At 39.3% G+C, this 72,089-nt stretch overlaps 1 protein-coding gene and 4 pseudogenes across 2 annotated transcripts; 3 read left to right on the forward strand and 2 right to left on the reverse strand.

The window, feature by feature from the left end:
- Positions 1 to 15,600: 15,600 nt before the first annotated feature.
- LOC148691539 (secreted RxLR effector protein 161 pseudogene) lies at positions 15,601 to 16,489 on the reverse strand (annotated as a pseudogene).
- Positions 16,490 to 24,167: 7,678 nt separating this feature from the next.
- Positions 24,168 to 25,264, forward strand: LOC148691540 (uncharacterized). The gene is made up of 2 exons (XM_088682619.1): positions 24,168 to 24,915; positions 25,227 to 25,264. Exons 1-2 carry the CDS (start codon positions 24,168 to 24,170, stop codon positions 25,262 to 25,264), a joined length of 786 nt encoding a protein of 261 aa, XP_088538745.1.
- Positions 25,265 to 28,825: 3,561 nt separating this feature from the next.
- On the forward strand, positions 28,826 to 30,716 carry LOC137738324 (putative xyloglucan galactosyltransferase GT14 pseudogene; annotated as a pseudogene).
- Positions 30,717 to 34,891: 4,175 nt separating this feature from the next.
- LOC148691541 (zinc finger BED domain-containing protein RICESLEEPER 2-like) lies at positions 34,892 to 36,448 on the forward strand (annotated as a pseudogene).
- Positions 36,449 to 48,506: 12,058 nt separating this feature from the next.
- On the reverse strand, positions 48,507 to 50,553 carry LOC137738269 (putative xyloglucan galactosyltransferase GT14 pseudogene; annotated as a pseudogene). Its single transcript, XR_015954595.1, has one exon. The product of XR_015954595.1 is annotated as a putative xyloglucan galactosyltransferase GT14 pseudogene (transcript).
- Between the last annotated feature and the right edge of the window lie 21,536 nt (positions 50,554 to 72,089).

A 72,089-nucleotide genomic window follows, 5' to 3' on the forward strand; every position in this document is an offset into this window, starting at 1 on the left:
TGCTAGCATATAAGTCGAAAGTCACCTATAGTGACTTGTACGACTTATCCATATCTCATCAATCAATGCTAGTTAATAGCTCAATAACATGCTAGCCAATAGGTCAATAACATGCTAGCCCATAGCTCATCAACATGCTAGCCAATAACTCATCAACAAGCTAGGCAATAGCTCAATAACATGCTAGTCAATAGCTTAATAACATGCTAGCCAATAGCTCATCAATATGCTAGCCAATAGCTCATCAATATGCTAGCCAATAGCTCAATAACATGCTAGCCAATAGCTCAATAACATGCCAGCTAATAACTCAATAAGTATACCTGCACACGAGTCGGAACCACCTAAAGTGGTCTATACAACAGGACTGGGTGTAAATAAATACGCTTAAGTGCTATGATCACGTGAAGACTATTCGAATAATCGTGGGTCACCTATGAGTCGAAACCACCTATTGTGGTCTGTACGACAGGACTGTGCACCTACCTTGGATCCAAGGTAAGCGTAAGGTGCAGGAGGTGAACATCATATGAAGGAATGTGCCCTGGCCACGGGCGGGAGCACTAACACCGGGGTGCTGGATTATGAGCTCTAACTACATCTAATATAACATGTACGACTCATGGGCAACTTGTACAACAAGGTCAGAGTTGCCTATTATTGCAACCTGTACGACAATGTCGGAGTTGCTTAAAACATAAATGTAGTCATGCCATAACTCCATCATTTCAACCAATACTATAAACTCATCTGAACTTACCTGTGTGTCCTGGGTTCACCTTTGCACTTCAAAGTATTCACAATAATTATGTGCAGATAATATATATATGGATATGCCATGATGCAATCTAATACTCAACCATAACATAGTGTTTCTAAATATATATATATATATATACAACATGGCATGAAATGCATAATCTATAACGCCCCACTTCCAAACTATTTATTTTCGGGAATAATTGTCGGTGATAAGCCCAACTAAACACTAGTTTAATTAACTATCATTACTTACGTTTCCTTACTTTAATTTCTTGATTCTTCACACATTGATTTATGACCAAAATTTAACCACCAAATCATAAGGTCAAAATCTCACATTTTCCACCAATGTCCCTCACATTGCTCAATTCCCCAAACAAGGTTATTGTCTCAATTAGTATATGGTTGCATCTAACATCTCGTTAGACTGCCTACGTACCCTAAATAGGGATCAAGCCATTCGTAGTTCGTACTAGTCCTCCAAAGCATTCACAATAATTATATGAAATATTGATGTGATAAATAATAGCACTCAATTAAACCCTCTTATTGACAATTGTAGTAAAGATGTAAGTAGGGATCGTTCTAGGCCGGGGATTAGGAGGGATTGCTAATCTAATAAAACTGACTCAAGAATACAAAACTAAGCTTGAACACACTTAAATAGACTCAAAGACTCTTAACTAAACTTATATGACTCAAAACAAATTGAAAAGACTCAAAACAACACAAAACAATCAAATAGACTCAAACTAGACTATAGGACTTAATTTGGACGAAAATAGAATTGGTTTTGACTCAAAACACTTAAAAACACAAATTGGACAGATTCTAGCTATTTAGACACAACAAAGTAAAGGGGATTGGGTTTTTGGACGAATTTAAAGTAAAACAAGTAACTTAAAGACTTAAACAAAGTTTGGACGAATTTGGGAAAAAACTATGGATGATTAGCTAGCTAGAGGATTCTTTTCCACACATGATACATTTGAATACAAATTGATTTCCAGTTGCTTTCTCAATAAACCACGAACCTCAACACCCCAGATTAACCGTGACATCACTAATTAACCCTCATATTTTCCTTTAGTTATTGGATTGGATCACATCATTCGACAACCCAAAGCATTCTTCAAAAGTTCCCTACATGACATCATAATAGAGATACAATCAAAGATCATTACATTCTATGAAAATCATAAGTATTGACAAAGCATTCGTAACTATGACATCATGATACTCATGCCAAGAATTTAACTTAACATGATTGTGATAAACAACCTTAACTACTTGTGAATATAAGTTTGTAACGATTATGTGAAACTCCCTTACATTCTAGCATCAAATTCAAGCATGCAAACTAAGTAGGCCTCCTTAATCAACATACAAGAATAAGTTCTCAATCAAACGGTTAAGTAAATTGCATTCACAATTTATGAAATCACAATTGCAATTAATCAATTCACATCACAAATATAATCATGGTTTCAAAGCCTCCCCTAGCTAAAACGGGTTTAGCCTCTCATGTTCACAGCAAAACAAAGAAAACTTAAATTAAACATTGAAAACAAAAGATAGATTACACCTAAAAACGTTCCAACAATCCAACTTGAATGTAAAAACGTCCAAGGCTTCTTCTCTTCTCCTTCTTCCTTGCTAGGCTGCGGCACAAAGGTTTTGGGGATGATTTTGGATGTGTTTCTGGGTTAGGAATGGATTGGGTTGGTAAGGGATTGCGGCAAAGTAGAGGAATGGTGTATGGATGTGTGGTTGAAGGTATGAATGTATAGGGATGGTGGAGAATGAATGTAGGTTGCAGCTTGATGTGTGTTAGGATGATGGCTGAATGAATGGAGAGTGATGATTTATGAGTATGGATGTCTAGATGGCAGGTTGTGTATATGAGTGAATATATGTGTGTATGGTGCGGCAAAGTGTTAGGAAAGGTCAATGAAACTTAGCTATTTTGTCCAAGAGCATTAAGGGTCAGAATCTCCTCAAAATAAGTAAATAGCATCAGAAATTAAAGGAAAAAGGAAGGTGACATGGGGCAAGAAAAGGGAAGGAAAGATTAAAACCAAAAATTAGGAGAGAAAAGGAATGTAGGGTGCGGCATTGACTAGGATTAAGAAGGAATGTGATCTTGGGACACAAAATAAAGAAGAAACGATCCCCTTGCACGACAAGGATTTAGAATGGGATAGGAATGTGTTTAAAGGCTGAAATTAGGCAAGGATTTAGACTACCTTGTGTGGCAAGGAATAAAGAAAGGGAAAGGGGTACGACAAGGGCTAGAATGGTGTGAGGAAGGTTTAGTTTGTGTCCTAAAATGCATAAGAGACCTTCAATGTTGCTGGAACTTAGGGACATTTAGGATTAGGAAAGGTCAAACCAAAATAAGAAATCTTGGCTTACTATCCTACTTCAAGTAGGAAACCTTCTTTGATTATGAATCCTTGCATCTTTAGGTCTTCAATTTCGTCCATTCCTTTTGCTCCAAGCTTATGCTATCCATTCCAAGTCTAATTTTGCTCCAAAAGGCTCCAAAATGCACCTTCTTGCTACTTTAGCCAAATGGACCTACAAACACACAAAAATAGCTTAAAATACTAAAATAACTATGAACTAACAACATAAATGTAAAAAAACAAGCTAAGTCGCCTAAATATGCTCCTATCAAATATTCAATTTATAAACGTTTGTGTAGATGTCAATCTTATATATATATATAGAGAGAGAGAGAGAGAGAGAGAGAGAGAGAGATACGATAGAAGGGAAAAGACCAACTCACCTTCGGTCCGCGCTACAACTCCCAAGCACGAATATCGAGACGTCACGAGCGATCCTCACCTAGAACAATTATTCAGTCACATCTCAGAACTCTTATCCATAGAACCCATAGTTTACATAAAACACATCCCAATGACGTTCTAGAATGATTTGAGATCCATTGACCAAAAGTCAACCGTCGGTCAAAGATCAACGGTAGGGTCCACAACCCTACGTAACTCAATCTGAAATATCTGCATCTCGGATTTCCGATCCATAACTTTCAAAGATCCACATCGTGCTTCTAAAACATCATACTAAAGTTTCATTATGATCCAACGGTTGGATCTCCACCAATTGCCAATTCAAGTTGCGGTCAACGTTTTATTTTATGAACTTACAAATATAATTCAAGAAGATCCATATGTCAGATTCCCAATCCGTAAGTTTCTAATATTCTCAAATATTACATACCATAATGTATTAAAGTTTGATGACGATCCAACGGTTAGATCATCAATTCATGCAAGGACCTCGTGGTGGCCAACTAGGTGATCAACTACAAATTTTCATTAAAACACTAAAATTTCACTAAGCGAATGACAAATATGGAATCGGGTCATCAAAATAAGCCTAAGATGGTCATGTGGGGTCTCGGCCCACGCGCCGCCACGTGTGGTGGCTGGCTGTCATGGTTCGTTGGAAAAATTCAATTATCTCCTAAAATTCTCGAATTTCACAGAAATGAAGATCTCAATAAGAGGAACAGAAGATCTCAATGAGAGGAACAACTTTCATACCTATGGCCAAGGCCAATTTGACCGAGAAACACCTCAAATTCTCCTAAATCCGTCTGAAACCCTAGAATGGGTGAGCTTCGATTCTCATTCCTCGGTGTTCCAACGCCCCTACAACTGGTTGGGTCTTGTTCCTGGGTCCAAGGGAAGTTGATTTAGGGTGATAGTGGGTAATGAAACTCACCGGAACAGTGAAATCGACTTCGAGCACCTTTGGTGCTCCGACACTGTTCTTGGTGATTTTGGACTTAAAAGCCCACGAATTTGGGTGAAGATGGAAGAGGTTGCAGGTGTTGTATGGTGATGATTCGAAGGAAGAAATGGAAAAAATCGCCGGAATTTAGCTTGGGTGGCGCACAGGTGTATGGACGGGAAAGCTGGGCTTTCCCCCCTTCTTCTTTTTTTTTTTTTTTTTTTTTTTTTTCCTTCTCCTCTCCTTTCTGATTGGTAAACCCTCTTTTATTTGATTGGTCCCTTTTCTTCCCTTAAAAACCGATTGGCTTCCTTCCCATAAAATGGGAGCTCAAATTATTTATCTAACTTTAAATAATAAGTTTCAAACATCTATAACTATACCATTATAATCCAGACTCGCAAACAGCTTTCGCCTATGCATTCGTACCAACAAGTACTACGAGGATACGCTAAAAGAATAAGTCCCACATCTCTCAAACCAATGGTCAACGGAAGTCAAAGTCCTTGCCTCTAGGGCATTTTCATAAATTCACGCTTTTAAAATTAATAAAAACATAAAATTAGGGACGGGTTGACATACCCCGACCGGGATCAGGGCATGCTGGCCGTCACGTGGAAGTGACGTAGCCACGTGCACAGTGCGGAAGCTAATAAAATAGTAAAGTAAATAGTACGAATGAATAAAAACTAGCATACAAGAGGTAATAAAAACAAGTGCTAGCGTAAGTGAGACATGAGTTCAGAGCAATAAGCCTACAGCAGTCCAAATGAAAAATGATGAGACAACAGTACACCCAAAGGTGGCCCTACGCTGGTGATCGTCTGTCAGAAATGCCGGGAAAGCCCTCAGGGAAACCACCGAACCTGCTAGACAACTAGAACCTGGAGGGGCGCAAAACAAAAGCGTGAGTGGGCAAAAACAAAGCTTTTGTAAAACCATTTTAACAAATAAGTTCTAACCCCTCGCCTTAAAACTTGTATACTTCCCAAAAAAATAAACATATGTACGTATATATAGATATGCTAATCATGCTCAAGAATATGCCATGTCGGAACCTCAGAATGAAATGCAAGTGCTCAGGTATAAATCATATCAATAACATATAATCTGGCAGCCGGAGTCACCTAACATGACCTGTACGGATGCATCTAGAGCTCAAATCTCAATATCAATAACTAAACCTGCCCACGAGTCGAAACCACCTAAAGTGGTCTGTACGACAGGCCTGGGTGTAATACATATAAACGCTCTAGTGCTACGATCACGTGAAGGCTGTGCGAATAATCGCGGGTCACCTACGAGTCGGAACCACCTAAAGTGGTCTGTACGACAGGACTGTGCACCTAACTTGGATCCAAGCTGAGCGTGTGGTGCGGGAGGTGAACAACACGTGAAGGACTGTGCCCTACTCTGGGCGGGAGCACTAACACCGGGGGTGCAGGTTATGAGCTCTCTAAACCTCTCGAATCGCTACTGAATGTAAACATGAATAACACTTACCTGACACTTACCTGTGCGTCCACAACACCCAATATGTATAGGTATATATATATATATATATATATATGCAACTAATAATGCGACTAATGAAGCACAACAACGATAATATAATGCATGGCATAAGGCAAATGACAATTCAAGTCAATTTCTGGGAAAATATAAGTATATAGGTATATATGGAAAACCAAAAGCCCACTCACTGGTATGTGGAAGGGTCGTAGCCCCCCTGCCTCGAGTGACCACGCTCATCCCCGGGATAGGTATCACCTATATGCGAAACAACTACAAAAACGTTAATTTTAAAGCACATAACCAACCTTTTGAAATAACTTCTCATACAATGCTCAAATGGGGCAAATGAATATACCAACGTGCTCTACTCAACCTCAGGAACATCCCCATATTTTTAAAATAATTTTTTCACCACCGCACGCGCCCTCACGCGCCGGCCAAGGCACGCCCACACGCGCCGGCCACGCGCAGGCACGTGCCTGGCACGCTGACGGCGTCAACTGACGCCGTAGGGAATATTCCGTCAGTTTTAACAGATTCCGTCAACGGCGTCAGGAATATTCCGTCAGACTTGACGAAATATTCCGTCATCTTCACCGGCGAGCCTCTGGCGCCGTCGCCGGCGCTAGAAAATCGGGAAAACTTTAAACTTCGATATCTTCTTCGTTTTTCACCCAAATTTCACAAAATTGGTACCAAAATGAAGCTTAGAACTAGAGGAACACAATCATACTACTTTCAAGGGTTAAAAACCACGAAATCTCACCTGTAAAAACAACCCAACTCCGGCCAACTTCGAATCTAGTGATTCCGACGTCCAAATCCTTCAAACGAACCACCCCGAGCCTCTTAGGGACCTCACCAAGCTACCTACAAGCTTGAAATTCCCTAAAACATGAGAAATCACGTGTGCATGAACAGTACTCGAAATCGGACATTGTGGTTTCGACATGAAAACGATGGTGTTCTTACCTAGAAATGGTATGGTTGGACTCCTACAAGCCTCATGAGCTCGAATATGGTCTTGGTTTCCTCGATCTGTAAAGGTTTCATAGGTTTTGTGGGTGTGTCCGTACGTTTTCAAAGGAAATGGAAGGAATGGGGGCTCGGGACAGTGCAGGAAACAGGAGGAAAAAGGCTATAGGGTGTGGGAAGGTGTGTGTGGCTCCCAACATGCCAACCAAACTCAAAAACAACAAATAAACGTAAAGAAATCGAACTAGGGGCAATCTTGTCTTTTCACATGTACGTTGTAATATTTCTGGGACGGGTTGTCACAACCTACCCACCTTAATAGAATTTCATCCCGAAATTCAAAACAACCAAACAACAACCCCTAGCGATCAAAGAACAACCGAGGGTACAAATCCCTCATCCGATCTTCCGTTTCCCACGTAGCTTCCTCCACGGAATGATTCCTCCACAAAACTTTCCTGCCAATCTATGATCGTCACTGGTTCCTCATCATAAGTCAAATCTGGATTAATTTCCAAGGGTTGAGGAGGTATCACGTGAGATGGATCAGCAACGTAATGTCGAAGCATGGACACGTGAAAAACGTTATGCACTCTAGCCAACTCCGGAGGCAACTCCAACCTGTAAGCTACCTCACCAACTCGCTCTGTGACCATGTAGGGTCCGATGTACAGGGGACTCAACTTGCCTTTCTTTCCAAACCGCACAACACCTCTCCACGGTGAAAGCTTCAGAAATACCCAATCAACGACCTCATACGCTCTGTCAGTAGCATGCCGATCTGCTAAACTTTTCTGCCTGTCCTGGGCTGCTTTCAGGTTAGACTTAATTACCTGAACATTTTGAGTAGTCTCCTCAACAATCTCCGGACCCACTAAGACTCTTTCTCCAACCTCTGACCAACACAACGGCGTGCGACAAGCTCTACGATATAATGCCTCAAATGGCGCCATGCCAATACTCGAATGAAAGCTGTTATTGTAGGCAAATTCCATCAAATCCAACCGTTGGTGCCAAGCATCACCAAACTGTAACACCAAAGCTCGCAACATATCCTCCAAGGTTTGAATAGTTCTCTCTGACTGTCCGTCTGTCTGAGGATGATACGTCGTACTATAAAGTAGCCTCGTACCCAAAGCTTCCTGAAATGCCATCCAAAACTTAGATGTAAATCGTGGATCACGATCCGAGACAATACTCACAAGGACACCATGGTACTTCACAATCTTTGAGATGAACAACTCCGCTAATCGGTCCAAAGAATACTTCTCCCTCACTGAAATGAAATGTGCTGATTTAGTAAGCCGATCTACGATCACCCAAATGCCGTCAAAACCATTATGTGTACGCGGAAGCTTGTACACAAAATCCATGGTGATGTTTTCCCATTTCCACTCTGGAACGGGAAGCAGCTGCAACAACCCAAACGACTTCTTCCTTTCCGCTTTAACTTGCTGACAAATAGCGCACCTACTCACATACTCGGCTATCTCCCTCTTCATACCCGGCCAATAATAAAATGGTCGAATGGTATGGTACATTTTAGTAGCTCCTGGATGCATGGCATAAGCCGAGATATGTGCTTCATCGAGAATTTCTTTCTTTAAATCCAAATTATTAGGCACAAACATCCTACCCTCCTGCATCAGCATGCCATCCGAATCACGAACTCTGAGGTCTCTCCTCCTCCCTCGATCTGGAGTTTGAACTAATTCCTGAGTTTCTCTATCAGCTACCTGAGCTTCACGTACCCGATCAACTAAAATTGGCCTAACTTGAAAATTAGCAAGTAAAGCCACATCTCTATCTTCTGCTTCTAACCTCACTCCCGTTGAACGCAAGTCCGCCAAAAGAGGAATACAACTCGCATACAACGCATTAATGCGGCCCTGAGACTTCCTGCTAAGTGCATCAGCAACTACATTTGCACGACCAGGGTGATAATCAATCGTACAATCATAATCGCTGAGCAACTCCATCCACCTCCGTTGACGAAGATTAAGCTCCTTCTGAGTAAAAAGATATTGAAGACTCTTGTGATCTGTAAAGATCCTACATTTCTCTCCATAAAGGTAGTGTCTCCACAACTTCAATGCAAAGATAATCGCGGCCAACTCCAAATCATGTGTAGGGTAATTCAACTCATGAGGTTTCAACTGTCGCGAAGCATAAGCAATCACCCTACCATGCTGCATTAACACACATCCCAGACCATTCAAAGAAGCATCACTATAAACCTCGAAATCACCATTATCGTCCGGGAGTGCCAAAACAGGTGCATGAGTGAGACAATACTTCAACTGCTGGAAACTCCGCTCACACTTATCATCCCACTCAAACCCATGCATGCTTTCCAGATTTGCAAATTCATCGCTCCGGTTCTAGGTCTTTTGGGTGTATGAGATGGATCAGAATTTTGAATTTTCTGGTTTTTTTTTGTTTGAGGTTACGGTGGTCCTTTGGAATTAAGGAGGAAGGAAAAGGTAGATTTTTTTATAAATTCTATGTTGTTGCAAATTTCATCCACTTCTATGTTGCCAAGAGATGGAAATTTGATTGTGATTCTTTTCTGATAGTTCCGAGCAAGAAACCTAAGAACGAGACCCAATAAGAAAACAAGTCTTGAGTTTTCATCGGTCCTGATCGTCCTTCCAAAAATAAGAGATCTCTAGAAAGGAGGGCAACCGCATTTCGAGGAATGACATCGACAAATCTAAAAGAGAAGCAGCTTCTGGGTCTGAATCTTGTACAAACATGATGGGATGAAGGATTTCTTCTTCGAAAGAAACAGAAGCTCATTGTTTCACGATTTGGATCGTGGGCCCGTCTGAAACAGCCTATTTCAAATGAGTCGGGTTAGGTCTGGTTTCAAATCTCAAAATTCTAATACCCGACTCAGCATGTCACATTGCATTTTAAAACGAATCTGGTCCGAACCCTCCAAATTTGAGCCCAGCTTGGCCCATACTCACCCTTATCTAGAACCACTGCATGGTTCAGAAAATGAATGGTAAAGATTGAAATGAAGAAATTGAACAATTGACTCTAAGAAATCAAAAGGTGAATATCATTTAAAAAGGGATTTTTTTTTAGCCAAAATTATCTCTAAAATTGGCGTAATGCCTTTTATTTACTTTCCCTTATCCAAAACTACTGCGTGGTTCAAAAAATGAATGGTGAAGATTGACTCTAATAATTTGAACAATTGATTCTAAGAAATCAAAAAGTGAATATTATTTAAAAGGAATTTTTTTAGCTAAAATGGTCTTTGACATTGGCATATAACTCATTACTTTGATCCCTGAAATTTAAAATCAATAGAAGTGGTCTTTGAGATTGTCTACCGTCAATCATTTTGGTCATTCAGGAAAAATCTCTGTTAAATAGTGGCTTCTTCAATCTTTGTCAAATCAATCATTCCACTTGAACTAGTGGCTTCTTCAATTTAACAGATATTTTTCACAGAATGACCAAAACAATTGACGGTAGACAATTTCAGAGACCACTACCATCGTTTTTAAATCTTAGAGATCGAAATAAAGAATTATGACAATCTTAAAGACCATTTTAACTAAAATACCTTTAAAAAGTACTATTACTTGGACCACCCAAAAAAACCCGTAATTCTCATTCCATTATGAACAATACTCTACTACTCAAAGATGAGAAGAAGTCCTACTCAAAATTTCTCAAAATTGTTCGTTGTCAATTTATAGAACTTCATGTTTATAATCAAAACCGTTCATATTATAAATCACCCTATAAAGATCGCATATGCAAAAAGGCAATTAAAACTAAGGTCGTTTGGTCATCAAACTATTTGAAAACAAATGAACAGAATTGTTAAAAGTATTACGAACTGTCTATGTATTTTGTCACGCCCCAAAAAGGGGCACGTAACAGTGCCACGCTCTATTAGTAAAGCAATACTATAGTGTTAAATTCCAACACTATAGCACTACATTCTTAATAGAACGTAAAGCTATTTGAGGGGAATAAAATAATTTATTTTCAAGCAATACGGAAGCAAAAATCATTTTGGTAAAACGAAGAATAAAAGGGCAACTAAATTTGGATAAGATTTTTACATAGAAAAAGAACTTCACAATCTACAACAAAACCAAAAAGTTTAAGGTAATTATCATACTAAACCAACTCTTTCGTACGATTTGAAATTGCAAAATGTTGAGTTCGGCTACAAAGATTCCTTCAAGACGATAAGGGAATCAAGCATATGTACAAACTAAAAACCTATAGAAAGTCAATGAGTGATTAAGAAGTTGACAAGTAACAAGCAACGTTTGTCCCAACTTTAGTCCATATCATCTATTTGTAGGTGCACCAGTCCTATAATAAAGTAAGGGGTGAGCGTCATAAACGTTCATCGCTCCCCTTGAGGGAATCCACCCCAGCTAGGTTTGAAAATAGTATAGACACTATATATATTATAGGAAAATGATTGATGCATAACAAAAGCTTTGTTTGTTTTGAAAATAGATTGTGTGATCACACAATTTCCTTTTAAAAAGTAAACAGGGATCCCAATAAATCGCTACATGCCTGATGACCGGTTCAATGACCAACGACCTCCTTACCTCTACCAACTCCAAATGAATATACTTAATTTAAGGTGCAGCGAGAGTGTCCTCTAATGCTCTACCCTTAGATATCCTAGTACATCTCCTAGAAAGGTAGCGGTACTAATCCCTTCGTAGTAGCCCCTCCGGAGGTTTACAGGATTGAAACTCAAGGCAGTCACTATGCCTCCTTCACTCTCAAGTCATCACTTTAATTTGTAGTATAAAACAACATGCATATCATGATATAAAACCAAAACCATTTTTCCTCATGGTTCTGTCAGCAGCAAAATATATGCAGCTTCCACAAGCATTCGTATATTTACATATACATACATTCACAAAAATCCATAACTAGGGTAAGTGAGGATTCCTCTACCTGGTTTCCAAGACAAGCAAGCAATATTCGTCACCATTACCTTGATTAAACGCAACTACCACGAGTAATTGGAGTCTCTAGTTGAACAATTACAATATGTCACTATATGTCCATATATAATAACTAAACTTTATTCCCATAACAACAACTATATCCAATAGGGACCTTCACTTAACCAGAATAAAAATTCTGTATTTGAACTTTTTATTATTTCAAATAGGTCCCCAAAATTTTGATAATTGCACTTGGGTCTTGAACTTTTGGCAATTTATAAAATTACCCCAAGACTAAAACTATTTTCACAGTTCAATCCTTGGTATGAAACCAGCGGCTTTGTGGTCTCTTTTCCCATAAATTCAACATATCTTTCAAGCCAAAACACAATCCATCAATAGTACAACTCACTTCTTCCATACAAACATCCTTTAAAGACCAAATTTGATGAATTTCGAGTCAAACATCAAATTTCTCTAAATCTCATCCATATGAACTTGTACAAAATCCCAGAAATCTTATCATATGTAAATCTTTACCTTAATGTCTCAAAAATCGTTGTCTAGTCATCAAATAGGCTTCAAAGCCCTCAATTCCAAAGCTAAAACGATGATCCACGTCACTACTGTAATAGCAAAGCTCCACATACTTGAGCAAGCTCCTTGATCACTCCTAATGCCATGTATTTCGTCCACTCTATTTTATTTTCTAATCTCTCTCTCTCTAACATATACACACATGTATAAACGGACCATGCATGCATACATGCATGGCTTCTCAATAGCCAACATATGTTTCCAAAAGTAGTGAATGAAAGAATGAAATGCAACCCTCTATTTATAGTAGAATTAGGCGGTGTCAAACTTGCTTCCAACTGGATGGTTTTGTGGCCAAAGATGACTAAGGCATTGTATCTACTAGGTGTCAATTGCATAGCTAATATGCATGACACGTCCAAGTCCATAGCCTTGCAAAAATCAGCACAATAAAGTGCTTACTAATCATCCACTTCTTTGGGTCCAATCATCACTTCCCATGTGGCTAAATTGCCGCTAACCGGTCAGACCAGCCCCTTGCTGTCTATCTCCAGCAGCTGTCATGTGGCAAGCTACTTATTGACTGCCACATGTCACTTATTCATTGGTCCAAAATGTAAATCACCTTAAAAATTCATCTTAGTTCTTAAAGATAATCCGAAAAATGCTACGAACTTTTAATGACATCCACTATCTTCTCAAAAAATAAGCACAACATTTTATTTTTTTTCAAATATCTCTCTTCTTCGATAATAAATTATCGGGATCTTACATATAATCTACAAATGATTGACCCAACGACCTTAGTTTTAATTTATTTTTTGCAAAGATGATCTTTACAATGTGATTCATAGTATGAACGGTTCTAATCATAAACACAAAGCTTTGTGATTAAAACACTAAGAGTTTTGAGTATGAATTCTTACTCATCTTTGAGTAGCCCGGTTCTTCCATCATTCATTTGTCATCGTCCAACCAACAATAAGAACTTGGAAATGATGTTCTCTAAAGTTTATTTTGTTTTACATCAACGCCAACACTGGCCCTATCAATACGCATCACATTATTAATGCAGTGGGGGCCTTTCTTTTAATTACTTTCCATTTTTGTATCCTTTTCTCACACTCCATCTCTCTCTCTCTCTCTCTCTCTCTCTCTCTCTCTCTCTCTCTCTTTTTTTATTTTTTTTATTTGAGAACATGGAAAACATGGAATAGCATTCCAGGGCATACAGGCCAAAAAGGAAACAAGAGAGCCTACAAAGAGGCAAACAACTAGCTAGAGAAGCAAGGAAGGCAATGAAATGAGCTATCACCAAAGACACTTCAACCAAGTAAAAGCGTCACCCCTTACACTGCCACCCACAACTAACGAGGACATGGGAGACCTGAAGGAAAAATTTTGTCCTAGCTAAGAACATGTAAGAACATTTGAATACATATGCAAACTAATAACACTTTAAAGTAGGCATGCATTCAAAAACAATTCATAAAACCCATGACTTTCAAAGCCTAGTATATGGTGAACCATAAGACTCTTTAACAAAATTAAAGAGAATAAGAATTTAGAGATTCTTTACCCTTGAAGCTCATCCTTGATTGCACAAGGGATTCACCCAAGTGGAGGGCCTTCAAGTCACCTCCTTGCTCTTTGGATCTTCCTTGTGATTTTCTCCCTTTTAGTGCTCCTTTTTCTTCTTTGAGGATTTGAGGATTTGTTCTCCAAAACACCAAAAGTTTGGTGTCTCTAAGTCTCCACACCAAAGATGTTGTGTGAAGATGAAATGGATGACTTAGGGAAGAAAGATTGCTAGATGTTCCTCACCTAAGGTAATTTGTTCTCAAAGAAAATGAGAGAGTTTGTTTCACCCAAATTCAATTAGAAAAACCCTAAGGATGAAATGGCTATAAAGATGTCTTTATACCACCTCACAATGGAGTGGCAAACTTGCAATTAAGCCAAGTTCACTACCCTCCACCCTTATGGCCGGCCATTAGTTGTTATTGGGCTTAATTGCCCATTTTGTTTTAGTTGTCATACAACTTTAAACATAATGGGCCTTGTGGACCAAAACGTTTTTGTGCCCCGAAGCCCAAAACTAACTTAAACGCCCAATACGAACGTTTCGTATAACTAATTAACTATTTAATTAATCTTGACCATTCTTCAATTAAACCATTTAATTGCTTATCCATTTCATATAATTTCTTCACTTATATCTTTACTCGGTGTACGATCCATTAGGTTCCAATTAGCGAGGTAGTGGGCGATGTTACTCTTAACGATCGATTGTGAATTGAAACCACATTTCAATTCTCCCTTAAATTAGTGTTTGCTAATCTTTAGGGCTTCCACAAACCATGGGTGACGCCTAGCAGCATGTCATGGTTACCCAAGCTAAGTAGAAGTGGTTGGAGAACCTATCCAGTTACAACTACAATGCAATACGGTCCTTCTCTAATACAATACTCTTAATCACATTGTTTAAGTGATAGTTTGTTTCATGTCTACTATCCAATGTGATACTTCTTTATATGATTCATTTGAATAAGATTTGGAACATCTTCCTTAGTCATATTCATATGCTTTGGCCAAAGACTCTCGAATCATATCTTAGAGTATTCTCCTTCCATCATGGAAGGTTAGAGATCCCTTGTTGTGCATTCATATGCCTACATGACTAGATAGCTTGACCCCAACAATGCCGTGGACACTCCAATGGAATGCCGTTGACATAATCAAATATCAAGGACCTAACCATTAGACATCAATGATGCCTCAGGTCAAAGGACTACTTTGCATATTGTAACTATTGAGTTCTCACATGACATGTATGTTCGAACTCTCGTTTGATCGTTGTTCAGTGTACTCGATTACTCTTTCGAGCACCTATGTGTTTGCCTTAGTGTCCAACACCAAATGACTTGAGACTAGTTCATACTCACGCTTGAGTCGACATAACACATACTAACCTTAGCGGATTGTCAATGCCCAATTGGCAATCCTATGGCTAGGAATGTTTTAGGAATGAACATAAGAGAAAGGTCTCGTTAATTTAACTAACTTAAATCACTTGTCTCTTAGATCAAATACATTCCTTGGATTCCCTTATTGCTTAAACACAAGATACTATAAATAGTGATTAACAATAAGCTTTGCCCTCTATTAAACATATAAAAGTTTAACACAATAAGTATTCCAAAAAGCTATTACATCAAATGAGTGGCTTTGTGGGCATACTTCCAACAATCTCCCACTTGCACTCAAAGCCATCCTCCCATGTATCTAATACCCATCTTTTCCATATGGCGGTCAAGTTGGATTTGAGACATTGGCTTCGTTAGTGGATCTGCTACGTTATCGGCTGAAGCAACTTTGAGGATGTTGACTTTCCCCTCGGCAGCATATCTTCTAATGATATTAAAGCGCCTATCAAAATGCTTGTTCTTTTGATGTGCCCTGGGTTCCTTAGCTTGAGCTATCGCCCCATTATTATCACAGTACAAAGTTACTGGTGACGTAATGGTTGGAACCACTCCAAGTTCAGTGATGAACTTCTGCATCTAGAACGCTTCTTTGCCGGCTTCAGCTGCAGCGACATATTCAGCCTCTGTCGTGGAATCAGCAATTACACTTTGTTTCTTGCTTTTCCAGCTGACAGCCCCACCATTCAGAGTGAATACATATCCGGAGTTGGAACTTCTATCATCGACGTCAGATTGGAAATCTGCGTCTGTATAGCCTTCCACTCGCAACTCTGTCGCTCCTCCATAAACGAGGAACATGTCCTTAGTTCTTCTTAAGTACTTAAGGACCGTCTTGACAGCTGCCCAGTGTTCTGATCCTGGGTTAGATTGATATCGACTAGTAATGCTCACAGCATATGCGATATCAGGCCTTGTGCATATCATGGCATACATGAGACTTCCTATGGCGGAAGCATAAGGAATAGTATTCATTTGCCGTATCTCTTCAGGAGTCTTAGGTCCCATGGACTTAGAAAGGTGAATTCCATGTCTCACAGGAAGAAAACCTTTCTTAGATTGTTCCATCTGGAACCTACTTAGCACCTTATCAATGTACATAGATTGGGATAATACAATTAATTTTCTGGATCTATCACGATAGAGCTTTATCCCAAGTACATAAGATGCATCTCCTAAATCTTTCATGTGGAAGGTTTTGGACAACCACACTTTTACAGAAGAAAGTACTGCAGTGTCATTCCTGAATAGTAATATGTCATCTACATATAACACTAGGAATACAACTGCTTCCCCAACGACCTTTTGATAAACACAATTGTCGACTTCGTTTTGAGTAAAACCAAACGATTTGATTTCAGTATCAAAACGAATGTTCCAGCTCCTGGAGGCTTGCTTAAGTCCATAAATGGACCTCTGAAGTTTGCATACCTTAGTCTTTTCAGACTTGGACACGAAACCTTCGGGTTGAGCCATATAAAGCTCTTCCTCTAGGTAGCCGTTCAGAAAGGCTGTCTTCACGTCCATTTGCCAGATTTCATAATCATGGTACGCAGCTATAGCAAGCAAAATCCGAATAGACTTAATCATGGCTACAGGAGAGAAAGTTTCTTCATAGTCAATCCCTTCTCGTTGCCTGTAACCCTTGGCTACTAGTCTAGCCTTATAAGTCTCCACGTTCCCATCAACGCCTATCTTCCTCTTGAATACCCATTTATTTCCAACAGGTATTATACCTTCTGGAGGGTCTACAAGAGTCCAGACCTGATTTTGATACATGGAATCCATCTCGGATTTCATGGCCTCATGCCATCTCTTTGAATCAATGTCGGACATTGCTTCATTGTAGTCTCTAAGGTCCTCCTTTGTGTCATTGTCACCTAGAAGGTGCAATTCCGCAAAGTCATTGTCTAAGCCATACCTCCTAGGTGGCTTATTGACCCGTTCAGATCTACGTGGAGCTAGGGGTTCAGGAACAGGGTTGTCAACATGTCGAGTGCTTGTTTGTGGTTCATCATTAATCTCATTAATTTCCATCATTTTACTTATAGTTTCTTTGAGAACAAATTCGTCCTCTAGAAACTTTGCAGTTCTGGCGACGAAGACTTTCTGGTCGTCAGGATGGTAGAACTCATATCCCATAGTTTCTCTAGGATATCCCACAAAATAGCACCTTTCTGATCTCGCTTCAAGCTTAGTAGCTTCAAGCTTCTTGACATATGCTTCACAACCCCAAATCTTAATGTGATTAAGACTTGGCTTTCTTCCATGCCATATCTCATAGGGCGTTTGTGAAACTGATTTGGAAGGTACTCTATTAAGCAAGTAAGCTGCTGTATATAGAGCGTATCCCCAGAATGTTACTGGCAGATCAGCAGAACTCATCATAGAACGAACCATGTTCATCAAGGTTCGATTTCTCCTTTCAGAAGCTCCATTAAGTTGTGGAGTTCCCGGTGGAGTCCACTGTGATTTTATTCCACACTCTTTGAGATAATCTAGGAATTCATTACTCAGATATTCACCCCCTCGATCTGATCTTAGGATTTTTATCTGTTTCCCAGTTTGCTTCTCAACTTCATTCTTGAATTCTTTGAACCTTTCAAAGGATTCTGACTTGTACTTCATAAGATACACATAGCCAAACCGAGAGTGATCGTCGGTGAATGTGATATAGTAGGAGAAACCTCCTCTCGACGTAGTAGACATAGGTCCACATACGTCAGTGTGGATTAACCCTAGAATTTCAGTGGCACGCTCTCCTTTCCCAGTGAATGGAGATTTGGTCATCTTCCCTTTCAAACAGCATTCACAAGTACCCATCTGGTCATTACCTAATGGGCGGACATATCCGTCTTTCGACATCTTGCGAATCTTTTCAAGGTTCACATGTCCAAGTTTAAGATGCCACATCCTTTCTTGGTTAACTTCTTCTCTAGCCCTTTTGGGTTTTGAGGTATTCCCGCTTTCAATACAGTGCATCCCACTATTCGTCTCTAGGTGAAAAAGTCCCTCTATCATATTACCATGAGAGATAATACGACCGTTCAAGTATAAAGTGCAACTCATTTTGTCAAACAATACTGAGTGCCCATCTCGTAAAAGCTTAGAGATAGAAATCAAATTCTTTATACATGAAGGAAAATATAAACAATTTTTAAGTTCCAGGACTTCCCCAGATGGTAGGTTAAGCATGTAGGTGCCTATTGCTTTTGCAGAGATTTTGGCGCCGTTCCCAACTCGCACAACCATCTCCCCATTGCGCAGTGTCTTGCTCCCTACTAGTCCCTGCATCGTATTACAGATATGTTGACTAGCGCCTGAATCAAATATCCAGGAATTGGAGCTCACTGTAAAAGCACTTTCTATGACCGAAATAGTCTCTTCAAAAGTTCGTGTCATAAGGCTCGCAATGCGCACCCTGTATTTCTTCTTCCAACGTTCATCCCTTCCACAATGAAAGCATGTTCCTTTGGATTTCTTTGCCTTCTTCTTAAGAAACCTTTTCCTTGTTTTTGCATTTTCACTCCCACTGTCCTTTTTGAAACATCTTTCAATTTTACAGCACATGTCAATCATCTCGTTAAAAGTATGATCGAATCTATTCACTTTATAGTTTACAATAAACTTAGTGAAATCATCCGAGAGATATGCTAGGAAAAAGTCTTGGGCCATTTTGTCAAGTATAATGGTGGGTAGTATTTTAGGCATGTCATTAACTACATAACATAACAGAAATCGTATTAGATTGTTGATTAACTACTTGATTAGGTCTTGAATCAAATAGTACCACCCACTATTTTTGGCAAACTCCACATCCCTCAATGGAATTCGAGAGTTATATTGAACTCTTAGCGGGGCATGGGAGACTCACCATTACCAAGCCCACCTCACGATGATACGATGTTGGTTAGCAAAAATAATGATGAGAGAATAACGCTTTATTCATTTACAACGTTTGTAATTACCCATCTTGTTTGGCCTCTAGAGAATGTTGCCTCACGATGATACGATGTTGGCATTATTGCACTTAGTTAAGTTATTCCCACCATGCTTAGTTCGTGTAGGGGTTCAAGAATAACCTCACGATGATATGATGTTGGCTATCCTCGTTGCCTACACTTACCTCATCATATGTTTATGGACTCCTCCTGAGTGTAAGCATGCACTTTGTACTCCCCCATGATAGGGTGAAGGTGTACAAGTCACAAACGATTGGAGCCCACCACGGTGGAAGGCCTACGAAGAAATGTTCAAAACATCTCTCGTTTATCAACTTAATATTCGTTTGAGGGAGTAGTTTTGGGCTACATCAAAAACATTTTAATCATATTAAAAGAACATGGCCCTATCATAACTATTGGTCCAAGTTAATATGATTTAGTAGCATATAATACTCCCACTGTTTCGTTGAAACAAGCGAGACTATAAGGAACTACTAACGAACGCATTGCATCCTCATATGGACTATATAGTCATATTAGGTTTTAGGATGATTATGAACCGTTTGATTTGATCCAACACGAGCCTTGTGTTGGACCTTGGGTTTAAGGTAGATAGTTGTTGATTTTAGTTACGCGTTTAATCCAATTAAACCGTTATTTCCTATTGGGCGTTGGACCCAACTATTCCAATTTGCATACATATAAACAAAGAGGAATACATGAAATAATAAGAAGGGCTTATGCCCTTTTACAACACAAATAATGGGCTTATGCCCTTTACAACAACTTGAACTAATCAAATTACATTCAAATCTACTTTACTTAAAACCCAAGCATTCATAATGTAAATCGGCCAATCACATAGCTCAATTATCGAGGCCTTTGGTTCATAATCACCCTTTTCTTAATTAACTAAATTAACTAAGAAAGCAACTTTAAACAATTGGTTTTTGGATCCATAGAATTGATTTAAATGGAACTAAATATAATGAAAATCAAATTCTCATTAAAGAGACAAAACAATTTTTGTTCTCATTTTATTTGGGCCATTTTGCAAAACCACAAACTTTTGGACCAAAATACAAATACACAAAAGTATCAAAACTTTATATAATTGCACAAAAGTCCCTCCATCACCTTTTACCAAAGGTGGCCGGCCATGGTTGTTGAAAAATTGAAAAATTCTAAAGTTTTGTGAGTGGTTTTTGGTAAGTGAGACAAAGGTGACTTTGATGGTTTGTAAGAAAATGTTTTTTATAAAACTTTAAAATTCTTTTAGTCACATCTCACCAATAACTATCACCCACCATTTGAAAAACAAAACTTTATGAAAAACATAAAACTTTTGAATCAAAACTTCAAAACTTTTGTTCTTGGTAAGAACTTCAAGAAATATGAAGAACATACGTGAAAACTCATAATAGCTCCATGGATGTTTTCTTTCACCAAAAACTCAAATTTTCACAACTCAAAAGAGGGTTAATATCCTAGGGTACTTAGGGGTTCCAAAAAGCACTTTAAAACCATTTTAACAAGCCTAACATGAACCCAAAAAATCACCCTTTGGATTTGGTCGAAAATCCCAAAACACTTGGCACCAACTTTTAGTTCCATTATTCATGCTTTAATGAAATACATCTACAACATTTGAGATGCTAAATTTTCAAGTAAAATTTATATTCAAAGCAAGAACAAAGCTTGTAACATTTACAACACTTAAATCACAAAATATGGAAAAATCACAAAACCCAAAAGGATCCACCATAAACTAGGCCTAGGCTCTTGATACCACTTGAAGGAAAAATTTTGTCCTAGCTAAGAACATGTAAGAACATTTGAATACATATGCAAACTAATAACACTTTAAAGTAGGCATGCATTCAAAAACAATTCATAAAACCCATGACTGTCAAAGCCTAGTATATGGTGAACCATAAGACTCTTTAACAAAATTAAAGAGAATAAGAATTTAGAGATTCTTTACCCTTGAAGCTCATCCTTGATTGCACAAGGGATTCACCCAAGTGGAGGGCCTTCAAGTCACCTCCTTGCTCCTTGGATCTTCCTTGTGATTTTCTCCCTTTTAGTGCTCCTTTTTCTTCTTTGAGGATTTGAGGATTTGTTCTCCAAAACACCAAAAGTTTGGTGTCTCTAAGTCTCCACACCAAAGATGTTGTGTGAAGATGAAATGGATGACTTAGGGAAGAAAGATTGCTAGATGTTCCTCACCTAAGGTAATTTGTTCTCAAAGAAAATGAGAGAGTTTGTTTCACCCAAATTCAATTAGAAAAACCCTAAGGATGAAATGGCTATAAAGATGTCTTTATACCACCTCACAATGGAGTGGCAAACTTGCAATTAAGCCAAGTTCACTACCCTCCACCCTTATGGCCGGCCATTAGTTGTTATTGGGCTTAATTGCCCATTTTGTTTTAGTTGTCATACAACTTTAAACATAATGGGCCTTGTGGACCAAAACGTTTTTGTGCCCCGAAGCCCAAAACTAACTTAAACGCCCAATACGAACGTTTCGTATAATTAATTAACTATTTAATTAATCTTGACCATTCTTCAATTAAACCATTTAATTGCTTATCCATTTCATATAATTTCTTCACTTATATCTTTACTCGGTGTACGATCCATTAGGTTCCAATTAGCGAGGTAGTGGGCGATGTTACTCTTAACGATCGATTGTGAATTGAAACCACATTTCAATTCTCCCTTAAATTAGTGTTTGCTAATCTTTAGGGCTTCCACAAACCATGGGTGACGCCTAGCAGCATGTCATGGTTACCCAAGCTAAGTAGAAGTGGTTGGAGAACCTATCCAGTTACAACTACAATGCAATACGGTCCTTCTCTAATACAATACTCTTAATCACATTGTTTAAGTGATAGTTTGTTTCATGTCTACTATCCAATGTGATACTTCTCTATATGATTCATTTGAATAAGATTTGGAACATCTTCCTTAGTCATATTCATATGCTTTGGCCAAAGACTCTCGAATCATATCTTAGAGTATTCTCCTTCCATCATGGAAGGTTAGAGATCCCTTGTTGTGCATTCATATGCCTACATGACTAGATAGCTTGACCCCAACAATGCCGTGGACACTCCAATGGAATGCCGTTGACATAATCAAAGATCAAGGACCTAACCATTAGACATCAATGATGCCTCAAGTCAAAGGACTACTTTGCATATTGCAACTATTGAGTTCTCACATGACATGTATGTTCGAACTCTCGTTTGATCGTTGTTCAGTGTACTCGATTACTCTTTCGAGCACCTATGTGTTTGCCTTAGTGTCCAACACCAAATGACTTGAGACTAGTTCATACTCACGCTTGAGTCGACATAACACATACTAACCTTAGCGGATTGTCAATGCCCAATTGGCAATCCTATGGCTAGGAACGTTTTAGGAATGAACATAAGAGAAAGGTCTCGTTAATTTAACTAACTTAAATCACTTGTCTCTTAGATCAAATACATTCCTTGGATTCCCTTATTGCTTAAACACAAGATACTATAAATAGTGATTAACAATAAGCTTTGCCCTCTATTAAACATATAAAAGTTTAACACAATAAGTATTCCAAAAAGCTATTACATCAAATGAGTGGCTTTGTGGGCATACTTCCAACAAGACCATCATTGTTCAAAACAAAAACCAGCGAAGATAGGGGCCTATCAACCCAAACAACATCACACAGCTCCGCACAATCCCGCGACGTAAGAACATCCATCGCCATGTTGGCTGATCTTCGAACCCAAGACCAGGGACAGTTCTAAAAGGTTTCCCCCAATTTTTTTACCCTTGTTAAAGAAGGAAAAGCCTCCCAACTACCATTATCAAGAGAACCCGTGAGGCGAGAGATAGTCTCGAGGGAATCCGATTCCAGAATTACCTCAAAAAGGCCTAGCGAAGCACCCAATTTGCATCCGCGCAGAAGCGCCAAAGCTTCGGCAGCAGCAGCATTGGGAGCCCTGATAGAGTACCACGCTACAGCAATGAAATACGCCTCAACATCCCTTATCACCGCACCCACAAACCCTGACATCGATAACTTGTACCAGCTGGCATCGACATTAATTTTTGTATAAGGGGAAGGAAGTGGAAGGAAACCAACGGGGAACCATGTTAAGGAATGAATCTTAGATTGCTTAAGTAAATATTGTAAATAGTCAATTAGTTATTCACTTGCTTGTTTTGTATTTGACTGCCTTGTTTATAGGCTTTAGTGTAGGATCCGAATTGATAGGTGACTCTATATATTGTTGTAACCCTAATTCGATCAATAAGAAGAAGAAACACAGACTTTGCATTTCTTCACATGGTACTAGAGTGTTGATCTGGGAAAAACAGCAAAAACACAACACGCCACCCAAGCCAACGCAGCCATGGGTGACAAATCAGAAACACAGTCACATCTAAGGTGGGAAAATCCAAACCACCCTCTCTACCTTCACCATTCGGACCAGCCTGGTGCAGTGCTTGTACCGTAGCCATTGGTGGAAGATAATTATAGTACATGGGTTCAGTCCATGACAATGGCCTTAATGGTCAATAACAAGCTTGGGCTCGTTGATGGCACAGTCAAGAAACCAAGTGATGACAAACATGAAGAGTTGCAACAATGGAATCGTTGCAACAATTTGGTCAAGACATGGCTATTGGGGTCGATGTCAAAGGAAATTTCAGGAAGCGTTATCAATTGTAAGGATGCTCGACAAATGTGGCTTGATTTGCAAGAAAGATTTTCGCATGTGAATATCGTACAACTTTTTCATATAGAAAACGAAATTCACAATTGTGTACAAGGCACCATGACCGTGAGTTCTTACTTCACCAAACTGAAGAGTCTTTGGGACGAACGGGACATCTTGTGCTCAATCCCAGCTTGTCATTGTGAAACGAAGAAGGAGATAGCTTCTTATGTGGAGACTCAGAAAACCATGAAATTTCTCATGGGTTTGAATGACTCGTATGCCACTGTTCGTGGCAACACCCTTCTTCTCAAGCCACTGCCCACGGTGAACAAAGCTTACTCTTTGGTTCTTCGTCATGAGCGTCAAGTGGAAGTCTCTAATGGGAATGGTGCTGCCCACCCAGAGGCAGCAGTGTTTGCCGTGAAATCCACAAGCCGAGAAGCCGAGTTCAAGGATCATGGGCCTCGATGTGGAAAATGCCACAAGACGAACCACACCACCAAAAATTGTTGGGCACATCTAAAGTGCACATTTTGTGGATGGAAGGGTCACACCTTTGATTTTTGTCGTAAACGGAAAGCGGCTGCTGAGGTTGAACAAGGTCGCTCTTCTAAAGGTAACCAAGTCACGACGACTGACAAAAGGGATGTGATGCCAAACTTCCCTTTCTCCCAAGAAGATTGCAAGCAGATTCTCCAACTGTTGAACAAGAGCAAGTCCTCTTCCTTCGCCAATCAAGTGGGTAATTCCTCAAACCATGAAGAACTTTCAAGTAAAGCCTTCTCTTTCATATGTAATGGACAAAAAACAGTTTGGATTTTGGATAGTGAAGCAACAGACCACATAGTATGTAGCCCTAATTTCCTCACATCCTCAAAACCTGTTAAAAACCATACTGTCGAGTTACCCAACGGATCCCTTGCTACGGTCACTCATGTCGGACAAGTTGTTTTCTCTCCCAATCTCATCCTTGACAATGTTTTATGTGTACCATTTTTTAAATTAAACTTAATATCCATTAGCAAACTAGCCTATGATTCCTTATACATCACCGTTTTTCTAAATCAATTTTGTGTTATACAGGACCTACGCTCGGGGAAGATGATTGGGACGGGAATTGAACGGAAGGGACTCTATTATCTCGACCCACCAAAGAAAAGAACATGCAACACCGTTACAACCCTATCTTCTACATTTTGGCACCAACACCTTGGGCATCCATCACACAAAGTGTCCATGTTGTTTCCCTTTTTGCACAATAAATCTTGTGATTCAAACAAATGTTTTATTTGTCCATTGGCCAAACAAACAAGATCCCCATTTTCATTGAGTTCTATATCTACTAAGTCATATTTTGAATTAATACATGTTGATATTTAGGGTGGTTATCAAGTTGCGTCCATTTCAGGTGCCAAATATTTTCTCACCATAGTAGATGATCATCCTAGGTGCACATGGGTTTATTTGATGAAACATAAATTTGATACCAAACATCTCCTTGTTCAATTCATTCACATGGTAGAAAATCAATTCAACACTAAGGTCAAAATGATTCGAAGTGACAATGGTCCTGAGTTCAAACTTGACACATTTTATACTCTTAAAGGTATTCTTCACCAAACTAGTTGCGTCAACACACCACAACAAAATGGTGTTGCTGAACGCAAGCATCGACACTTGCTCAATGTTGCTCGAGCCCTACTATTTCAAGCTAATCTTCCTAAACAGTTTTGGGGGGATGCCATCCTCACTTCAGCCTATCTCATCAATCGCACACCCACACCTCTCCTTCATGGGCAAACACCATATCAAAAATTGTTTCACAAGGAACTAACTTACACACACCTACGTGTTTTTGGCTGTTTGTGTTTTGCGTCCACTCATGCACAAAAAACCTTCAAAATTTGACCCTCGTGCACGTCGTTGTATCTTTCTTGGTTATCCTTATGGTCAAAAGGGTTATAGGTTGTTTGATATCACACTTCAAAAGGTTTTTGTGTCACGGGATGTAACATTCTTTGAAGACCATTTTCCCTACCACACCTCAGATATTTCCGCTGCCCCTAGTTCCTTGCCCAATCTCACTTCTTCACTATCACACTTTGACATGGATGCGGCACCTCCCTCCTCCTCTTTTGACACGTCTCCTATCTTGCCATCACATGCACGTCCAACCGAATCACCCTTTGCTCCCATGCAACATCCAACTTCCATTGATACCCCACTTTCCATGCACCATTCACCTCCCACCGCTACACCACTTCCCACCGACTCAACTTTAAATCATATGCCATCTTCATCTCACCCTCTCGACAACAACATCACAACCCCACCGTCATCAGCCACATCACCTCCCAACACCACTCCAGACAGCTCCGTGGCTGTTGCACTACCGGCACCACGTCGAGGTACACGCCCCACCAAAATTTCCACCTTTTTGCAGGATTTTCATGTCGAGACTTCTCTCCCGTCAAGACCTGATCCTTCCTCTTCCACGAACGTGGTCAAGTCCTCAGGTACCTCTCACCCTCTCTCTCACTACTTATCTTACCACCGCATCTCTCCAACCCATAAAGTTTTTGTCACTAACGTCACAGCCATCCAAGAATCTACCACCTTTTTGCAGGCTGTCCAAAATCCAAATTGGCATGCTGCCATGAAGCACGAAATTGAGGCTCTTCAGGCCAACAACACTTGGTCCTTCGTTCCTTTGCCGCACCACAAACGACCCATTGGTTGTAAATGGGTGTATAAGGTCAAATTGAAACCTGATGGGACTATTGAGCGGTACAAAGCCCGGTTAGTTGCGAAGGGCTATAGTCAAATTAAAGGTGTTGATTACCAAGAAACATTTGCTCCTATTGCCAAGTTGACCACTGTTCGTATCCTCCTTAGTGTGGCTGCTGTCCGTGGGTGGCACTTGCACCAACTCGACGTCAACAATGCTTTTTTACATGGTGACCTCGACGAGGAAGTTTACATGCACTTGCCTCCTGGTTTCGGCCGAAAGGGGGAGACTCGCGTATGTAAGTTACATAAATCCTTATATGGCTTAAAACAAGCTTCGAGGCAATGGTTTCTTAAACTCTCCACTGCTCTCAAGTCTGCCGGATTTCACCAATCATGGTCTGATTACTCACTATTCGTCTGAAGTCGTCAAGGTAACTTCATCGCTTTGCTAGTCTATGTTGACGATGTAATACTGGCAGGAAATAATTTGCAAGAAATTGAAGACACAAAGCGGTTTCTCTCGCAACAATTCAAATTGAAAGACTTGGGCCAACTTAAATATTTCTTGGGGATGGAGGTTGCGCAGTCTAAACATGGCATAACTTTGTGTCAACGGAAGTATGCATTGGATATAATAGATGATGCTGGGTTTTTGGGTGCCAAACCTTCAAGATTTCCCGTAGAACAGAACATTTCTCTCACGGAGACAGAAGGAAAGCTGCTACTTGATGCATCACCATACAGAAGGCTTGTCAGTAGATTAATCTACTTGACCATAACGAGGCCGGACCTAGCCTATGCCGTCCACATGTTGAGTCAATTCATGGAAAAGCCTCGACAACCACATCTTGAAGCAACACACAAGGTTCTCAAGTATATCAAAAGTGCACCGGGACAAGGTATTTTTCTACCTTCCACAGGATCATTACAACTAAAGGCATTTTGTGATGCTGACTGGGCTAGATGCAAAGATACAAGGAGGTCAATAACTGGTTATTGCATTCAGCTTGGTCAAGCACCGATTTCTTGGAAAACAAAGAAACAAACCACTGTATCTCGCTCCAATGCAGAGGCCGAATACCGTTCCATGGCCACTACATGTTGTGAGATTACTTGGTTGAAGAACATTTTAAAAGATTTGAATGTGAGTCATCCACAACCTGTCACATTGTTTTGTGACAATCAAGCAGCCATGTATATTGCTTCGAATCCGGTGTTTCATGAACGGACAAAACATATAGAAATTGATTGTCATTTGGTAAGGGAGAAGATTCAAGGAGGAATGGTTCGTACAGTCTACATACGAACATCTGATCAACCAGATGACATCTTTACCAAGCCATTGAGTTCAACACAGTTTGAAACACTACTCAGCAAGTTGGGTGTCATTAACATACACTCCAACTTGAGGGGGAGTGTTAAGGAATGAATCTTAGATTGATTAAGTAAATATTGTAAATAGTCAATTAGTTATTCACTTGCTTGTTTTGTATTTGACTGCCTTGTTTATAGGCTTTAGTGTAGGATCCGAATTGATAGGTGACTCTATATATTGTTGTAACCCTAATTCGATCAATAAGAAGAAGAAACACAGACTTTGCATTTCTTCACAAACCAGACCTGATGCCTGGCCGACATTCACCCGCACTCCAATGTCCACATTACTTCTGATTGCAGCCAAGAAAGATCCCACCATATTAGATATGGCCAAAACAACGTTTGTAGGGTTGATTCTCACATGGTTAAACACAAAATCACACCGAGCTTTCCAAATGAACCAACAAGTAAAAGCTACATTCGTTTGAACCCACAACCAGTCGGCAGAAGTAGCAGTAGTAGAGATAAAAATAGCCTGCAACCAACGTATCCATGAGCTAATAGCAGACCTATTAATTTTATAACTCAAAACCCCTCCAAACCAAACAGATTAGACCCACGGGCAGAGGAGTAAAATGTGTTCAGTGGTTTCATCCTCATAAAGACAAATAGGGCAGTTGGGGGAAGTGGAAGACCGTCGCATGAAAAGATTAGCATTAGTTGCAAGGGCATTATGAAGAGAATTCCATAAAAAGTGGCGAATCTTGGGTGGCACCTCAGCAGCAAACACCCACGGAGAAGCTTCCGACAGTAAAGTGCTCTCAAGAACTCTGGTTTGGCCTTCTCATCTCCTTGGCTTTGTGCATTGTTTTTCTTTCCTTTGATTACTCTACTTTCTCCAGTCTCAATCTTTTGCTCAACAAACAAGTCGACCCAATTGGGGTTTCGAACAACCCTGTCACAGATTCATCATGCTTTGGTCGTTACGTTTATATGCACGACGATCTTCCTGAAATATTTAACTCCGACTGGGTAAAAAAACTGTAAATTTCTCACCAAGAGAACTGACAAGCCAAATTTATGCACCTTCTTTGAGAATTATGGTTTCGGTCCCGAAATCGAAAACTCGGAAGGGGTTTTGTCTAACAAGAGTTGGTTTTCCACGAACCAGTTCTTGCTGGAGTTCATATTCCACAACGAGATGAAGCACTACAAGTGTCTGACGAAAGTCTCCGGTCAGGCTTCGGCGGTTTATGTCCCGTTTTATGCCGGTCTTGATGCGACCCTCCATCTGTGGGCTTCTAATATCACGGTTAGAGACGCTTCGGCGAAACAACTTGTTAGTTGGCTGGCAAGAAAACCCGAGTGGGCGAAAATGTGGGGGAGGGACCATTTCTTGGTTGCCGGGAGAATTTCTTGGGACTTCAGGAGGCAGACAGATGATGTTTCGGATTGGGGTAGTAAGCTCAGGTGGTTGCCTGAGTCTATGAACATGACTATGTTGTCAGTCGAAGGAAGCTCTTGGAACAATGACATTGCTATACAATTTTCATCCCGCGGAGGATGTTGATTTGTTTCAATGGCAGAGCAGAATGAGGAAACTAGAAAGGGCTTACTTGTTCACTTTTGCTGGGACACCGAGGCCTGACCAGCAGAGTTCAATTCGAGGGAAGATTATTGATTGGTGCGTAGCTTCGAGTAGATGCAAGTTGATAGATTGCAGTGTGGGTGGTAACATAGATTGTGACAACCCGTTGAGTGTTATGAGGGTGTTTCAGAGCTCAGTTTATTGCTTGCGGCCTGGAGGGGATTCATACACCAGGAGATCAACTTTTGATTCTATTCTGGCAGGTTGTATTCCGGTTTTCTTTCACCCTGGTGCTGCTTATTCCCAATATTTGTGGCATTTGCCAAAGAATCATAGTAGCTACTCCGTGTATATTCCGGCGAGGGTTGCAGATGATATGCCAAGAAGCATTGAGGAAATCTTGCTTGGAATTTCAAAGGAGAAAGAATTGGCCATTAGAGAGGAGGTTATAAGGCTAATACCGAATCTGGTATATGCGGATCCCAGGTCTAGATTAGAGACTGAGGACGCATTCGATTTAGCCATCAAGGGAATTCTTGAGAGGATTAAGGATGTACGGAAGGCGATTAGGGAAGGGAATGATCTGAGTATTGGTTTCATAAAAAACAAGAATAAACTTGATTGGATTCAATTGTTCTTTCTGTTTGAAAAACAAAATGAGATAGAAGAGGAGGTGCAGGGTATACAATTGCAATTCGCGTGTGGAAAGATTCGAAACTAGATGAAGCAGTGCCAGTTCTTGCTTTCCAGGTCATTACTGCAGCTGTGAAACGATTATCAAAGAAAGATAGAAAGCAAAATGTTATGTTAGAGGTTCCTATTTCATGCTTCTCCTTCAGAACATGTACCTATATAGCACAATTATAAATTAAAGACGTAATGTTTTTTGAACAATTCTTTGAATTATCTTAGTTGTTGATTGATGTGGATTGCACTTGTATACATGTTCTTTGTGCCATGTGCTGTGATTTAACAGCCCGCTTTTCTCTTTTCTTGTTTCTGTCTGTCAAACGATAAGTTTTATTGAATTATTGACGAATAGAGACGTTTCAATCAGTTTCACTTTGGCATGTTCAACCCCAACCACCGATAACGACGTCATCCAACCACCAATAATGACCTGTACGACGGAAAACATGCTACACAAGTGCAGGTGGGCGGAGCAGATAAAAACACCACAGTGGTGTCTCATATTTCAAGAATGACATCCTGGCAAATTAAGGGGCCATTAATCTTGCTTGATCATCCTCCTAACATGTAATTAATAAACTCTAATACGAGTTAAGACTTTGCCTTGCATAGCGCTTCTACTTGTATATATGAGTAGATGATTAAAGAGGTGGATCTATTAGGAAGCAAAAGCTGATTCCTAATAGAAATTGGAAAAAATGGAAAGAAAAGGGAAACTGATAGACTCATTCCAACGAGGCATACCAAATGCAAATGCAAAGAGGAAGAGAAGCACAATATGGATTGCCCGTTTGAGATTGCTTTCCCTAAAAAGCACTTATGCTAAACGCGTCAAAATTTTTATTAAGCAGGAAGGTGCTTCATTAAAAAACACTCGGAAGTATAAGAAAGAACACTTTGTATTACTTTACTTAATGAGGAAGAAATTACATCTCAGTATATTTACACTTTACAGATAAAGCTTAGTAACTAATCACATCTAATTAACTAACTAAACTGGGATTAGTTACAATGTTTACAACCATATGACAGCTATACAAACTAACTGAACTAATTAGATGTCCCTTTACACCCCCTCAAGCTAAACAGAGGATCACCAAGAGAACGCTTGGATCAGAGATATTTGAACCGAGCTTTGGACGAGGATTTTGTAGGAATGTCTGCAATCTAGTGATGTGTACTCGCATATAAAACTTGGAGTAAAATGGCTAGGATAAGCTCATGAATATAGTGATAGCCTATTTCCACATGTTTCGTGTGAGCTTTAAACACATGATTAGATGCTAAGAGAATTGTAGAAACATTATCACACTAAAGCTAGGGAACTTGAGTAAGGGGAAAGGCAATGTCTCTGAAGATTTTACAAATCCGTGTCAGTTCAGTAGTAGTGAGGGCTAAAGACCTATATTCAACTTTATTTGATGAACGAGCAATAGTATGTTGCTTCTTTGCACTCCAACTAATGATATTAGTGCCTAAGTAAACACAGTACCCACTTGTAGACTTCTTGTCAAAGACACATCCAACCCAATCTGCATCAGAGAAGGCATTTAAATTCAAGGAAATTTTTCTAAACCACAAGCCTTGATTTACATAGCCCTTTAAAAATCTCATATTTCTTTTCACTGCTTGAAAATGTGTCTCGTAGACAGTGAAGAAATTGACACACTTCGTTGACTGCAAAGAAAGATTTGGTCTAATCCAAGTCAAATACTAAAGAGCTCTAACAATTGATCTATATTCCTATGGATCAAAAAATAAAATGCCAGTGCGATCCAATTTTTTAGTACCAAGAGGAGTAGAACAAAGTTTACAACCTTCCATATGAGTTTTAACCAGGAGATCCAAATCATACTTGCCCTGAGAAAGAAAAAAAATACCTTCCTTTGATTTGTGAACTTCCAAACCAAGAAAGCCACAAATAATGAGCAGTCAGATTGAGAATTTGAGAAGCCAAAGACTAAGCAATGTAGTGAACAACTTGTCATACCATGCACAAGTGGCTTGCTTTAAGCGATATAGGGATTTATTTAATTTGCACATAAAAGAGGGCTGAGAAGAGTCAATAGAACCTGCAAGTTGTTGCATGTAGACACCTTTTTTCAAAGTTCCATGGAGAATGCATTCTGATATCAAGTTGATTGAGGAACCAGTAATATTGAACTGCAGGTGTGAGCAAAATTTTAATAGTTAAAGGTTTTGCAACAGGACTGAATGTCTCTTTAAAACCAATACCTTTATAATGATGGAAGCCCTTAGCTATAAGCTTTGTATCTATAAGTTGAACCATTTTCCTTTCTTTTGATTCTAACGACCCATTTACAACTAACTAAGTTTTGATATAAAGATGGAGAACAAGAGTCCAGGTACTAGTGGTTTTGAGTAGACCTGGCATTTTCAACCCGATCTGTTAACCCGACCCGTTAAAATTAGTATTCGGATGAGTGATAAACGGGTCGGGTGGTTAATGAGTCAACCCGTTAAAATTAGTGCAAATGATGCTTTCTTTGTGTGATTGGATTGGAGATTTTGGGTTTCTAGGGTTTTTTTTTTTTTTTTTTGCTGCTTCCTCAAATCTCAATTTCCTTACTTTATTTCTTGATGATCATTAAATTACGTGACTTAATTGGCATATGTTGTGTTTTTTTCTCGTTAATTAGATTGTTTATACTATTTGGTTAACTGGGTTTCAATGATATAGGCCACATGTGCATGTATTGTGGGAGACTATGGAGGCTTATCTTCTACATTCTCTGAAAATGTATGTGTTGTCACTTGCATTCTAGCTAATTGGATTGTTTATGCTCTTTAGTTTTTATTGGCAAAAATCGTGCTATTTAGTTTGGACTGTAACTAGATAAGCCAAAGGAGTAGAACTTGAGTCGCAGAAACTGATTGAAAAAATGCATTCTACATCAATTTATAGCATGCCATTTCCTTAAAGACATTAATGTTTTCATCATCAAGATTCTTGTATTCTTCCTTTCGTTTTTTGGATGGTGTATTGACATGTATTAGGATCTCTCTTTGAGTATAGTAGTGTTTTCGTTTCTGCTCTCAAATTGCATCTCAGGTTGCTTTTCAGAAAACTAGTAGCCTTGGTATTTTGGTCTTCAACATTTTGCTTTTAAGATAAGGATCTGCAATTGGATATCTCCATAATTACAACTGATTTTAGACTATCGGATTTTCACACAACAGTTTCATCGTAATGGGGGATTAGTAAGTTCAATCTTGAATGTTAAGTTTAATGTCTTATCAATCTTTTCCACATGATTTCACTCAAAATTCTCACTACTTAAGTAGAATCACTCAAAATGCTTCTGCAACAAGAAATAAATTATGTAGAGTTTTCAATTTTCTTGAATATGTCCCATGATTTCAGTTTTGATCCCGTGATATGATTCTAGACATAACCTCACTCAAAATTCTTACTACTTGAGCAGAATCAAGACTAGCATCTGTATACTCTTGAATGTTAACTGTTAAGTTTGATGTCTACCATACATTTTGCAAAATGGCTTTTCAGTTTTCACCATTATCTTTTTTTTTTCCCCATTTTTTACTCCTTACTTTTCATCCAAATTTTATGATTGCAGAAACCTAGGCATTCACTGAATTTACTGCAGCACCATATTTAACCCATTTTGGTTAATCATAATTTCATAACCGCATAATGCTCGCACATGCTAAGCTTCTTACTGCCATGAACAGTAGAACGGCTATTCCATTTGTCAATTTCTCAATATTGCTTAGCTACTACTTTCCTGTCCTTTTACACAGTTTATTCATTTATGGTTAGTGCAAATGGATGTTGATGAAGAGGACACCAAGTCCGTCAAAGAGAAAGGCTAAAGGTATACAAGTAGGTAAGATATGTCACAAGAGATCACGTGTTTGGACTTTGTTTGAAGAATTGCCTATTGGTCCTGATAATAAACAACATGTGAAGTGTAAAAACTGTGGAATAGTTTACGTATGTGACAGTAATTGCGGGACGAAAAACCTATTAAATCATATGGATTCGTGTAGTAAAAAACATCACATTGATATGAAGAAATCTTAAGTTGGATTGCGTTCTCCTCAGTTTTACCATATTAGTTTTTGTGAGCTATTGATTGAGGCTATAGTTAAGCATGATTTGCCTTTTAGGTTTGTTGAATATGACGACATTAGAACTTTGTTTAAATACGTATCTCTTGATATCAAACTACCCTGTAGAAATACCGTTAAGAAACATGTGTTGATGATGTTTGAAGATGAAAAAATAAGGCTTCGAGATTGGTTAAATACAATTGAGGGAAGAATATGTCTGACATTTGACCTATGGTCTTCTACTGCAACTGATCGATATCTCACGCTCACAGCTCACTTTCTTGACAAAGAATGGAAAATGCACAAAAGAATTTTAAATTTTTGTCATATGTCTCCTCCACATACCGGGGTTGATTTGTCTGAAAAAATTAACGCTTTATTAGTTGAGTGGGGGATTGAAAAGAAACTGTTTTCCATTGCTTTGGATAATGCCTCTGCAAATGATTGTTCTGTTGAGCTATTGAAGAAACAATTAAATTTTAGAGGTTTGCTATTAATGGATGGAATCGTTGTTGTGCTCACATCCTAAACTTGATAGTCCATGCTGGACTAAAGGAAATTTATGGATCAGTGACGAAAGTTCGTGAGTGCATCAAATATATAAAGTGTTCAAAAGGGAGAAAAAATAAGTTTTTTTGCTTGCGTTGCACAAGTAGGGTTGGCAGGTAGTAAAAGAGGGTTGAGACAAGATGTTCCTACTAGATGGAATTCAACATATACAATGTATGATACTGCAATTTTCTATCGTCGTGGTTTTCTCAATTTGGCACTTGTTGATTCTAAGTTTAGTTCATGTCCTTCCTTGGAAGAGTAGGATAAAATAGAGAAGATTTCCAATTTCTTGGGGTATTTTCATGAAGTTACTTGCTTATTTTCCAAAACAAATTACCCTACATCAAACTTGTTCTTCCCAAAAGTGTTCAAAGTCCATTATTGTATTCAAGATGCTATGGAAGATTGTGATGATTTCATGAGATAGATGGGGAGTTATATGAATTTGAAGTTTGAAAAGTATTGGTCAGAGTATAGTTTGATCCTTGCCATTTGCGGTAATTCTTGATCCTCGGTATAAATTGCAATTTGTAGAGTGGGGTTATGACAAGCCTTATGGTAAGGAGTCAAGAGAGTTGAAGGATGTTAGTGGCACATTGTTTGCACTCTTTGGTCGTTACATGGACAAGTTCTCTCATCTTCTTGTATCCAACCTAGTTAATCAAACTCTTAGTCAAATAAAAGTTGGAGGCAAACTTTTTGAGGTAGTGTTTATATTTGTCATTCCTCTTTTTATACTTTTTATACACATCTTTATATTGTACGTTGATGTCTTTATTTTTATTTTGTTTTTATATGTAGGAATTTGATAATATTTACCAAGATGGGTCAACTTAAACTGAAAAAACTAAATTACATCTATATCTTGAAGAAAAAAGACTCGATGGAAAACAAGAGTTGGATATTCTTTCATGGTAGAAACTGGAGAAATTTCGTTATCCCGTACTTTCTCGTATGGCTTCTGATGTGTTAACAATTCCTATCTCAACTGTTGCCTCAGAATCAGCATTTAGTATTAGTGGTATGGTGCTTGATCAATATCGAAGTTCTTTGTTGCTTGAAACTGTTCAAGCCTTGCTATGTACTAGAGATTGGCTTTTTGGCAAAGAAGGTAAATTTTATATTACTTTGTATTTTTTTTGTCCTCATATAATAGGTTATAATTGTTTTCCTTTTTTCCTTTTGTGTTTAGCTTTAGAGAAAGAGGGTGCTAACTTGGAAGAACTCATTGAAGAAATTTTTGACATGAGCCTTAACGAAAACTCGGGACAATGCTCCAATAGTATTAGTCTTCATTAAGCACGGTATATATTTTAACTTGTTCTTTTAAAGATATTTTCTGTGATGTTTAATAATTAGGATGGATTGCGCAAGATTAATGCTTACTTTTATTGTTCATTTGGTAGCAAAACTAATGGTGTTAGATCCCACATCGCCTAGGGGAGTGAGACTTATATGTATACGAGGCCTTTTGGGAGCTCATTGGCTACGGAGTTCATCGGAACTTCGAAGTTAAGCGAGTAGCACATGAGAGCAATCCCATGATGGGTGACACATTGGGAAGTTCTCGTGTGAGTTCCCAAAAACAAAATTGTGAGGGTGCCGTCGAGGCCCAAAGCGGACAATATCGTGCTACGGTGGTAGAGTCGAGCCCGGGTCAGGATGTGACAATTTGGTATCGTCGGGCCCCTAAGGAAGGTGGATTGGTAGATCCCACATCACCCAAAGGAGTGAAGCTTATATGTACATTCTCATCTCTACCTAGTACGAGGCCTTTTGGGAGCTCACTAGCTTCTGAGTTCATCGGAACTCCGAAGTTAAGCGAGTAGCGCACGAGAGCAATCCCATGATGGGTGGCCCACTGGGAAGTTCTCATGTGAGTTCCCAGAAACAAAACCGTGAGGGTGTGGTTGGCGCCCAAAGCGGACAATATTGTGCTACGGTGGTGGAGTCGAGCCTAGGATGTGGTGGGGGCCCGGGTCGGGATGTGACAAATGGAAATTTCTCTTGTCAAGGAAAAATAGTTCCAATTTAGTCCCTTGCATAATTTTATTACGTCTCTCCTTGCTCTCTAACTGAAAATTTTAAACCATAAAGGTGAATGGTGAAGGCAAAAAAGCAGCGGAGGCTGCAATGCAAGAAGAAAGTTGGCAAAAAAGCAGCAGAGGATGCAATGCAAGAAGAAGAAAGAGAGCCACAATAGTGAGACATTGGTTGAGAAAGAGAATTACTGTGTTTTACTTGAACAATTTCTTGATCCATGTTAAGATTCGGAGATGCATGTAATTGATAGAAAGTCGAATTTTATCATATAAAACGGGGCTGTAATTGATTTGAATGAAATGTTAAAAAAAATAAAAATAAAAATAATATTAATGGGTGAAATAGATGACCCGTTAAATTAACGGGTTGGGTTGAACCCGATCCAAACCCAGTAAACCTGACCCGTTTACAGGTTTAGTTTTAAGAGCTTGAAATTCTTCAAGCATGGCTTATTTCCAGTGATCATACTTGGATGCTTGCAAGTAAGTTGTAGGTACAAATGTTGCAGGATCAATTGGATGTTTGATTGCAGATAGAGCCTCAAATTTAAAATTTTCATTTTTGGATCTTGTAACCATAGGGAGTATTCTGATGTATAGGTTGAGGAGAAGGGGGTATAGAAACTGATGAATCTTGTAAAGGTACTATCCGGAAGAACACTTATATGATCGAGAAATACTTTAAAGTTGATTTTTCCGAAATCATTTAGAAACACTTTTGGCTATGAAAATTCATGCATATAAAATTTTACCAAGCAATATACTTGCATTGCATTGCATTAAAATGTCACGATTGCAAAATTCAGCTATCAATTCAGTTGGCATCATGTGTTGAAAGGACAAAAAGTAAAGAGTTTAGTGAATGGTACCAAACAATACGACGCAACCGTGCTGACAACCCAATTAATCCACTAATTTCCTGTTATGCAAGAGATGCTTTGACAAAAACCCATATCAGATAGGAGGATTTACAAATGGTTTATGAGCATTACAAAAATATGGAAGATGGATTTGTATATTCTTATCTTGGGAATCCTCTAATCACATCTGTTCATCGTACATCATACGGCTAGTTTTTGTCAGGTACAATTTATATTCAATTTTAAATAAAAAAATTTATAATAATTTCTGACTGCATGATATACAATAAACGGATGTGATTTAAAAATCATCAGGATCCACACAAAGAAGATCCAGTGACACGCCCCAACCGAGATCAGGGCATGCTGGCCGTCACGTGGAGGTGACGTAGCCATGTGCACAGTGCGGAAGCTAAAGGAAATAATATAAAAGTACGAATAATTTAAAACTAGCATATGTAATGTGATAAAATAAGTGCTAGCGTAAGTGAGACGCTGAATTCAGAGCCTAAAGACTACAGCAGTCCAAAGAAAAGATACAACAATAGTGCACCCGAAGGTGACCCTACATCGGTGCGTGTCTGTCAGAAATGCCGGGACGTCCTCTGGGAAAACCACCGAACCCGCTAAGCTACTAGAACCTGGAGGGGCGCAAAACAAAAGCGTGAGTGGGCAAAAACAAATTCTTTGAAAACCATTTCATAAAATACATTCTAACCCCTCGCCGTAAAACCTGTATACTTCCCAAAAAATAAACATATATACGTAGGTATAAATATGCCAAATATGCTCAAGGGTATGCCATCATGCTCAAAGCCTCATAATAATATGCAAGTGCTCAGGTATAAACCGTGTCAATAATTTATTACTGGCAGCCGGAGTCACCTAAAGTGACCTGTACGGCTGAATCTAGAGCTCAAATCTCAATCTCAACAACTAAACCTGCCCACGAGTCGGAACCACCTATAGTGGTCTGTACGACAAGCCTGGGTGTAATACATATAAACGCTCTAGTGCTACGATCACGTGAAGGCTGTGCGAATAATCGCGGGTCACCTACGAGTCGGAACCGCCTATAGTGGTCTGTACGACAAGACTGTGCACCTAACTTGGATCCAAGCTGAGCGTATGGTGCGGGAGGTGAACAACACGTGAAGGACTGTGCCCTACTCTGGGCGGGAGCACTAACACCGGGGGTGCAGGTTATGAGCTCTCTAAGCATCACTAACCACTATTTAATGCAATCGTTAAATAACGCTTACCTGGCACTTACCTATGCCTCCACAGCACCAACATATATATATATGACATATGCATAATTGAATATATAAATAAACGTATATGCCACTAATCATGCATAACCACCAATTATATTAAAAGGAATGGCATATAACGAAGCATTTAAACTAATTTTTGGGAATTAAGATGTATATAGGTATATACGAAAAACCAAACGCCCACTCACTGGTATGTGGAAGGGTCGTAGCCCCCCTGCCTCGAGTGTGCACGCTCGTCCTCGGGATACGTGTCACCTATATGCGAATTAACTATAAAAACGTTAACTTTAAAGCACATAACCTTCCGTTCAAAATAACTTCTCATACATTGCTCAAAATGGACAAATGAATATACCAACGTGCTCTACACAACCTCAGGATCACAACCATATTTTTAAAATAATTTTCCTCCGCCGCACACGCCGCCACGCGCCGGCCACACGCAGGCACGTGTGGCGCACACTGACGGCGTCAACTGACGCCGTTAGGAATATTTCGTCAAAACTGATAGATTCCGTTAACGGCGTCAGGAATATTCCGTCAGAATCCTGACGGAATATTCCGTCACCTTCTCCGGCAAGTTGCCGGCGCCGTCGCCGGCACTGTCGCCGGAAAACCTGCAACTTGGGTTTTCTCGCTCGTTTTTCAACCGTTTTTCATGATTTTTGCACCATTTTAACCCTTAGAACTAGTAGAACATGTCCCTATAAGTTTTAAGAACTAAAACTCACGAGAACTCACCTGTCACCAATTACCAAAATCGGTCAAACTTGGACCAAGCTAATCCGACGTCCAAATCCGTCCAACGATGCACTCCCAAGCTCCTTGGGACCTCACCAACACATCTACAAGTTCCAAAAGTCCAAAAACTAGCTAAATTAATCTTGCATGAACAATGACTAAAACGGACCTTGTGAAATCGACGTGAAAACGTCGAGGTTCTTACCTGAAAATGGCACCACTGGACTCCTCTCAGCCTCAGGAACTTGATGGTGTACTTGGTTCCCTCGATCTGCAAAGATTTGGTGGGTTTTGGGTTTGTCCGTACACTCGAAGGAAGAAGAAGAAAGAAAGAAGGGAGCTCGGGGGAGAGAGAGAGAGACAGGGAAAGACAGTGAGAGGGATAGGGACAGTGTGTGTGTGTGTGTGGTCCAACTCTGGCCAACACCACACAAAACAACCAAAAACATAACGAAAACAGACTAGGGGCAAAACAGTCTTTTCACACGTATGTTTCCGATAATTCCGGGACGGGATGTCACAACCTACCCACCTTAATAGAATTTCGTCCCGAAATTCAAAACAACTAAATAACAACCCCTAGTAGCCAAAGAACAATCTAGGATACAAATCCCTCATCCGCTCCTCCGTCTCCCACGTAGCTTCCTCGACCGAATGATTCCTCCACAAAACTTTCACTAAATTCACCGTCTTGTTCCTCAGAACCTTCTCTTTCCAATCGATGATCGTCACTGGTTCCTCGTTATACGTCAAGTCTGGATTAATCTCTAACGGTTGAGGAGGTATCACATGAGATGGATCAGCAACATAATGTCGGAGCATAGACACGTGAAAAACGTTATGCACTCTGGCCAGCTCCGGAGGCAACTCCAACCTATAAGCTACCTCACCAACTCGCTCCGTGACCATGTATGGTCCGATGTACCGGGGACTCAACTTGCCTTTCTTCCCAAATCTCACTACACTTCTCCACGGTGAAAGTTTTAAAAATACCCAATCTCCAACCTCGTACGCTCTGTCCGTAGCACGCCGATCCGCTAAACTCTTCTGTCTGTCCTGGGCTGCTTTCAGGTTAGACTTGATTACCTGAACGTTCTGAGTAGTCTCCTCAACAATCTCCGGACCCACTAAGATTCTTTCTCCGACCTCTGACCAACACAACGGTGTGCAACAAGCTCTACCATACAATGCCTCAAACGGCGCCATGCCAATACTCGAATGAAAAATATTATTATAGGCAAATTCCATCAAATCCAACCGCTGGTGCCAAGCATCACCAAATTGCAACACCGAAGTTCGCAACATATCCTCCAAAGTCTGAATAGTCCTCTCTGACTGCCCGTCTGTTTGAGGATGATACGCCGTGCTGTAGAGTAGTCTCGTACCCAAAGCTTCCTGAAAAGCCACCCAAAACTTAGATGTGAACCGTGGATCACGATCCGAGACAATACTCACCGGGACACCATGGTACTTCACTACCTTCGAGATGAACAACTCCGCTAATCGACTCAAGGAATACTTCTCCCTCACTGGAATGAAATGTGCCGACTTAGTGAGCCGATCAACGATCACCCAAATGCCATCAAAACCGTTATGTGTACGCGGGAGCTTGTACACAAAATCCATAGTGATATTTTCCCATTTCCACTCGGGAACGGGAAGCGGCTGTAATAACCCAAACGGCTTCTTCCTTTCTGCCTTAACCTGCTGACAAATGGCACACCTACTCACATACTCGGCTATCTCCCTCTTCATACCCGGCCAATAATAGAACGGTCGAATGGTATGATACATTTTAGTAGCTCCTGGATGCATGGCGTAAGCCGAGATATGTGCTTCATCAAGAATTTCCTTCTTCAAATCCACATCATTTGGCACGAACATTCTTCCCTCTTGCATCAACATGCCATCCGATTCACGTACCCTGAGGTCTCTCCTCCTTCCTTGTTCTCGAGCTTGGATTAATTCTTGAGTCTGCTCATCAGCTACTTGAGCTGCAAGCACCCAATCAACTAAGATGGGCCTAACTTGAAAATTAGCAAGTAAAGCCACATCTCGATCTTCTGCTTCTAACCTCACTCCCGTAGCACGCAAGTCCGCCAAAAGGGGAATGTGACTTGTGTACAACGCATTAATGCGGCCTTGAGACTTCCGACTAAGTGCATCAGCAACTACATTCGCACGACCAGGGTGATAATCAATCGTGCAGTCGTAATCGCTGAGCAACTCCATCCACCTCCGCTGGCGAAGATTAAGTTCCTTCTGAGTAAAAAGATACTGGAGACTCTTATGATCAGTAAAGATCCTACACTTCTCACCATAAAGGTAGTGTCTCCACAACTTCAACGCAAAAATGATAGCAGCCAACTCCAAATCATGAGTAGGGTAATTCAAGTCATGGGGTTTCAACTGACGCGAAGCATAAGCAATCACCCTACCATGCTGCATTAACACACATCCCAGACCATTCAAGGAAGCATCGCTATAAACCTCAAAATCACCACTATCGTCCGGGAGTGCCAAAACAGGTGCATGAGTGAGACAATGCTTCAACTGCTGAAAACCTTGCTCACACTTATCATCCCACTCAAATTTAACGTCCTTCCTCGTCAATCTCGTCAGTGGTAAGGCAATCACGGAGAAATCCTTAACAAATCTCCGATAATACCCCGCTAAACCAAGGAAACTCCTCACCTCGGTGACGGTTCGCGGTTGCTCCCAATTCTCCACCGCTGCAACCTTCTGAGGGTCAACCAGAATACCCTGAGCAGAAATAACGTGCCCCAGAAACGCTACTTGGTTTAGCCAAAACTGGCACTTGCTAAACTTAGCATATAATTGATGTTCCCTCAACCTTTTCAGCACCAAAGTAAGATGTCGAACATGCTCCGCCTTCGACTTAGAATACACCAGAATATCATCGATAAAAACAATGACAAATCTATCCAAGTAAGGCTGGAACACCCGATTCATTAAGTCCATAAAAGCTGCTGGTGCATTCGTTAACCCAAATGGCATAACCAGAAACTCGTAATGACCATAACGAGTCCTGAACGCCGTCTTAGGGACGTCATCCCTATTAATCTTCAATTGATAGTATCCAGACCTCAAGTCAATCTTAGAGAACACACAAGCACCTCTAAGCTGATCGAACAAATCATCGATACGTGGCAACGGATAACGGTTTTTAATCGTCACCCGATTCAATTGCCTGTAATCAATACACAGCCTCAAAGTTCCGTCTTTCTTCCTCACAAACAAAACTGGAGCTCCCCACGGAGAAGTACTAGGCTGAATGAAACCCTTATCCACTAATTCCTGCAGCTGCACCTTCAATTCCCTTAATTCAGCAGGTGCCATACGATAAGGAGTCAAAGAAATAGGATTAGTACCTGGAAGCAACTCAATAGTGAACTCCAAATCCCGATCTGGTGGTAACCCAGGCAAATCCTCGGGGAAAACATCTGGAAAGTGTCGGACTACCCTCACATCCTCAACACTACTAGGAGGAGCCTCATCCAACACCACATGGGCTAAGTACCCCTGACAACCTTTAGTCAACAACTTTTTCGCTCTCACAGCAGAGATAACGCCATGTCTCACCCCACTCTGCTCACCAACGAAAGTAACCACAGGTAGTCCAGGACGGCGAAACGTAACTATTTTCCCGTAACAATCAATATTGGCATGATTGGGGTGTAACCAATCCACGCCCAAAATCACATCGAAATCAACAATATCTAACGAGATAAGATCAGCTGGCATAATCACACCCTCAACTATCACTGGACACCCTGGGTACACACAATCTACAACACATCTCTTTCCTCTAGGCATAGCGAACTCTAAATCGAACCCTAGAGGTGTGGGGCGAGGTTGCGTCACTTGAGCAAATGTATGAGAAATCACAGAATGTGTAGCTCCGCAATCAATTAAGACTCTAGCAAAATAACCAAGAATATTTAACGTACCCATGATCAGATCCGGGTTGTTCTGAGCATCCTGCAAAGAGATGTTGTGAATACGCCCCTGGCCCTGCTGTCGTCCGCCACGACCTCTGCTCGCCTGAGCACCACGACCCTGCGTACCACGCCCTTGACTGGGCTGACCGGTCTGTCTCGAAGACCCTGCACTGCTAGTAGCAATCTCTCCTGGCTGAAACTGTCCTCCCTGATACCATTGAGAACCGCCGGCTGGAGTTGGAGGGTACGGCATATAGCCACCCGAATACTGAGGGTAACCACCCTGGGAATAGGGGTCCTGAGGATACTGATACTGTCCCGGGGCATAAGGAACAGCATCACCCTAGTAGTGGTAGGCACCACCCCGACCTGCCTGTCCATAACTACTCGGACCCTGAATCTGCTGGATAGGGGCAGGTGGTGGCAGGAAAGTCTGCTGCGGTCTCTGCTGCTGACTCTGGGGACATTGCGCGGCTCGATGTCCCATCTGCCCGCAAGTAAAACAACCACTACTGCCCCGCCTACACTCGCCAGTGTGCCGATTATTACACCTTCGGCAAAATGGGGCCCTACCTCGACCACCATCACCCTGTCTCTGGCCTCGAGCGCCACCAGTAAATCTACCTCCCCGTCCCTGACCAGTGGCACTGAAACCACCATTAGAAGAGCTAGAGCTATTACCACCCCTCTTGAAGTTTTGAGTCTGACGAGGCCCGAGCGACGCTTGACCTTTACCCTTGACATCTTTCTTCTGATTACCATTCTTCTCATCGTCATCACTCTCGCTCGTCATGTTCTCAGAGTCCTCAACTCTCAGCAAAACCTCGTAGAACTCCTGATAAGTATCACAATGAGTGGAGGTCGACATCGAACGCCACTTCTTCTTAGTGCCAATGCGAAAACGACGAAGCATCTCTGCTGAATTACTAGCAATCTCAGGGTGGTAGCGGGATAAGTCGGTGAACTTCCGATAGTACTCGTTCGCAGTCATCTTCCGCTGTTTCAACTCAGTGAATTCCTGCTTCTTGCGATCGATGTACTCAGGGGGCACAAATCTCCTCTTGAATAACCTAATGAAAACATTCTAGTCAGTCTGCTCGGCTGGAGTCAAACGATGAAGCTCCTATTCCCACCAGGATGCAGACTCCGTACCCAAAAACCATGAGGCCGTCTCGACCCATCTCTCAACAGGAAGATTCCCCTGATTATTCAATACTCGGAAAGTCTTCTCAATATGCTCTAACGAACGCTCTGCTTCCTCGTGCCCTTCATAACCGTGGAACTTATCCAATTTCAGATTGTACATAGTCTCTAGAGGAGTCCTCTGGGGAGGGCGAATAACTGCCTGGATAGCGGTAGCAATAGCTTCCCCCAGCTGAGTGATATCGGGGAAACTAGACTCATCGGAGCGACGTGGTTCCCGACGAGGCAGCATAATTCTGACAGAAGGCACCAAAACCATTAGAATACTCACAAAAGACACAGGACTGCCAAACCTAAGCTCTGATACCAAACTGACACGCCCCAACCGAGATCAGGGCATGCTGGCCGTCACGTGGAGGTGACGTAGCCATGTGCACAGTGCGGAAGCTAAAGGAAATAATATAAAAGTACAAATAATTTAAAACTAGCATATGTAATGTGATAAAATAAGTGCTAGCGTAAGTGAGACGCTGAATTCAGAGCCTAAAGACTATAGCAGTCCAAAGAAAAGATACAACAATAGTGCACCCGAAGGTGACCCTACATCGGTGCGTGTCTGTCAGAAATGCCGGGACGTCCTCTGGGAAAACCACCGAACCCGCTAAGCTACTAGAACCTGGAGGGGCGCAAAATAAAAGCGTGAGTGGGCAAAAACAAATTCTTTGAAAACCATTTCATAAAATACATTCTAACCCCTCGCCGTAAAACCTGTATACTTCCCAAAAAATAAACATATATACGTAGGTATAAATATGCCAAATATGCTCAAGGGTATGCCATCATGCTCAAAGCCTCATAATAATATGCAAGTGCTCAGGTATAAACCGTGTCAATAATTTATTACTGGCAGCCGGAGTCACCTAAAGTGACCTGTACGGCTGAATCTAGAGCTCAAATCTCAATCTCAACAACTAAACCTGGCCACGAGTCGAAACCACCTATAGTGGTCTGTACGACAAGCCTGGGTGTAATACATATAAACGCTCTAGTGCTACGATCACGTGAAGGCTGTGCGAATAATCGCGGGTCACCTACGAGTCGGAACCACCTATAGTGGTCTGTAAGACAAGACTGTGCACCTAACTTGGATCCAAGCTGAGCGTATGGTGCGGGAGGTGAACAACACGTGAAGGACTGTGCCCTACTCTGGGCGGGAGCACTAACACCGGGGGTGCAGGTTATGAGCTCTCTAAGCATCACTAACCACTATTTAATGCAATCGTTAAATAACGCTTACCTGGCACTTACCTATGCCTCCACAGCACCAACATATATATATATGACATATGCATAATTGAATATATAAATAAACGTATATGTCACTAATCATGCATAACCACCAATTATATTAAAAGGAATGGCATATAACGAAGCATTTAAACTAATTTCTGGGAATTAAGATGTATATAGGTATATACAGAAAACCAAAAGCCCACTCACTGGTATGTGGAAGGGTCGTAGCCCCCTGCCTCGAGTGTGCACGCTCGTCCTCGGGATACGTGTCACCTATATGCGAATTAACTATAAAAACGTTAACTTTAAAGCACATAACCTTCCGTTCAAAATAACTTCTCATACATTGCTCAAAATGGACAAATGAATATACCAACGTGCTCTACACAACCTCAGGATCACAACCATATTTTTAAAATAATTTTCCTCCGCCGCCACGCGCCGGCCACGCGTAAGCACGTGTGGCGCACACTGACGGCGTCAACTGACGGCGTCAACTGACGCCGTTAGGAATATTCCGTCAAAACTGACAGATTCCGTTAACGGCGTCAGGAATATTCCGTCAGAATCCTGACAGAATATTCCGTCACCTTCTCCGGCGAGTCGCCGACACCGTCGCCGGAAAACCTGCAACTTGGGTTTTCTCTCTCGTTTTTCAACCGTTTTTCATGATTTTTGCACCATTTTAACCCTTAGAACTAGTAGAACATGTCCCTATAAGTTTTAAGAACTAAAACTCATGAGAACTCACCTGTCACCAATTACCAAAATCGGTCAAACTTGGACCAAGCTAATCCGACGTCCAAATCCGTCCAACGATGCACTCCCAAGCTCCTTGGGACCTCACCAACACATCTACAAGTTCCAAAAGTCCAAAAACTAGCTAAATTAATCTTGCATGAACAGTGACTAAAACGGACCTTGTGAAATCGACGTGAAAACGTCGAGGTTCTTACCTGAAAATGGCACCACTGGACTCCTCTCAGCCTCAGGAACTTGATGGTGTACTTGGTTCCCTCGATCTGCAAAGATTTGGTGGGTTTTGGGTTTGTCCGTACACTCGAAGGAAGAAGAAGAAAGAAAGAAGGGAGCTCGGGGGAGAGAGAGAGAGACAGGGAAAGACAGTGAGAGGGATAGGGACAGTGTGTGTGTGTGTGTGGTCCAACTCTGGCCAACACCACACAAAACAACCAAAAACATAACGAAAACAAACTAGGGGCAAAACAGTCTTTTCACACGTACGTTTCTGATAATTCCGGGACGGGATGTCACATCCAGCCTGCAAAAAAAATTAGGGACAATAATCTAAGACAATCAATTTAGGGTTGGGTGTAATGGTGACAGGTGTGATGAAGATAATGTTTCAACCGAGTAACTAATAAGATTGGTGGTAAACGGGTGAACACTGTTAAAGCAAGGAGTAACGTATTGACATCAATCCCCAAGTGGTCAATTTGGTCACCATGCATTACTCTTACGATGATTCAATGACTGCATAGGGCAAAACAAGTACATGTAAAAAAGTCAGTCATTTTTCGTAGCAACCAATCATAATATGGATGAGATTCTTCTCCATTTATTTATTATGCATTATGCGGTCAGTTAGTTGTTAAATAAAAAATCAAAATAATTTATAACTTCACGATTTACGATGAAGAAATAAAATGTGGAAATTCCTAAAATCATCACAAAGATATAGATGGAATTCAAATCCTCATGATATGATATGTGTACATCAAATTCTTTGCCTTTTTATATTGTTTTTAGCAAGTACTATCTGTATATATGTTTTGCCGACAAGTAGAAATGTAAGGAGCTAAACAGTTTTTGTTATATGACTTTGTCAAACTCATGACATTAGCAGCCAGCGGAATTAATAGAAGGATTATTTTTATAGTAGAGCGATAGCGTTAGTAGATTAAACAATTAGTTGTTAAAGAAAGTATATCAGCGAAAATTAAGCGCACTGTAATACATGAACATAATTATTTTCTAGGACCGCAGTAAAACAACGTCTGCACAGGACAAGAAGTAATGATTTTTAATGAGACTTTGAAAAAGAAGACATCATAATGATCAAACATGAAAAAGTAAGATATAATAACTTCACTTTTACGCTGCATATAAAGGAAAGCAGTAAATCCTGTATGATTGGTGGAATAATTACTCACAAGGAAAACAGTGTCATCATATAATCTTCTACAAGCAAACGGCAATAAATCATGAATATATGAGTATTTCTGCATATTCTTCTCTCTCTTCTATTGTTCTGGCGCCTCAGCAAACATGAATTTAGTCCAATCCTCATCTGCAAAACCAGTGCTAGGATCGTTCCCTTCTCTAATCACCTTCCTAACATTCTCTATCCTCTCAAGAACTCCCTGTACAGCTGAATCAAACGCGTCTTCGCTCTCCAATCTCGACCTAGGATCTGCGTACACCAGCTTTGGTACCAGCCTTATGACCTCCTCCCTCATTGCCAATGCCTTCTCATTTGAAATTCGAAGCAATGTTTTTTCAATCATGCCTTCTTTCAAATCTTCCACTTCCTTCACCGGAATAAACACCGAATACTTGGTATGTTTCTCCGGCAAATGCCATAAGTACTGCGTGTACGCAGTCGCAGGATGGAAGAAGACCGGAATACAACCAGCAAGTAAAGAATCAAATGCTGATCTCCTAGTATGTGAGTCCCCCGGAGGCTGCAAGCAATAGACCGACTTCTCGAAAACCCTCATAACCGTAACTGGGTCGTTACAATTAATCCCAGGAGAACCACAGTGCACGAATTTGCAATTACTCGAAGCTTGGCATTGATCAATGAGTTTGCCCCGAATGGAATTTTGCATGCCAGGCCGCGGCGCGCCCACAAAAGAGAACAAGTGAGGCCTTTTGTACTTCCTCACTCTGTTCTGCCATTGAACAACCTCACTGTCGCTCGCAGGATGAAAGTTTGTCGGATACGGTATAGCAAGGTCATTTCTCCAACAACTTCCTTCAACCGACAACATACTCATGTTCAAGGATTCCGGCAAAAACCTCAAATTAGTACCCCAATCAGAACCATTGTCCGAGGTCCTCCTGAAATCCCAAGAAGTCCTCCCGGTAACAAAAAAATGATCTCTGCCCCACATTTTCTTCCACTCGGGCCTCCTCGAAAGCCAATTCACAAGATCTTTCGCAGAAGCGTCCCTGACTTTGAGATCAAAATCCCACAGATGGAGACTTGCATCGAGGCCGGTATAGGACGGTACATAAATGGCCGAAGCCAGATTGGAGTTGTTCGTCAAGCATTTGTACGCCTTCATCTTGTTGTGGAATATAACTTCTAACAAGTAGGGATTGGTGAGGAACCAACTCTTGTTTGCCAAAACCTTTCCGGATTTTTCGATTTGAGGACCAAGACCCGAATTCACAAGGTGAGGACACATATTGTCACTAGTATTAGCACCTTGATCACTAAGGGACTTGCTCCCTGTCGAAAGAGAATGGCAGTTTGCGAGGAGATCAAAGTTGAACCGTGCGGGAAGATGATCGTGGATGTAAATGTAGCGGCCGAAACACGAATCTTTGATGTAGAATGGACGAACATGGTGAATGACTGAAAAATTGACCCCATGGTAGACATCCAATATTGAAGTTGAATAATCAAAGCAAAGCAATACAAAGAACAAGAAAAATGAGACTAGTACACCAAACCAGACTTCCCTGTAGCACTTTCCGGCGGGTAGTTTCTCCATTTGACCTTCTTCAATCACACGAACCTGTTTGCCGGGAGAATATATCTCCGGTGGTGGCGGATTCACTGGAATTGTCTGAAGGCAGATGAGAGACGGAAACACATGAAAAATTTGGAAATTCAGAAACAATGGTAGTAAACCACTCCTTTTTGAATTACAATTTTATGAGGAATGGAAAAAAAAAAAAAGGTGTGGGAGAATTTGAGCAAATGGAACTATTAATTGGGACAGCAATACTGATTGAAAGTGATTTTTTTTTTTTTTTTTTTTTTTTTTGTGTGCGACAGGATTGATGATGAAATTTGGAAAATGAGAAAGAAAGGGAGAGTAATATGATTAGGATTGGAGAGAGAGGCCAAAAAACGAAAAGGCAACAAAATATCAATGAAAAACGATCACGCAATCGAATCACTTTATAAAGACTCGATATTTTTTTAACAGCCAAATGTATATTTACATTTACTGCGCAATTAAGCATATGATTCCTTTGATATACTTTCAAAACACTCAAAGATCTAAAGTTTATTCTTTAACAATTGTCCTGTTGGATTAGCCAACAGGAACAAGATAATAAACAACCTTGCAACTGCAGATATTTACAACTCTGCCACCATTGGTTGAATTTTTCAGGTGGACGGGCCGGAGGCTCTAATTTTATAAGATAGATATTATCCCTAACTTAATAATCGTCATCTATTCAAACCGTCAAATGTGAGATTTTATTATAAAAAAACTTCAATATTAATTAAAATAAAATAATTATATTTAAATTATTTCTTTCTTCTCCTCTCACCGATGTGGGATAGTCAACACCATTAACACCACACGAATCACAAATTTCTTTATACAGAAAAATACCTGCTATTGTGTCCGAAAGGACATGCATGTTGGAGGGGTACTGTTGGTCTTTTAGGAGAGGATTGCATCAAGGTGGGGTCCACTTCAGGACATAGATGGGAGAAGGGTTCATGCAAAGAGAAGAACAAGAACGACATTATTATTATTATTATTATTATTATTATTATTATTATTATTATTATTATTCTTATTATTATTATTACAGAAACGAGGTTTAAAATTCTGCATTTGAATGTAGGTGGGGACGATGACGGATTTAGGAAAATTTTTTTGAAGGGTCACATGTAAAAGTTTATAAATATTTTTTAGACATATAATAATTTTAAAAATTAAACCATAGTTCCATCATTCATAACTTATAAAATAAATAACAATACAAGTTACAATAGCTCCCTATGAGTTTTCATATTTTGAAAACGTTGCATTATAGCTTCATTGTCAATGAAAGAAAAAACATTGCTCTCAATATAAACCACCATGCTACCACTCAACCATTGATCTCCCATTCGGTTACGCAATGGAATCTTCACAATATTCATACCAAAAAAAGCTCTCTCCATTGAAGTAGTAGCAACTGGTTGAACCAAAGCCAATGTAATTAGCAAATACACAGGATTATATACTATGTTCCTTCCCGTCTCCACCATTTTTCTTTTGCAAGACTACCAATTCCTTTCAATTGAGAAAATTCACTACTTGAACGCATATTAAGAATATAATGTCCAAGTTAATCTTCAAGTGCCAAGAGTTGACAAGTAGTAAATTCATTCGGATAAAATGAGCAAAACAAATTAGCTTTTGTTCATCAAAGCCGAGAATGAATCATCCGGGCTCAAACTTGCTAAACAAACAAGCAACTCTGTATTTACCTCATCAAGCAACTATTTAATTCCACAAGTTGCTTATCAACGATAGCAACAAAGAGCTCCACATGATAATGATGGAAGTTTGTGATTCTTTGAGCTCTATGCCATGATCTCCCTTGAGTAACAGTTTTTTTTTTTTTTTTTTTTTTTTTTTTTTTGGCCCTTGGTGTTTATTTATTTTTTATTAAACTAAGGGTCCAAAACTATGTCGTTTTGACAAAGTAATATTTATTTTAAAAAAAAAAAAAAAAAAAGAGAAAATGAGCCACTCTTACAGTTGGAGGGCATGTATGAAGCCAATTCTAATCTTTAAAGGAGCACCACCCAAGTTATACATGGACATTCACTAAAGTTCAGAGGGTCAGCACTCAAATATTCCCTGGACATTCACTGAAGTTCGGAAGGTCAGCTGATCCCTCTGCCCCTCAATGCATTCACCTCTTGGTGGGGAGAAATTTTTCGATGTGCTCAGAATACGAGATAGTATATTATGTGTTTCTATATAAGTGATGAGATTGTTATGTTAAAAAAGTAATCACATAAAAAATAAAAATTTTCACCACTTATAACAACAAGTGGTGTATCACTTTTGTCACAAGCACAAGAAAAAAAAATTCGTAGGTGGGAGTCTGGAATGGATATGTTAGTCATTCTAGCCAATGGCAATGACACGAGTCAGTTTCCTACAAATCAGCCTCAACTGTAGCTCAACGGTCTGTTCGCTGTTGGTTTACGGCCACGTGTTGAAAAGGGTTGACAAATTTTTATTATTTTTTTTAATTCATTCATTAAATAGCGGCCAAATGGGAAACTATCAACGTGAAGAATTGTTTGTGTTGTTGAAGAAGAAAAAGGTACATTTTTTTATGTTTTGACCAAAGTAGAAATTAATATTGTAAAGAATAAAAGAAGAAGTGTTTGAGAGTGCGTAATGCGTAATGATGAAAATGAAAGCTTGAAAAGTAGTGGAAGTCATGAAGGGCTGGAAAAAATTCCTAAACATTCCGAATGAAACCGAAAAAATTTTGATCTTAAATTAAGAAAGTTCTAAATCGGAATTCTCAAAATTTTCGAAATGCCATATCGAGCTAATTTCGAATCATTCGGTATGGGATTCGGGATTGCCTATTCAATGGTTCGTGACACACCTCGACCCAGAAAGTCCACTACCGAATTAAGCTGTGCTAGCTGACACCTGGAAGGTGACGAAGCCATAGAATGTGATAGTGTATAAAATGTGAATAAATTTAAACTTAAAAATGCCTATATACACAAATACGCGGTGAGCGAGTATGGACCCATTTTACGCGTGATATATGATGTGAGAATTATACGCACACAAATTAAACCCTCTTTTTATCAATTGTAGTGAAGAATGTAAGTAGGGATCGTTCTGGACCGGGGATTAGGAGGGATTGTTAATCACTTGGATTTGACTCAAAAACGTAGAAACACAATATAAAACACTATACTAGACTCAAAGAATGCAAAACTAAACTTTAAAACACAAAAACAAACCAAAAGACTCAAAACAGCCCCAAAACACTCAAAACTGCCTTAAAAACACAATCTGAGCAGTTTTGAGCACTAGACACAACTTTGGACGAAAATTGGTTTTAACTTGACCTAAGACACTTAAAAACACAAACTAAAGTGATTTCTAACTACTATGACTCACAAAGTAAAGGGGGATTGGTTTTGGACGATTTTAAAAACAAAACTTAAAACTTTGTGAAACGAACAGATTTTAAACGAATTTGGATTTAATGAATGGATGGGAAGCTAGCTAAGGGGTTCATCTCCACACATGTTATACTTGCACACAAAACGATTTCTAATTGCTTTTCAATAAACCATGAATTCTCAACGCCCCAGATTAACCGTGAATTGCACTAATTAACCCTCAGATTTTCCTAACGTTATTGAATTGGATGATTGCATACGACAACCCAAAACATTCCCCACAAGTCCCCTACATGATTGCATAATAGAGATCCAAGCAAGAATCATTAAGTTCTATGAAAACCATAAGCATTGACGAAGCACTTGTTACTATGATTGCATGAAACTTATGCCAAGAATTTACTTAACGCGATTGAGATCATCAACCTTTACTACTTGTGAATATAATTCCATAACGATTAGGTGAAATTTCCTTATATCCTAGCATCCAATTTATGCATGATAATTAAGCGTGCACTCTCAACCAACACACACAAATCAATGTAATTCACATAGATAAGTAAATTGAATTCACAACTTATGAAACGCAATTAGAAGTAATCATATCATATTGCAAGCATACACATGTGTTTCGAATCCCCCCCTAGCCAAGGGGGGGTTTAGTTCCTCATACGCACAAAACAAAGAGAATTGAAATTAAACATTGAAATCAAAGGAAAAGAAACACCTAGAAATTCCAGCGACGTGAACTTGAATTGTATGAACTTCCGAGCTTCCTTCTCCTCCTCCTTGGTGCGGCAAGGGTCTAGGGACAGGTTTTAGGGCCTTAGGTGTATGGATGTATGGTTATGGAGGGATGTAGTAGTGTTTAGGGGAAGGGGATGGTGCGGCAAAGGTCTAAAACTAAGGAAAGGGGTGTTTGGTGGCTGCGGCAAGTGTGTGGAGATGTTTTGACGAATTTATGGAATGAATGAATGTATATGAGAGGTGGTGATCTGATCTAGGGGTTAATATGAGTATTTATAGGCACTTAAAACCCTAGGGTAATCAGATATGGACTTGAATAACCCAAATCCACTAGGAAATAGGCTTAGAAATCAGAAATAGAGAGGGATAATGCTTCCTAGGTGTGGCAGGTATGGGATAAGGTGATAAGGTTTCTAGAATGCCTTGCAAGGCAAGGGAAATCAGATTTCTAGAAGGGTTTGGGCGCCACCTTTGTAGGAGATAAGATAAGGTTCCTAAAATCATGCTTTAAGTGCCAAATTTGTAGGGAAAAAGGGATAAGGGTGCGGCAAAGCTTAGGGATAATGTTTAGGGCTTCTAGAAAGCCCTAAAACTAAGGGGAATTGGATAAAACCCACGGCAAGGATAGGATAGGGCATCTAAGGCTTCTAGAAACCCTCCAAGATAAGGTAAAGTGCATGGCATCCCTATAGGATTAGGATAAGGTGTCCTAAATGGATAAGGACTCCTCATTGTACTTGGAAACTTTGCCTATTAGGATTAGGAAACCTTGTCTTCATCTTGGACTCCTTTTCCTTCTTGGACTTGGAAAACTTCTTTGTTGCTTCTCTTGAGACCATTGGGATTTAACTTTCCTACTTCAAGTAGGAAACCTTATTTGAGTAGGAATCTTCATTCTTCTAGGAATCCTAATTCAACTAGGAAACCCATTTCCATTAGGGACTTTCCTACTTCAACTAGGAAACCTTGTTCAAGTAGGAAACATCATCTTCAAATCTTCAATTTCGTCCATCCTCTTGGCTCCAAGCATATGATGTCCATTCCAAGCTCTAATTTGCTCCAAAAGGCTCTAAAATGCATCCTTTTGCATACTTTGCCCTTAAAACCTGAAAATACATAAAACTAGCTTAAAAGACTACTTTACTAAGGAAAAACACTATAAATGCACAAGAACAAGCTAAACTAAGGTGCATAAATATGCTCCTATCAATATAGAGCATAGGTAAGCACCGTAAGGTAAGATAATGATTATACCATCATAAGGAGCCACCTGAACTGGGAGTGCCACAAGTCCTCGTCGATACGGAACTTTGCTATTAGAACCTAGAGGGGTGCAAAAATAGAAAGAGTGAGTGGTCGAAACAAAGATTTTCAAAATCATTTCCATTATCAAAGGTAGTAACCCCTCACCGTAAGACCTGTATAGTTTCCAACAAATCATACTACGTAAAAGTATGATATCAAAAGTATACTAATTGTAAACCTAGAAATATACCACTATCTAGCATCTCATTAGCAATACAAATAATAACGTGCTTAATAAACCATATTAGCATACAAGTCAGAATCACCTATGGTGACTTGTACAACTATACACATATCACATCAATCACTACTAGCACATAAGTCGGAGTCACCTATAGTGACTTGTACAACTTATCCATATCTCATCACATATCTCATCATTCATTGCTAGCATATAAGTCAGAGTTACTTATAATGACCTGTACGACTTATCCATATCTCATCACATATCTCATCAGTCATGGGTAGCATATAAGTCAGAGTCACCTATAGTGACTTGTACGACTTATCCATATCTCATCACATATCTTATCATTCATGGTTAGCATATAAGTCGAAGTCACCTATAGTAACCTGTACGACTTATCCATATCTCATCATTTAGCTCATTTATCAATTCCTGCACACGAGTCGAAACCACCTAAAGTGATATGTATGACAGGCTGGGTGTAAATAAATACGCTCAAGTGCTACGATCACGTGAAGGCTATGCAAAGTATCGCAAGTCACCTACGAGTCGGAACCACCTAAAGTGGTCTGTACGACAGGCTAGCACCTACCTAGGATCTAAGGTGAGCGTGTGGTGCGGGAGGTGAACGATCACGTGAAGGCTAGGCCCTGGCCACAGGCGGGAGCACTAACACCAGGGTGCAGGTTTATGAGTTCTAACATATCTCAACACAATCATACTCACTACTATCACTATCATCAACATGCACTCACCTGAAGCTTACTTGGACGTCCGCAACATCATTTGGCACTTCAAAGCATTCACAATAATTAGGTTCAGGTACTATAGATATGAATATGCCATGATGTAAATCTGAAATTCAACCATATTATAATATTTCCATATATATAAACATATATACAAATGGCATGAAATGCATAACTGTAACACCCCACTCCCGAACTATTTACTGTCGAGAGTAATCATCAGTGATAAGTTCAAATAAACACTAATTAAATTAACTATCACTACTTACCTTTCCTTACTTCAATTTCTTGATTCTTTACATCTTAATTTATGACCAACATTTAACTACCAAAACCTCACACTACTCAATTCCTCAAACAAGGCTATTGTTTACATCTTAAATCTCACATTTTTCACCAATCTCCCTCACACTACTCAATTCCTCAAACAAGGCTATTGTCTCAAATATTTAGTCTCGTTTATTGTATAGATGCATCTAACGTCTCGTTAGACTGTCTACGTACCCTAATTAGGAATCAAGCTGAATGTAGTTCACAATAATTAATTGTAGACAACATGTATATGGATATACTATGACATAATCTAAACTCAACCATCTATTAGCACTTTAAAACATACACATAAACATATATATATATATGACATGGCATAAAATGCTTAAATCAATTTAGAAGCATTTGTGGAACCATCAATTATATACATATTATAAAAAGGAAAATATCCACTCACCTGGAGTCCATCCTATGATTCACTAGCACGCATATCGAGGCATCCCGAACGATTGGCGCCTATAACAATTATTGAATCATGTCTTAGAACTCATTTCAATAGAATACAAAATTCACATAAGGTACATCCTCAAGAACATTCTAAAATAATTCGAGACTCATAGACGACAAGTCAACTGTCGATTAAAGATTGATGGTAGGGTCTACAACCCTGAATAACTCGGTCCGAAAGATCCGCATATCAGATTTCCAATCCGTAACTTCCAAAGATCCACATTATGCTTCTAGAATAACTACTAAAATTTCATTACGATCCAACGGTCAGATCTTTGCCAATTGCCCAAAATCAAGTGGCGGTTAACATTTATTTTACAAACTTACAAATTCAATTCGAAAATATCCGCACATAAAATTCCCGATCCGTAAATTCCAAAAATCCTTAAATATTTCGTATAATAATGTATCCAAGTTTGGTGACGATCCAACGGTCGGATCGTCGATTCACATTTTGACCAAATCACGTATCATAACAAAATTTGATTCAAACGATCAACCTATGTCATTCAATATCAAGACTAAATTCTTGAAATTTATCATAGCCTAAAAATAGCATTGGCAGCCCACTGACCACGCACAGCTGCACGCGCCACCGCCGGTGGCGGTCGGCTGCCCCGACTCGCTGGAAAATTCAACTATTTCCAAAAATTACCAAAATTTATAAAATTGTAGATCTCAATGGGTAGAGTAAACTTTATACCTGTAACCAAGGCCAATTTGGCTTGGAAATACCTCAATTTCACCAAAATCTGTACGAACCCTAGAATTTGGTGTGCTTCGATTCGACCTCCAAACTTGTTTCGACGCCTCCACCACTGCTTGGGCTTTATTCCTGGGTTCAAGGGGAGTCCAATGGTGGTGGTGGTTGATGGGATTTGCTTTAGAAATGGTGGATCGCCGTCACCGCACCTCTAGTGCACTCTCGCGAAAAACCCTTAAATTGCTCTCAAATTCCTTCCAAATTTGGTTGATAATGGGAAAAGAAAGGGTTAGATGATGATTGGGAGTGGCGACTTGGTCCAATTCGTAAGAAATACGGTGGAAAACCACCGAAAAGCATGGTGAAAACGGGTCGAAGGGTGCGGGTCAAGGATTCGGCCGATCCCCCCTTCTCTTTTTCTCCCTCCTTTCCCTTCTTTCCCCCTTCTCTAGTTGGTCACTCTCTCCTCTCCCTTCCTGATTGGGCAGCAGCCCATCACTTCCATTTTTTTTTTTCTTCTTCCTCCAACCTTTTTCTTTTTCTTTCTGACTCCCACCACTTTTTCCCCCTCAGGAAAATGCTAAAAGAATATTTAGTTCGTCTCACAGCACATTGGTCAATGAAAGTCAAAACCTTCGCCTCTAGGGCATTCTCGTAAATTCACAATTTAAAAATTTATAAAATAATAAAATTTGGGACGGGTTGTCACAGTTCGGGAATCCCAAACCGAACCGAAACTAATATTTTTTAATTATAGTTAGAATTAATTGATTTAATTTTAGTTTGGTAGACAAGAGAATTTGGCTTTGTATGAATTTATGAGATTGTGAACTTTGGCATGCAATTATGACTTCTAGACTTGTTTTTAACACTTTATGGTCTATCACAAATAGGTGCGCTAACTTTTTTTTCAATTCAAAATCCAAAAAGTTTAAAATGCCCAATGATTTGGGCTTGAAGGCCCAATCCCAAATCTACCCGAAATCTTGAAAATATTTCAAGTATCCCGAAATTTGGGAATCCCAACAATTCGATTCAATTTCGGGTCATAAAATTTGGTTCCGAAAATTATTAGTTTGGAATTTGAGCTTTGGGTTTCGGTTTGGGATCCCAACCCGAACCACCCCTAATGTCATGTAGCATCCAATTAGTTAACAACAACATTCACCCTTATACCCCAAATTAACTTTGCAATTTCAAATTCATGTAAACACAAGCCACCATTTCGGCTTCATTCCTCTAAGCAACACACTCAAAAGCAAGACACAAATAAAAGCAACCCACCATGTGTGCGCGCGTATATTATGCAGGTTACATATTATATTTAATAGCTAAAGCAATTTCATTCAACTAAGCAAGGTATACATCACACATTGGAGATGAGGATTCAACCAAGGAGGAGCCTTTTATCACACTTGAAATGGAGTAAATATATTCATTAATTGGTTGCAGGAAAGACATTCGGCGTTTGATAATCAACTCGTTTTTAAATTTTGTTGTCACCTTTTCTAAAAACAGCAAACTTGTTTTTGTTTTTTAGTTTACAATTTTGAAAACAAAAAATCAAAAAACCTTTACAAAACAATTTTGAAGCTTTTAAATAAAATAAAACCTTGTGTGGATCCTTCATCGGTCGAATTGGCATCACATTTAGGGTTTCAAGAGGTACGAATTGAGAGTGAGTCCTCCCAAGCCATATCCATCATCAACATTTGTCTGGATCGCGCATCCAAAATGGATTTGTTAGCGGGGGATGTATGCAGTTTTTTTTACTGCTTCAAAGATTAGTTCTATTTCTAGGATTAATAATGGGATTGCCCATTGTTTGGCAAAGGTAGCATTGTCTAGTGGTTCAAAACTAGTTTGGATTCAAAAGCCTCCAACTATTATTCAGGACCTTCTCATCCAAGAATCAGCGTAAGCTTTCTCAAGTTAATGATACTTCTTTTCAGAAAAAAAAAAAAAAAAAAAAAAAAAAAAAAAAAAAACCTAAAAAGAAAAAAACTGAAATCATTATCAAACCAGCTCTTTGGTTCCCATATATGTGGAACCAAATTAAAAACTAAAATTGGCACGCTTGAAACTCACAATCCCCAAAGAACATAGTTGATAAATCTTACACGCCACGTAGGCTTGTAGAATGTGATATTCTCAAACAGCGAGATGCATGATCTTATTATGATCGAAATCGGTCAGGATGCACTATCAACCATAGCCTTTGTCTTGCAAGGAAATTTTGGTATACTTTGGTTTGCTACCTTTCCAGTATGCCAGATATAGATGATTGTGGAGCCTCCTATTGTAATTTAAGTATATATGCTTTTGGTATAATGCAAAGGACTATGAAAACTTCTTCGTGATGTGTCATAGTAAGGTTTTTTTGTCAAAAAAAACGTTATCTTTTGCAAGTTCACCAGAATGTCATGCAAGGTTTTATTAGCATGACGTGAGTGTTATCTTTTCGTTCGGTTGGATGTGGTTATTTGGTGGAGATTTTGCATTGTCTTTCTGTTGCATTTCTAATTGTCAAATAGTATTCTTTGTCGATGACGTCCTTGTTTTATTTGAGTAGTGAAATATTTAATAACGGAAGTACAAGTGTTGAATATTGATTGGTTAGGATATAATAAGGAGAGGTGTAGAGGAGTGCCACATAGGCAAATTAGTTAGGAATAGAGTGTTATAAAAAGAGGAAGAGGCCCCAAAGATAAGGACACTCAACCAATCAAACAAACAAACATACAAACTCTGCTCTCAAGCTAGATTTACATCTAAAAGCTGTAATCAGCCCAGATCTCAGTCATTTTCAGGATATCTCCCTCACAAAAACTATCTTTTGTCTTGTTTAGAAGCTCTGCTATCACCCTTAGTGGCGTAGTATTGATTCTCTTGTGTAAACTAGTTTACCATCCATCCTTTTTTAGGATAGAAACCTCTATAAACTCAAAGAGAAATGATTGCAAGAGGTTTAACCTTGGCAGACAAGCTAAAATCTTGCCCGAAGCTCTTTGTTTGCTTTTTGAATTTGTAGATCTATTACTTAATGCATTCTCCAATATGTATTCAAGTTATATCAGTCTGTTTTCCTACTTAAAAAGACATATTTGTATCTAGATCTGGTCATTTAATGGATATGCTTTCATTTAAAACCAATCTAGAACCAAACAAATGACTTAAGGGATCTATACTCCCCTCATTTGAATATACAAGACTATGAATTGAAAGTCCTTGGTCATAAGGCAAGAAAAGGAACTTAATGTGGACTTAACCCATCCATGACAGTCCTTTGATAACAAAAAGTCTGAGTAACTTGGGGCGCAAGTAATCGACTAAACACAATCTTGTTCTACGTCTGCTATATTGAGATAGCAGTGGCATGCCTAGCACTTAGTTAGTTTTGATTGTGAACCTCAAGGCCTACACCTAAGGCCCCACAAAGGTATCTTTCAAAATTAACTATGTCCTCCTCTTGCAGCGCATTAGCAGGCAAGGGCCTGACTTCACATCCAAAGTGCCAATCCCTTGGGGAGCTGTGCTAAGTGCCAAGGAGCCCTCTTCGGAGAAATCTTCTCTCGAACGCAATAAACAAAAAAAAAAAAACCTTAACTCACTCTGAAGTTGGTGTAGCAAAGGGATGCGTACGACTGCAATTACAATACAAAATGCAGAAAAAAATATACCAAGATAAAACGATGACACTATGAATATAAAATTTAATGGCTAGAAAATAAGTGATTGCAATCATATGCAGAAAATAAAAAGTAAAGTGAACTATTTATTGCATTAGAGAAGAATTTAACCATGTTAATCATATTAGAGGTAGATTGACACACCTCGAGTTGGAATGTCCACATGGACTCTGAATCGAGTTGTATAGGCCAACACCCAGAAGGTGCCAAAGTCATAATGTGTAATAAGGTGGAAAATGTGAATAAATTTAAACCTATAAGTGCCTAAATGTAAGAGTGCGCTAGTGAGAGGGAATGAACTCATTCCATACGTGATGTTAGAGCATAAGTAAAGTACAATAAAGGTAGGATAAGAATCATACCTTCTAAGGAAATCAGTAATACCAAGATTTGCCAAGAATCCTTGTTGACAAAAAATTCTTGCCACTAAAACTTAGAGGGGCGAAAAACAAGGGTAAGTAGGCTTAAAAATAAAGCTTTGTAAAAACTTTTCAAAACGTAATAACCCCTCGCCATAAAACAAGTATAGTTTCCAAATATATATACTACGTATTGTACGAAAATACTTACCGTAGCCTGCAATTTCTCAAGAATTCAATACGTCACAATATAATTCGTAAATAAGCATCTAACGTGAAGGAAACACATAATCTCGCATAGAAAAATATATCATATTGAGTGCTCATTGACATATGCTGACACACGAGTTCATGCAGAGATATTCTAACATGAACATAACTGGGTGTAATAATGGTTTACGCCACCATGATACTTGTGCATCCCATAAGATGTAGCATAATTTCATAATTTCTCTATCAATGCGGTAAATCTTATAAATGTTAAGCTAATCTAGGCGTATTGTATTTGTGAAAACTAGTTCATTTGACCAACATCTATGCATGCAATTAACAATTAAAAGGCGGAATCATGCTTGTATGCACTTAAAAACAAAACTTTACCATGAAATTCAAGGCCTAGTAATTGTGGTGAAGCAAGGCTCAACTCAAATCTTAAAGAAAGGAGTTGAGAAACTTTTATACCTTTGAAGCACCTATTTGCTTAGCAAAGGATATTCACCCATGTGAGGGCCTTCTTTCCTTAGTCTTTTTTGCTCCTTGACTTCATGGATGTGGATGGAGGAACTTTGCTTCTTGGCTCCATGACTTCTTGGATGGATGAAGGAATAGATTCTCAAAGTTCCCAAAATAGGGAACCTCTAAGTCTCCACACCAAGGAGAGCATTGAGGAAGAGATGAGTGACCTAGAGGAAGAAGATTGCTAGCTATGTTCCTCTAGGGTGGCCGACCTTCATTAGAGAAGAGAGAGTGTTCTCTTCTCTTCCTTTTGAAAACCCTAAGGATGAAATGGCTATAAAGTTGCCTTTATACCACCTCACAATGGAGTGGCAAACTTGCAATTAACACAAGTTTGCTTACCCTTCACCCTATGGCCGGCCTTGATGGGTTTATTGGGCTTTGAGGCCCTTTGTGTTTTCAAGTTATCGTACAACTTGAGTTAATGGCCTTGACATTGAAATCCCTTGGGCCTTGCGGCCCAAAACTAACCCGAGGTCTATAACGAACTTATCGTTTGATTAATTAACATATTAATTAATCCTAGCCATAAATAATTAAACCATTTAATTATCCTTACTCATCTCCGTTGTTTCTTTAATCTCTACATTACACGGTATACGATCCGTTGAGTTCCTTTTAGCGAGGCAGTGGGTGATTATAACTCTTCAAATGGATTGTGAATTGAAACATACTTTCAATTCTCCCTTTAGTGATTATAAACTTTTTGGGGCTTCATCAAACCATGAGTGACACCTAGCAGTATATCATGGCTACCCAAGTTAATCAAAAGAGGTTGAGAACCTATTTAGTTTAGGATTACAATGCAATACAGTCTTTTTCTAATACAATACTCTTGACCACATTGTTTGGTTTGATAGTTTATTCAGGTCTACATCCAATGTGATTCAATTACTTATATGATTACCTTGAATGTGATTTGGAATGACTTTCTAAATCTCATTCATACTCTAGCTAGAGATTCTTAATCATATCATAAAGTATTCTCCCTCAAACGGTTTGAAGGTTAGAGATCCTTTGTTGTGCATTCACTTGCCTCTATGGCTAAGTGACTTAACCCTAACTATGCCATGGATACCCTTTGACGAAGTGACTTTGACATAGTCAAAGATTAAGGACCTAACCACAAGACAACTATGATGCCTCAGGTCAAAGGACTACATTGCATTATCCCAACCATGAGTTCTCATGTGACATGAGTATGAGAACTCCTTGTTGATCGTGTTTAGTGGACTCATTCTCTATTAAGCACCTACATGCTTGTCTTGGTGTCAATCACACAAATGACTCAAGACCAGTCATTCTCCCTAAGAGAAGACATAGCACGTACTGATCTTAACGGACTATCAATGCCCAATCAGAAATCCTATGATCAGGAATGTTTAGGATATGTATACAAAAGAGAATGGTCTCATAAATCTAACTCATTTAGATCACATTCTCCCAATTACATATTCCTTGGACTTATCGTTTGAGCATATAACATTTATATGAGACGGCTTAACATGTGAAATGTCCATAAAGTATCATCATATGATTGGCTTTAGGGCACATTTCTAACACTCACTTGCGAGGTCGCAGTTGTTCAAACGAGTAAATATGGATCTCCGATGCTAATCGTACCTAAGCATAATAGAGACTCATTAGTAAAACTCATTTAAAACGTTTGAATTTTGAGAAATGGATGGCGGATTCAGAATCAGCGAGTTGAAATACGCTAAGAAGGGTCCCGAGCAAATTTTGTAAAAAGTAGACAAAAAGTCAACGATCAACCCTAAAAAGTTAACAGAGACGTTGAGCCGGTCAACTACGTTAAATCTTCAGAATTTCCTTAAATGGATGTCAAAAACAAACTCGGGGTATTGAAGTTAGCCAAGAAAGGGTTTCCGAGAAAATTCTAAAAAAGCTAACACGAGGAATATTCCAGAGATTTTTTTCAGAATATTCTAAGCCCATTTCGGACCTAGGCTGGCCTGGAACATCGGCCTAGAGGTTTGGGCCAGGTTTAGGCTTAAGCCCTTTTTTTTTTCTAGTAGGGTCGACCCGATCCCCATCGCAGGTCCGGTCGCTAGTTCAAAGAAAAAGAAAACTGGAATCCCCCCGGCTTCGATCAAGCACAAAACTTCACTAAACCCAGTCATCCAATATATCAAATCGAAGCTCAGAGAACAAGGGATCGAAATATACCATTAACTTCCTCGACTGTGGCCGGCTTTGACAGAAAAATGGCTCAAAAGTCGCTTGGTCTTTCGCCATAAACTGGGAAGTTTTTCCCTGATATGGTTTTGCATTCAAACATCACTAATCACACCTAAATTTGATACCAAATGACATAAAACGAAGAAATAGGGGTTTCCCGAGGCTTACCCAAAGTTAGAAAGTAGAGATTTCGTCGGTGGTTTATCGGAGGAGGAATAAACAGTGACCTCTGCCACTGCACATTGAGCGGGAGCTCAGTCCAAGCTTGGGTTCGTGAACTCACTGTCGTTCTAGGTATAGAGTAAGGAAGATGGTGGTGTGGTACGATGAATGGGGGTGATAGAGTCGCTGGAACGACGAAGGTCGGTGTCGGGTTTGCAGAGGAAAGAAAAGGAGAGAGCGAGAGGGGGTTAGAGTGAGAGAAAAAGTTGCAAGAGTTAGAGTGACAGAAAAATATTGGAATAATAATATATTAATCTATATATATATATATATAGTGGTGAAGCATTCGATAAACCCAATATTGCCCTTTGATTCCTTCACAATAAAAACCATAAAAAGTTCAAAAACAAGGAAAAATTAGTAAATAAACCATTAATGAACAGAAAACAAATATATAAAAAAAATTCTATAAACAGACGTGCTTAATAGCTAACCCTCACAAACTGCTAAGTAGTAGTGGGTGGTTGAAAAACACAAATTAAAAAAAATATATTATGTTTACAATATATGTAAAAAAAAAGTCTAACAGAAGGTTACAGTAGAAAGAAAATATAAAAAAATAAATAAACAAAATCCAAAAAGTATTGGAAAAGAAAACGGAAAATTGAAAAAAAAAAGAAGCTAAACAAGTAGACGTGCTTAAGCCTCTCAAACTGCTAAGCGGTAGTGGGCAGTTTTCTCCCCCATAGATTTCCACGATTTGAGTTGGGAGGTTCAACACTAACCACCTGTATACCACCAGTATTTAGAGGAATAATTGCAAGGAGGCTAATTTTGTTTTTCAAAAGTTCATTGTGTGGTTTCAGTTAATTCCAAACAGAAAAAGATGGACAAACTCAGTGACAGAAATTAGTAAAAGATTGGAGCTTTCAGAACAAACTCTTCTCCAAAAATCGAAAATTTTCATCAGGTTAGTGAATCATCTTTTTAGTTTTCGAATTGGGTTTTCTGGAAATGTTCAATCTCTTTGTTTATAAAGGATATGATTTCGGCTACATTTTAAGTTCTTGGATAGATTTGATATTGCAAATGAGCTTTTGACCTACTAACCTTGATGGAGGGGAGGGACATAGGATGAAGAAAATTTCGGGCAATGAACTTTGACTCTCTAATTCACAGCGGCAACAACATACCACCATCCTCCTTTGATTCCCATGCCACCAGAAGCAACACAAAGAGATAAAACAAAATCGGTGTTTTGAAATTTTGATTACTGTTTTTTATGATTCACATGTTCTGTTTTCGTTGACTTCAAATTTTCGTAAATCCGACTAAAGTTTTTAAAACACATCAATTCATGTTACTAATAAAAAATTTCATGGTTTTGGTTGGAAGTTAAGAAAGTCTATTCTTGTTGTAAAAGTCATGTTGGCAGTGAGCCTTGACGAAAAGGAAAGGTGAGAATAGCAGAATAGCTGGCTTTTTGTTTTTGGCATCGACTTATTTCCAAAATTTCCCCTAACCTTAGCATTGCCACTTTGCAAATGTGTTTGCATTTTATGATACAAATTCCTATGTTATACAAGCAAATAGTTATAACAACATTTATCTGATGTTTCTACTTCATTCAACAACTTAATTACACTACCACTGTTTTGGTTGGAAGTTGATTAGAAGAGTCTTGATTCCATTGACATCCTTTCCCTTACAATTGAGGCTAAAAATTACTTGCAAAATGTAATATGAAAGGTTTAGTTAGCATGTTAACTTTCAGAAGAATGAGATGAACGAATATGTCCTGTCTGTACATGATATTTTATTTTTTTTATCCTACAGCCTACTGTGTCGTCTTCTTCTTCGGTCTCAAAAGCCTTCCTTAACTTCTCTTCATCTATCTCAAAAGCCCTCCTTGCATGTTTCAGCTTTTCAGTACAACTTTTAACTTTTGGATATTTTTTTGCAGCTTACCACATATTTGGCTGAGTGGAAAACAAGTTTGTAATCATGTATGAGTTTAGATTCCTTGAATGGTCAATATTTTAGTTGGAATCGAGTGGTGTGCTTTGTGCTGTGTGATGTGATTCAGAGATAGTTGGAATTGATTCCTTGAATATTTCTCACTTTTCTTTTTCCAATTTTGTAATGGAGTGGTGTGTTGTGTGCCTTCTTCGTTCGATAATTAAGCTAAGTACCATTTCAAATTGAGCAAAATAATTGATTAAACATAAACTAAATCGTTTGGAATTTATACATCAATTTTTGGTTGCAGACCTATTCGACAGGCCTTCGAGAAAAGGGAGGTTGGGGAAATTGTATTCTTGGTAATGAAAAGAAAGGGGAAAGCCAATGATAGAAATTGGTGAGGATCTAGTCTTTCAAAACAAATTCTTCCCTAAAAATCAAAAAATCCATTGGGTTACTAATTCATGTTTACATTTTCATTCTCTTCCCCTTTTAAACGATCTTTTTCAATTGTGTATGAATTGTTGCTTTCACTTTGTTTCTTTGATGACTCAAAATTGTAATATGAACTTGTGCTCTTTTATGCATGCGTTAAGTTCCCACTCCAAGTTCATATGCATCTCTAGGTTCATTTCTTTCACTTTTAGAATCCTTAATCCAATTCTAGTTCCAACACATACAATTCATGTTAATAAAAAAACTTTTGATGCTTTTACACACTCATTGGTTGAGACCCATTTGTCGAGGGTCGAAGAAGAAGGAAGGAAAGTGTATTCTTGCCATAGATTTTCTGTTGGTAGCGAGCCTTGAAGAAAAGGGAAGGTGATAACAACGAAAGAAGTGGGCTTTTTCTTTTGGCCTTTTGGTTTCTTGATTTTGCTGAATGTTGAGACTTGAGAAAAGAACTTCTAATGTTGAACACCAATTCGATGTGAAAATGTAACCTAATCATGTTAGCATACAAACTTGACTTTTAAATGTTTGATAATTATATAATGTCCATAAATAAATTAGAGGCATTCACATTACGCTAACTAGGCATGAAACATATCTCATTGGTGCAATAGGAAATGTTGACATTAAACAATGAGGATCTTTTTTCCCATCCGTTGCTTAGCAGATCTCATAGAAAAATATTTCACCATGTACAATAGAGAGAAAACTAATCAACACGTAGCCATAATCACTGCAAAATGATCCATATTACTGTGTAGAAAAAGAGAACAAAAATTAGTTGAAAACTTCATATATTTCTGTCTATTTAAATTATTACTTTACGCAAAGTGAAAATGAAAAACATGACAACTTTTAGGACATGCATGGTAAAGAAAAAGTTTCTCTTTGGATAATACATTTAAAATATATCTTAACAATTACAATGGAAAAAAACTAACACAATGCACCTTTATGGGCGCGTAGAGCCCATGATGCAAAAATGTTTCCGTGTGTGTGGAGAGGCTAGTTCTGATAATGGTGGAGAGTGTGTAATTCACAATTTTGAAACTTGTTTGAGGCTCATGACATTCTACATGAGATGACTTGCTCTCAGATATTCCAACAAAATGGTGTGGTCAAGGGTATAATTCGACATATTCTTGAAACTGCACGTGCTTTACTTATTGGATCACATGCTCCTCATAGTTATTGGAATAATATTATTGTTATTATTGTTTTTTTTGTTGAATCGAATGCCCTCTAAGGTCTTGAATTTCCAGACTCCATTGAAGACTATCTATTTATGGCCCCTTGCCATATGCTTTAATGCTTCTTTTACGAACAATTCAAATTGTTTATATCAGGTTCCGATATTTACAGTTAATTGAAATATGAGTCAATGTTAAATAATTTCTATAAACTTTATAAACTCCGAGCAATGTTTTCACTAATCGTAAAAATTTGAACGTGATGTCAATGGTTTAAATAATTCATCGTTTTGAATCCACTAAAAGATCATGTTTTGAAAAATGAAAATATGAAGAAAAAAAAAAAAAAGAAATTTAGTAAGAAGAATGGAGTATAAACGTAAAATCGACAATTAAATATAAATCTAGGATTTATACATTATAATGTCAAATTTCGGAGTTGACCTTTCCACGAAAGTTGCAGAGCTTGTCATTAGGAGTATTTGTGTGATAGCCCGTCCCAAAATATTTGTATCGATGGTGTGAAAAGATGAAATTGCCCTTGGACGCTTTGTGCGGTTGTGTGGTTTTGTTTGTTGTGATTGGATGCCCAAATTTGGACCACACACTCACACCCTCTCTTTCACTCCCGTTGACTCTCTCTCTCTCCTCCCTCTTAGATTTTTTCTGCAAATTCCATACAAGTCGTACGGACAACCTTTGAATTAGCCATTGGATCGAGACCTTGAAGGTGGATTTCATGTTCCTTGCAAGCTCCTGAGTACATCTATACCATTTTTAGGACGTGAAGCCGTCGGAAAACCCGAGAACCATAACCTTCGATTTGAGGTACTGTTCATGCACACGTAAATGTGAAGTTTTTGGAAGATTCTAAGCTTATAAGAAGGTTTAGAACATTCTCACAAAGCTCGGAGAAGAAAAACGAGGTGTTTTGGACGTTGGGAAGTCCAGTTTAGCGAGTTTCAAGTTTTGGCCGGATTATCGAGGCATCTCCAGCGAGATCCTGTGAATTTTAGGGCTTGAAAGTGGTAAGGTTTTGTTTTACTCATCATAAGCTTCATTTTGGTGCAAAGTTCATGAATTTTGGTTGAGAAATGGAAGAGAAATGACGAATTGGGGTTTTTCCAGTTTCCGGTGGCGGTGACAATCACCGACGAACCGAGGATGAAGACGACGGAATATTCCGTCAAGTTTGATGGAATATACTAACGGCGTTACTAATGGTATCAGGTATATATAACGGTATATTCCATTTTTGGATGGAATATTCCCTAACCTCGTTAGGGTTTCCATACGTGTGCCAGGAATGTGGCCAGAGCGTAGCGGCGCGTGGGTGGTCGGAAAATTTTTCTAAAAATATGGGGATGTTCGTGGTGTTGAGTAGATCACGTTGGTATATTCAAACACCCCATTTCAGCAATGTATGAGAAGTTATTAGGTAGTTTTGTTTATGTGCTTTAAATTAACGTTTATATAGTTGTTTCGCATATAGGCGAGACCTAGCCTTAGGACGAGCGTGATAGGAGCATATTCATGCGACTTAATTAGCTTGTTCTCGTGCATTTATGTTGTGTTTACTTTGTTGTTTTAGTGTTTAAGGCCACTTTTGTGTATTTTCAGATTATAAGGCCAAAGTGTGCAAGAAGATGCAAATTGGAGTCTTTTGGAGCGAAAGAGGAATGAATGAGTTGAAGACTTGAAGAAACGACGAATTCCTACGCCAACGATAAATTCTTACCAAAATGAAGAATCCTACTCAAGCAAGGTTTCCTACTTGAAGTAGGAAAGTTCCCTAAATTTCCCGTTTTGGTAACCTTTCCTAATCTTAAACGTCCGCATTTTCTAGCCACTTTGAAGTCCTTGTAGGCGCTTTAGGACACAAAACGAAGGCACTAGCCCAAACACAACCCTTTGCCGTGCCCAAGCCTTTCTTTCCTTCCCTTGCCGTGCAAGGGGGGGTATTTAGGTCCATTGTCATTCACTTAAACCCTATTTCTTCTCCTAATATAACCCTAGCCGCACCTCTCACCCTAATTCATTCATACAACATAATCAGCCACCATTCTCTCCTATTACTCCCCAAAAAAACTGTGCATACACATTCAGCCACCATAAACTTAAAATCCCATAAAACAGCCGCAAGATCCCCCATTCATTGACTATAATTCATCCAAACCGTGCATTCTACCATAACCCTATTAACCCTAATTTCCATGCAAGCCGTGCCTCCCATTTTTATTATTTCACCCTAATTCATGCAGCCACTTCCACATTTTTGAATTCATTCCATGCAGCCACCATTCCTTTGTCTTTTAGCTGCATAAATCATTCACACTTTTTCCTCCATCTCACGCAGCCACCATATACCATTCCATAGTTTTTCTTAGTCAGCCACTTTCCCATTATTCACCCTAGAACCCGTGCTTTTTCCCATCAATTTCAGCATTCCCATAACAGCCGCAGGAATTTTTCCATGCAATCCGCAGCCTCCATTCCCTTCCCCTTTAATCTAACCATCCATTCACACTAATCAGCACTTTTTCACACCAAAAACTACCCTAGCCGTCCCCCTTTCACCATTCTACACATTCACACATTTTTTCAAAAAGCCGCAAGCCATTCACTGTCCCAATTTCTCCCATTGCCGCAGCCACCTTTCCATATCCGCCTTCCATTCCAGCCATCTCCACCACTTTCCACCACCATACAACCCTTCCTACACCACTCCACCACCTTGCCGCACCACCAAACAGCCCTAAACCTATCTATAATCCAGAAATTCACCCAAAATCATCCTAAAACCAATCTGCCGCAAAAGGAGAAGAGGAAAGAGGAGCTTCGACGCGCACCAATTCACGTGGATTCGTTGGGCGTTCTAGGTGTAATCATTCCTTTGTGCTTTATGTTTAAATTCAATTGTAATTCTCTTTTTGTGACCATGAGAGGCTAAATCCCCCTAGTTAGCTAGGGGGTGATTCGAAACCATGTTTATGCTTGCAATATGAATTGATTATATTTGGTTGGAATTTCATAAGTTGTGGATTCAATTTGTTTAACTGCTTGATCGATAACTTATTTATGTATGTTGATTGAGAGTGCACGCTTAATTTTCATGCATGAATATGACGCTAGAATATAAGTGAGTTTCACCTAATAGTTATTAACTTATATTCACAAGTAGTGGAGGTTGCTTATAAACAATCGCGTTAAATGAATTCTTGGCACTAGTTTCATGCTCATCATAGTAACGAATGCCTCGTCAACACTTATAGTTTTCATGTTGCTT

The sequence above is a fragment of the Pyrus communis genome, chromosome 13 (assembly GCF_041283825.1).
Source record: "Pyrus communis isolate YQ-2024b chromosome 13, ASM4128382v1, whole genome shotgun sequence".
NCBI lineage: Eukaryota > Viridiplantae > Streptophyta > Magnoliopsida > Rosales > Rosaceae > Pyrus > Pyrus communis.

Coding starts and splice junctions, on each gene's coding strand:
- LOC148691540 (XM_088682619.1), top strand. CDS start 24,168: ATGTGGCTTGATTTGCAAGAAAGATTTTCGCATGTGAATATCGTACAA. Junction 24,916..25,226: donor AAACCATGAAGAACTTTCAA/GTAAAGCCTTCT, acceptor TGTGTTATACAG/GACCTACGCTCGGGGAAGAT.